General features: G+C 32.7%; 5 protein-coding genes and 1 long non-coding RNA gene across 9 annotated transcripts; 4 read left to right on the forward strand and 2 right to left on the reverse strand.

Annotated features, from left to right (window-relative positions):
* The first annotated feature begins 16,952 nt into the window (after window positions 1–16,952).
* Window positions 16,953–17,663, forward strand: LOC150033035 (uncharacterized). The gene is made up of 2 exons (XM_090305877.1): window positions 16,953–17,344; window positions 17,411–17,663. The coding sequence occupies exons 1-2, from the start codon at window positions 16,953–16,955 to the stop codon at window positions 17,661–17,663; spliced, it is 645 nt and encodes a 214-aa protein (XP_090162003.1).
* A 12,495-nt stretch (window positions 17,664–30,158) lies between these two features.
* Window positions 30,159–32,213, forward strand: FUC1 (alpha-L-fucosidase 1). Its single transcript, XM_039045794.2, has 4 exons — window positions 30,159–30,850; window positions 30,960–31,053; window positions 31,086–31,228; window positions 31,321–32,213. Exons 1-4 carry the CDS (start codon window positions 30,246–30,248, stop codon window positions 32,084–32,086), a joined length of 1,608 nt encoding a protein of 535 aa, XP_038901722.1. The 5' UTR covers window positions 30,159–30,245; the 3' UTR covers window positions 32,087–32,213.
* Window positions 32,123–35,568, reverse strand: LOC120088465 (S-adenosyl-L-methionine-dependent methyltransferases superfamily protein). 3 transcript variants are annotated; one of them, XM_039045797.2, is made up of 10 exons: window positions 35,466–35,568; window positions 35,022–35,102; window positions 34,737–34,803; window positions 34,375–34,440; window positions 33,762–33,855; window positions 33,496–33,609; window positions 33,169–33,269; window positions 32,971–33,045; window positions 32,800–32,892; window positions 32,123–32,661 (listed from the first exon to the last, which is right to left on the reverse strand). In XM_039045797.2, the coding sequence occupies exons 2-10, from the start codon at window positions 35,033–35,035 to the stop codon at window positions 32,380–32,382; spliced, it is 906 nt and encodes a 301-aa protein (XP_038901725.1). In that variant the 5' UTR covers window positions 35,036–35,102; window positions 35,466–35,568; the 3' UTR covers window positions 32,123–32,379. The 3 variants fall into 3 exon arrangements, with proteins under 3 accessions (XP_038901725.1, XP_038901723.1, XP_038901724.1); XM_039045795.2 differs by having other exon boundaries at window positions 35,022–35,153; window positions 35,466–35,562; XM_039045796.2 differs by having other exon boundaries at window positions 35,022–35,161; window positions 35,466–35,559.
* On the forward strand, window positions 35,529–38,068 carry LOC120088466 (replication factor-A carboxy-terminal domain protein). 2 transcript variants are annotated; one of them, XM_039045798.2, is made up of 4 exons: window positions 35,529–36,010; window positions 36,283–36,403; window positions 37,004–37,158; window positions 37,728–38,068. In XM_039045798.2, exons 1-4 carry the CDS (start codon window positions 35,819–35,821, stop codon window positions 37,737–37,739), a joined length of 480 nt encoding a protein of 159 aa, XP_038901726.1. In that variant the 5' UTR covers window positions 35,529–35,818; the 3' UTR covers window positions 37,740–38,068. The 2 variants fall into 2 exon arrangements, with proteins under 2 accessions (XP_038901726.1, XP_090162045.1); XM_090305919.1 differs by lacking the exon at window positions 37,728–38,068 and having other exon boundaries at window positions 35,709–36,010; window positions 37,004–37,191.
* Window positions 38,069–48,796: 10,728 nt separating this feature from the next.
* LOC120087952 (uncharacterized) lies at window positions 48,797–50,700 on the reverse strand. Its single transcript, XR_005484735.2, has 3 exons — window positions 50,560–50,700; window positions 50,266–50,374; window positions 48,797–50,154 (listed from the first exon to the last, which is right to left on the reverse strand). It is a non-coding gene; the product is annotated as an uncharacterized LOC120087952 (long non-coding RNA).
* LOC120087951 (xyloglucan endotransglucosylase/hydrolase protein 31-like) lies at window positions 49,622–51,299 on the forward strand. The gene is made up of 4 exons (XM_039044975.2): window positions 49,622–49,856; window positions 50,080–50,180; window positions 50,291–50,508; window positions 50,590–51,299. Exons 1-4 carry the CDS (start codon window positions 49,622–49,624, stop codon window positions 50,930–50,932), a joined length of 897 nt encoding a protein of 298 aa, XP_038900903.1. The 3' UTR covers window positions 50,933–51,299.
* The last annotated feature ends 20,790 nt before the right edge of the window (window positions 51,300–72,089 follow it).

The following is a 72,089-nucleotide window of genomic DNA, read 5'->3' on the forward strand; positions in this document are numbered from 1 at the left end:
GACCGAGCAGGAAGTTGGGAACATAATAAAAAAATATGGAATTCACTCTTTCAAGCTATGGTTTTAAAGGGATCTAGAAAAAAGAAAGGAGGAAAGGGGAAGGCTCCCGCTGCTAGCAAAGGCAAATGCAAAGCTAAGGCTGACAAGGACAAATGCTTCCACTGTAATGTGGATGGTCACTGGAAATAAAATTTCCCCAAGTACCTTTCTGAGAAGAAGAAAGAGAATGAAGGTAAATATGATCTACTAGTCTTGAAAACTTGTTTAGTGGCAAATGACCATGATGCTTGGATACTTAATTCAAGAGCCACTAATCATGTTCTTCTTTATAGGGAATTAGTTTATTTCAACAGCTAGAAGAAGGTGAAATGATGCTCAAGGTTGTAATGGAAGATGCCATTTCAGCTCGTGTAATGGGAGCTACTAAGTTGTTTTTTGGAAATAGATTTATGTTTTTAGAAAACTTATACATTGTTCCCAAGATGAAGAATAACCTTGTTTCTATTTCCTGTTTAATTGAACAATCATACTCTTTTTCTTTTAATTCAAATGAAACGTTCATTATGAAAACTGGTGTGATTATTTGTTCAGCTAAACTAGAAGACAACTTATATGTGTTTAGACCAAATTGATCAAAAGCAATTTTAAAACTGCTAATAATCAAACTTAAAGGCGAAGAATTTGTCCAAGTAGTAATGATACATATCTTTGACATTTGAGATTAGGCCACGTAAATCTCGATAGTGTTGGGGTTGATGCCCTAAATCTCATAAGGTCCTATAGTTTGTAATTGTATTGTACAAACATTTTATTTATTTAATAAAATATGAGCTGTTTGATTTTACATTTAGTAGCGTTAAACCCATAAACCAATAAACTAACATCCAAGGTTATCATCTATAGCTTAAACATGTATGTAGAGACATACAGGTGGATCATGTTTAAGTGATAACCTAAATGGTCTGTAACATATAGATAAGGCTAGATACCTTTTCCTAGTGACACTACGAATCCGACCTACTTTGTAGGTATTACAATTGTTGTAAAGTGCTACAAATGATCTGATCTTAATCATTCATGTGGAGACATGTGAGCGAGAGTGTTCTACGCAAAGGAGTTTGTATAAAACCACGAAATTACTAGTCTCATTATATAACGTTGTTCATAATAGAGACGTACATTTTACCAGGATGACGATAGGTGACATAACCTAAATCCTAAGTGGGTTATGAACTCCAGCCTATGAAGGCAGTCATTTTATTTGTATGGGTGAGAGTGGTCAGATCACTGACTCAATAAGTCTACCATTTTGAGGATTCATCCGATTGAGGAGTTGGGAACAAAACTACATAAGACATGATTTACTCCTTTCCCAACGTCAGAATAAGTAGAAAAATTGCTCCCTTAAGGGCTGATTTCGGGGCTTAAAAAATGTGATGCCACACTCTCTCCTAGTTCGAGAGGGGTTTGGTCATATTTGGATTATGACTTACTGTTTATTAGAGGGATCAGTGATACATAAGGAGTTAGATGCAACTATAGGGGCAAAACGGTAATTTTGGCATAGCTATACTTACGAGTAATTTGTGAAAGGTCATTCCACTGTCGACTAGTTATATCCAATGGACACAAAAATATATTTATATTGCGAAGAGTGCAACTATCGGTCATTAGTGTGCTCGATGTTTAATTGATGTTGAATAATTTAATCAAATGAGTTTAATTAACTATTCAAGTACTATTGGAGTTTCAATCTATAGGTCCATGAGGTCTCCTCTGTAGCTCAACAGGGATTACATGAGAATCAAATTTGGATTAATTTGAATTTTTCAAATTAATTGAGGGAATTAATTACATTGATATAATTAATTTTACATAAATATATATATATGATATAATTACTATAATATATACGATACATTATAATATAAAGTTCAATTGAGAGGAAATAAATATTTGAATATGCTTCAAATATTAATTATATGAATTAGATTCGTATAATTGAATTTAATATAAATGTGATTTATTGTATTTAATATAATATTAAATATATAGGTTATGTGTTATATTTGATATAACATATAGTTTAATATATATTATATGATAAGTTGGTTTTCATATATGAAGGATCCGTTGAAGGAAACTTTAAGAAGAAGCGGGTCGTCTCAATTCCTTTTTTTTTTTTTTTTTGTTTACATAATCGAATTTTACAGAAACAAAATAAGAAATTATGCATTAACAAAATTAATTCAGCATGCTTTTAGAAACAAAAAACATAGGGTTTAAACCCTTACCTTTGTAGACTTGTATTCAAGAATCTCTTGATTAGTAACGGGCATAACCACGACGGAGATCTCGGTATTCTCAGGCAAAGAATCCAAGAGTGATGGGACTCTGACTATTTTGGAAGGAGAGAGATAGGATTGTGAGAGGAGAGGAAGGGAAGAAAATTTCTCGAGAGATCACACACATAGAGAGCATTGATTTTTCTTTGTTTTCTCTTTTCTTCTAGGATGATTTTATTAATCCAGGAGACAGTCTCCCAAAATAATAACCAATCAAAACAAAAACCATCCACTTACGTGGGTGGAGAGAAAAGAGGGGAGAGAGTTGTAACTCCCTCCCTTAATTAATTAAATTAATTTTAATAAATAAAATAAATTTATTTATATATGTATATATTTATATATATTTAAACATGATAACTAATTTATCATATGATATATAAATTAAACTATATGTTATATCAAATATAACATATAACCTATAGTTTTAATATTATATCATATACATATAACCTATAGTTTCTTTCTTCTCATATATGACATTTAATATAACTCACATTCATATTAAATTTAACAAATATGAATCTAATTCATATAATTAATATTTGAATCATATACAAATATTTATTTCCTCTCACAAATGTATCAAATACATAATAATTATATCACATATAATTAAAATAACTTAATGATATTATATATAGTTAAATCTCTCATTTAATTTGAACAATTCAAATTAATCCAAAAAACTGATTCTCATTTAATCCTATTGAACTATCAAGGGGACCTCATGGACCCGAAGCTTGAAGCTCCAACAGTACATGAATAATTAATCAAACTTTTTAATTAAAATATTCATCATCCATTAACTGTCGGATACTCCACTAAAGATTGACAGCTGCACTCTTCGCACTACAGATATATTTTTATGTCCATTGTATATAACCAATCAATAATATGATGACCCTTCACAAATTGCTCGTAAGTACAGTTGGGCTAAAAATACCGTTTTGCCCCTGTAGTTGCATCTAACTCCTTAAGTACTACTGATTCTTTTGATGAACAATAAATCATAGTCCAACTATGACGAAACCCCTCTTAGGCTAGGAGAATGTGTGGTGCCACATTGTTCAATCCCTGGAACCAGCCCTTAAAGGAGCAATCTATCTACTTACCCCGACGTTAGGAAAGGAGTGAATTTCATCTTGTGTAGATGCATTCCTAGCTCCCCAATCAGACGAATCTCCAAAATGGTAAGCTTATTGAGTCGGCAATCTCGCCACTCTCACCCATACAAATCAAAGGACCGCCCTCATAGGTAGGAGTTCACAACTCACTCAGGATTTAGGTCATATTACCTATGGTTATCCTGGTGAAACGTAAGTCTCTATTATGAATGACGTTATATAATGAGACTAGACATTTCGTGCTCGGTCTTATACAAACTCCTTTGTATAGAATATCCCCGCTTACATGTTGATACATGAATAATCAAGATCAAATCATTTGTAGCACTTTACAACAATTGTAATACCTACAAAGCAGGCCATACTCGTAGTGTCACCAGGATAAGATACCCAGCCTTATCCATCTACTACAGACCTTTTAGGTTATCATTTAAACATGATCCACCTGTATGTCTCTACATACATGTTTAAGCTACAAGATAACCTTAGATGTTAGTTTATTGATTTGTGGTTAATGCAACAAAAAAATAAAGTAGAATATTCTATATTTTATTAAATAGATAATATATATACATACATACATACATACATACATACATATATATATATATACTAAAATAATTTGTTAAATTATTTTATTAATTTAATTTTTATTTTTAATTTATTTTTTGAAATTAATTTACGGGAGTTGTAACTCCTTCCCCTTTTTTCTCTCTGATGGAAGAATGTGAGGAGTCATTTTTTTAGTTTTTCACATCTTCATCTTCTTCACATAAAGATGAATGAAAAAGCTCTCTGAAAAATTTCCCAAAAAGATCTCTCCTCTCCTCTCAATCTTTCCCTTTCTTCCAATTTTCTCAAGAACCCACAACTTTCTTAGATTCTCATCCCATTAGAGAATACAGGAGGCTACGATTGGTGGTGGTTTTTTTGGATTGTGTTTTGTTCGTGACCAAGAATGGTTCTTCAAGGGTAAGTCCTCTCTAACCCTATTTCTCTATTTTTCATTTATTGAGTATGCTATAATTTTGTGATTTTGCATAATTTTGTTTTTGTAATTTTTCATTCTTTGAAACAAAAAATTGGGATGATCTACGTTTCCGTTTAGGACCTTCACAAGTTCCTTCAGATAGAATGAGGAAATTGGTAAAGAATGGACTTCTAAGCAAGTTAGAAGATGATTCTTCCTCCATGAGAATCTTGACTCGAAGGAAAAATGAGTAAAAGACCTTTTAGTGGAAAAGGTTATAGAGCCAAAGAGCGCTTAGAGTTTATACATTTGGATCTTTACAGTCCAATGAATGTAAAGGCTAGAAAAGGATACGAATACTTAATCTCTTTTATAGATGATTATTCAAGGTATGATTACTTATACCTAATAGAAAATAAGTTGAAGTCTTTGAAAAGTTCAAAGAGTATAAGGCTGAAGTTGAAAACTTATTAGGTAAAACAATTAAAACACTTCGATCTGATCAGGGTGGAGAGTAAATGGATTTAGAATTCCAGGACTATTTGATAGAACATGGAATTCAATCCCAACTCTTAGCATTTGGTACACCGCAGCAAAACAATGTATCAGAAATGAGAAATAGTACCTTATTAGATATGGTCCGTTATATGATTAGTTATGCCCAATTTCCTTACTTGTTTTTGGGGTATGCAGTGATGACTGCAGTTCACATCTTAAACAATGTTCCTACGAAGAGTGTTTTTGAAACACATTTCGAGTACGGATGGGGCGTAAATCGAGTTTACCTTAATTCAGAATCTGAGGTTGTCCTACACGTGTGTTAGTGACACATCCTAAGAAGTTGGAACCCTCTTCAAGATTGTGTCGATTTGTTGGTTACACCAAGGAAACGAGAGGTGGTCTATTCTATGACCCTCAAGAAAACATGGTTTTTGTATCAACAAACACTACTTTTTTAGAGGAAGACCACATGAGAGATCTTAAACCACGTAGAAAAGTAGTATTATGTGAAGCTACTGAAGAATCAACAAGGGTTGTTGATGAAGCTGGTTCTTCATCAAGAGTTAATGAAGGAGCCAGTAGTTTAGGTTAATCTCATCCTTCTTAATCGTTGGTAGTGCCTCGATGCAGTGGGAGGATTGTGATATAACCTGACCATTACTTGGGTTTAACTAAAACTCAAGTTTTCATACCAGATGATGGTGTTGAGGATCCATTGTCCTATAAGCCGACGATGAATGATGTAGACAAGAACCAATGGGTCAAAGTCATAAGCCTTGAAATGGAGTCCATGTACTTCAATTTGGTTTGAGAGCTTGTAGATTTACCTGAAGGGGTCAAACCCATAATGTGTAAATAGATCTACAAAAGAAAGAGAGGTATAGCTAGAAAGGTGCAGACCTTCAAAGCTAGATTTGTAGCAAAAGGTTACACCTAAAGGGAAGGGGTTGATAATAGAGACTATGAGATAGCAAAAGGTTACACCTTAAGTCTATAAGAATTCTCGTCTATAGCCACATATTATGACTATGAGATATGGAAAATGGATGTCAAGACTGCTTTCTAAATGGCAATCTTGAGAAGAATATCTTTATGTCTCAGCCCGAGGGTCCATAGCCCGAGGTCAAGACCAAACAATTTGCAAGCTAAATCGATCCATTTATGGGTTGAAACAATCTTGGAACATTAGATTAGATACAACAATAAAATCTTTTGGTTTTTATCAAAAAGTATATGAACCTTGTATATATAAGAAAATCATCAAAGACACAGTTGCTTTTCCAATATTTTATGTGGATGATATCCTACTCATTGGAAATGATATAGGATACCTTACTTGTTGGAGTTGATGGCCTAAAGTCTCGTGTCCTGTAGTTTGTAAACAGTTTGTATGAACGCTTGTGATGTATAATATATGATATTTTACTTCACATCTTGTTTTTGCTCAGTTGAATGTTTTATTTGCTTTACCACAAACCAATAAACCTAAAATCTCTGGTTGTCTGAATGTAACTTAAGCATACATATGGTGACATACAAGTGGATCATGTCTTAAGTGATAACCAAAATGGTCTGTAGTATATGGATATAGGAGGGAAATCTTATCCTGGTAATGCTTCAGATGCGGCCCACTTTGTAGAGGACATGCGAACGGGGGCATCCTATAGAAAGAGTTTGTATAAGACCTAACCATGAAGTGTTAACATCTCGTTATATAACACCGTTCATGACAGAGACTTCACTTCACTAGGATGACCATAGGTAACATGACCTCAATCCTGAGTGAGTTGGGAACTCCTTCTATTGAGGGCAGTTCTTTGATTTGCATGGGTGCGAGTGGCTAGGTCGCCAACTCAAACCTACCACCTTAAGGATTCGTTGGATTTGGGAGCTGGGAACTCAGCTATACACGATGGAATTCACTCTTTCCCCGAAGTAGAGGTAAGTAGATAGATTGCTCCCTTAAGGGCTAATTCCAAGGCTTGAACAATGTGGCGCCACACATCTTCTCTTGGTTCCAGAGATGTTCACACATAGTTGGACTATGTTGTATTATTCATTAGAGGGATCAGTGGTACTTAAGGAGTAAGATGTAACTACAGGGGAAAAAAGGTAAATTGGCCCAACTGTACCTACAAGCATTTGTAAAGGGTCATCGTACTCATGATTAGTTATATCCGATCGACACAAAAATATATTTGTGGTAAGAAGAGTTCAGCTGTTGGTTTTTAATGGAGTTAACGGATGGTGGATCTCGTGGCTAAAGAGTTTAGTCAGCTATTCACGTACCATTGGAGCTTCGAGCCATAGGTCTATAAGGTCCCTTTGGTAGCTTGGATACAATTGAGAATCAGTTTTTGGGTCAGTTTGAAATGTTCAAATTAACAAAAGGGAGTTCGATTATATATGATATAATTGAACTCGTTAATTATATATGATATAATTGACTAAAGGTATGAGATACATTATTTTGGAGGAAACTGGATATAAATATGATTTATATCTAGCAGAGGAGAAATTACTATAATATATATGATATCAAACTATAGGTTAAGAATATTATATGATTATATTCATTATTTAATTAATTAGGTGGTTATGAGATAATTAGCCGAGAATTTCTCTGAAATCGTGCGAAAGCGGGAAGATCGAATCCAGTTCTTGTAACTGAAGAATAAAATGAAAATTGTTTTCATTTTTTTACGTGAAAAAAAAGATACTCAGAAAATTCGCTCACGGTGTTAAAAGTTTAGGATCGCTTACCGTTGAGAGCTTATGCGATAGTGCCCATCGTCCTAAACGATCGAACACCCGCGTACTAAACAATCGCCCGTAATTTCTAAATGATCGCTTACTTTTTCTAAACGATCACTAAGCGTGCCGAGCTGACCTAGCTTACCATTTGCTAGACGATCGCTTAGCCAAACCTACACGATCTTATACCTTTCTCTGAACAACCAGCACCCGACCATACGATAGTCTTCTACTATCTCCCACTTGCTTGCTCGTACTACACGATCATCTTTTCCTCCTCTCTCTACCAATTCTATCAAAGTCCACCCTTTGGATTCTTACTCTAAGAATACCGAGGGTTTCGCGTGGTGGTGTCGTCCTCGATTGCTGTTGGTTCGTGCGCTGCTGATAGTGTAGACGACTGTGGTGCTATTAGGCGACTATTTGCTGGGTGATAAATGTTGGGGTTGATGCCCTAAAGTCTCGTGTCCTGTATTTTGTAAATAGTTTGTACGAACGCTTGTCTTGTCAATATATGATATTTACTTCATATCTTGATTATTTTTGCTCAGTTTTATTTGCTTTACCACAAACCAATAAACATAAAATCTCTGGTTATCTGTATGTGACTAAAGCATGTATATGGTGACATACAAGTGGATCATGTCTTGAGTGATAACCAAAATGGTCTGTAGTATATGGATATAGGAGGTAAGCCTTATCCTGGTAACACTATGGATGTGGCTTGCTTTGTGGAATGGTCACAAGTGTTGTGACTTGTCACAGATGGTCTGATCCTAATCATTCATGTTGGGGACATGCGAACGGGGGCGTCCTATACAAAGAGTTTGTATAAAATCTGAGCACGAAGTGTTAACGTCTCATTATATAACACCGTTCATGACAGAGACTTCACTTCATTAGGATGACCATATGTAACATGACCTCGATCCTGAGTGAGTTGGGAACTCCTGCCAATGAGGGTGGTTCTTTGATTTGTATGGGTACGAGTGGCCAGGTCGCCGATTCAAACCTACCATTTATGGGATTCGTCTGATTTGGGAGCTGGGAACTCCGCTACATAAGATGGAATTCACTTCTTCCCCGAGGCAGGGGTAAGTATATAGATAGCTCTCTTAAGGGCTGATTCCGAGGCTTGAACGATGTGGCGCCACACACCTTTTCTTGGCCCGAGAGGTGTTCACACATAGTTGAACTATGTTGTATTGTTCATTAGAGGAATCAGTGGTACTTAAGGAGTGAGATGTAACTACAGGGGCAAAATGGTAAATTGGCCCAGATGTGCTTACGAGCATCTGTGAAAGGTCATCGTACTCATGATTTTTTATATCCGATGGACATAGAAATATATCTGTGGTAAGAAGAGTTCCGCTATTAATCTTTAGTGGAATGTCTGACAGTTAACGGATGGTAGATCTCATGGCTAAAGAGTTTAGTCAGCTATTCACGGACCGTTGGAGCTTCGAGCCACAGGTCCATTAGGTCCCCTGGGTAGCTTGAATAAAGTCGAGAACCAGTGTTTTCGTTAATTTTAAATGTTCAAATTGACAAGAGGAAGTTCGATTATATATGATATAATTGGATTGGTTAATTATATATGATATAATTGGCTAAATGTATGAGATACATTATTTTGGAGGAAATTAGATATAAATATGACTTATAACAAGTAAAAGAGAAAATACTATAGTAGATATGTGATATCAAACTATAGGATAAAAATATAATATGATTATATTTATTATTAATTAATTGGTTAATTATATGATAATTAATCCAAAAATCACATTTGGATGTGGGTTAGTTAGGCAGCGTCAGTTATTGTAATCAATGAAATAAAATGAAATCGTTTCATTTTGAATGGTCGCCCCAAAGAAAATATAGAGAGAGAGCGCGCTGGTGTTTCCTACACGATCGCTTAAGAAAATCGAGAGACTATATGAAAGCTCCTCTCCGCCTAACCGATCATCCACCTCGCATCTAAATGTTCGCATACTGTCGCCTACACGATCGCATAGCTTTTCTAAACGATCGTATAGTGTGCCGATTTTACTAAACGATCGTGTACCTTTTCCTAAACGATCGTTCAGTAAATCCTACACGAACGTATAGCTCCTCCTAAATAATAAATATTTTTGCTATGCGATAGCATCTTTTTCCCTCCCACTTACTTAACGCCTACACGATCTGGTATTCCTCCTTCCTCTACCAAATTCACCAAATACCACGCTTTCGGTTGTCACTCCGAGAATACCCAGGTCTCTTTAGTGGTGGTGTCGTCCTCATGGTGTTCGTGATTGCGGTTGTTCGTGCTGCTGTAGTCGACGCTTCTGCTGGGCGTTGGTAGATCGCTTGGAGGGTTCCGCTGCGTTGAGTTCCAAAGTTCGAAGACTATCTTCAACTAGTATGGAACTCTCTCCTTTGTTATTTATCTTGTTCTTAGCATGCCGTTAATTATTGTTTGCATAACTATATGATTTGAACGTATAATATGTATTTCGGTCACTGTGAAATCGAAGCAATCCGAACATGTTCATGGAACTCTTCGATAAGAGATCCTTCAATAAGGAGTGTAGAGGAGTTCGCTTCTACTAGACTGAGTTTATTTGAAGATTGTCTTCGACTAGTACATTTCTCTCATTCCTTTGTATTTATTTGTTAAAGCATGCCTATAATTAGTGTTACAATGCATATCTATTTGTTAGAATGTATGTGTGGTAATTCTATCACAATGAAATCGGAAAGATCTGCTTCCGCTCATAGATGCTCTTGTTCAAGAGTTCCTTCAATTGGTATCAGAGCCAGGTTACTGATATTCCATTTTCATTGATGCAAAGAATTGCATATGCATTCGCGGTGGGTGTAGCATTGTAACGCTTCTAGGATGTATGGTATAAGTGCTCGCAATGATGCGATACTACTTCTATTTATGCGTTAATTATGGGTATTCATGTAGTATGCCATGCATTGTCACAAGTTTCCTTACGATGGAACCAAGTGTAATTCCACCACAAGTTTCTCGGTGTGATCCGAGGTCGAACACGGGAAAATGGTTTAGGTTATTGCAGTATGTTCATGGTATATGTGACCAGGTTTTCAATCTTTTAAAAATGAGTTTGTACAAGTATGTAAATTGTGATAAAATAAAGCAAAGCAGTAAAGATGCGATAAAACATAAAAATACAATAAACCTAAGCTAGATGTTACAAGATACAAACTTCATATACAAGATACTGGGATTAAGGTTGGCTGTGAAAGTTGTACAAAGACGTGGGATGCGGCGACAAGTCTTGTGGATAGAATAGAAAGAGAAAGATAAATAATACAAACAACGCAAGTTCTTAATTGGATTGAAGGTACAAATATTGTTCCGCTTTTCTCTTGGTGTACACCTTTCACTGATCGGCCGCGTTCCCACATGTCTGTGGTGAAACAGAGATTAACGTAATGAATGCAAGGTTGCTTCCATGTCTGGAAGTACTACTCGCTTTAGTTAACGCACTCTTCTGACCTTCTCTCGATAGATCAGAATGAAATCTTCACTTCTGCTCTCACAGGTGAAGATGTCATCTAGCATGCTTTAGCTAAATATATTTTATAACTTTAATACAAAATAAGTTCTTAGTGATTCATATTTCTCATTAGGGGATTAAGAAGACATCATGAAGAAAGTGACTAATGGGTGAATGGAAATAGACAGAAAATGGTAAATGGAATCTATCGAAACATTTAATATTTCTACTAAGCGTTTGATGCATGATGTGTGAATGAAGAGATAAAGAAAACATGAAATACACAATGAAAGAGAGATAGAACAGATACAAATAAGTGCCAATGTAATGACACAGATTTGATGGAGATCTGCTTACCAGATAGGATAGTTTCGATGGCAGGAAGAGCTTCCCTCTCAGGCTTGCTCCATCGGTAGCATGGTTCTTTGCACAGAGCTTCGATCAGGTGTATGGCAGGTCGGATATGAGATTCACCTCTTGGCCTTATCTCGTTTTCTTCTCGGATTTCTTCTCTTAAGTACTCAGCTCAGCCTTTTCTCTCTAAAATCTTGCAGCACTTAGCCCAATATCAAATAGCATACCCTTTTTTCTGAAATCAATGGGGTATTTATAGATGCAGATCTTTGACTCCGGCCTTGTCGTCCCCACTTGATTGTTATGGTAATTCCAAAGATGGAGGGATATTATTCCTTCTGTTATACAATCAGACCATCAATTCTGCATAACCGTTAGTTGTACACGTGTCTTAATCCTCCGCTCTTGTGTTGCTCAGTTGCATCTTTTGATCATAAGTTCGCATGCGGTGTTTATTTTTATTACCGCATATGGTTGAAGCATAGCTCTGGACCGACTGTCGCATTGCGCCGTCACAGCGGTAATCGTCTTCTCATGATTGATCAACGGGCGCAATGTGACAGAGATGCGTTGATTAGTCTCTCATGAGCCTTGAGCGCAAGCGGTGACTTGGTCTCCTGCAAAAAAAAGTAAAGTTCGGCTTGTCTTCCATCTTTTTGGCGTTAGTGGGTGTAATTGCAAACATTTATAATTATTGTCATACTAGGCTAATTTTCATACAATTGGTGCATAATTACTAACTTTTGGCCGCAATATCTAGATAAGGTGCCATAAATAACTTGTATTTCTACAAGTTATCAAGCATATTTACTATCTGTTTAATTGTTAAATAGTTTGTGGATATGCGGATTAATGGAGTTTTCTAGTATGATACCTCAGTCTGATTAATTCTTTTGCATTTTTGGTTAATTGTAAAGGCCTCTACCATTTTTTAGCATAATTAATTGTTATCGAGTCTGTAATTCAGAGTTAGTTTGAGTCTTGAGTCGTTCGTGAAGAAGTTCAGGGCAAGGGTTGTTGTTCTTCGAGGAAGAAGACGATTAAAAGTTGATCGGGTCGTGTAGACGATGGGGTAGGCGATTGTTGAGTATCGGATGCTTGGTGTCATTTAATGTGCATTCGCACTAGACGATCTTTTAGCTCAACAAGCTTCATCGCTTAGTACCTGACTAAACGATCACGGAGTAACGCACGACAAATCGTTTATCTCTTCACGCGTTAAGCAATCGCCTAAACGAAAAGGCTTCGTAGCCTCGTTGTCGTCTAAACGATCGTTTAGCATTTTTGCACTATCGTCTAGAGTGCACTAAGAGATCGTTTACCTATGGCGATTACTAAATGATGGGGCTTCAACCAGCAGTTCAAGACCCAGTTTGCTTGTGAACGGGTTTGCTCGATGAGAAATGTAATTGATTGAATTATTTCATTCTGGTTTTGTAAAGGTTCATCCCGGTCTATTAATCTTTGCTTTATTACATGAGGTGTATGGTTATTTATTGTCATATGGTATGCACATATAATAAATCCCACCTTAGTTTATGCATTGGTCATGCATCTTCTCTTTATTGTAAATGTTATAATTTAGAGAAGCATGATTTAATTATGTAAGAGCATGCTCATGCATCATATAATATAAGAGTTATATTTATGCATGCATAAAAAGCATTGACATGCATCATCTTTATATTATAATTGTTATAGTATAAGGGTGTTTGGAAAGCATGTTTGCTCGGTTATTACATGTATATAAAAGTTATCTATGGTAATGATCGGACATTGCATGAAGTATGACACATAGGTTGCTTTATAAGCATTATAAACACCTAGTTATGTGCAATGTGTTTTAGTTGTTTCTTTTTAAAGGTTAAAGAGAAATTAGAACTAAAAGCAATTAGAAAGATATGTATGCTCACTTAGGCTTAATTCATGGTTTTAAAATGTTTAAAACTTGGATGACATAGACCTAAGATCACAGTTCTAATATGATTAGCAACCCTTAGGGTTTAATCTTTTAATTAGTTTAATAGGATTAAATTGACTAATAAAAGGTTAAAGTGTAGCGAATCTATCTATAAGGGACCTTTTGTCTAAGGTGGGTTCTATCTAGGCTGGGGTATTTAAGTTGACGGAAACGTAACACTCCTACCTCGGAACCTACTTGGAAAGGTGAATTGGATATATTTGATGCATGCATGCAAGTTAAGGACAATCCATTAAAGTGTTTAAATGTGATTATTTGAACTTGTTTATTTCATAGATAAAAGTTTTTTATGAGCAGACTTAAAAAGATGACTTAGATTAAAATTAGTAGCCAAATATTCCAGGTTAATGAACCTTTAGGTAAAACATTCAGTGGGAGGTACTTGGGGCATATGATGCTTCATTTAAACCTTTCACCTTTCTTCTATATAGTCCACAACTTGAGATCTACACTCGGCCTCTTGACACCCTGGGAGTGTCCCCCTAAAGGATGGTATTTGGGTAGGTCAATATCAAGGTAGATAGAGATAGTGTTCATAGTAAATGGGAGCGGGAAGTGCGACAATATGTCCCACAGTCTCCCTCGTTAGATTGAATAAAGTTACTGTGCATCGCCTCAAGGAACCCTGGGAGTGTCCCCCTATAGGATGGTAGTATTGCGCATTTCTTTATTTGATCTCCTGTAAGAAGATAAGATTACTTAATCTCTTGTCCTAATCTGCTTCTTCCCTACGGTGGACTAATTAGGGCGGGACTCTGGAGCTAAAAGCGAGGGGTTACACTTACGCAGAATTGTTAAAGGTTAACAGTTTTAGACCAAATAAATGGTGGTTGTTAGGTTCAGTTCCAAAAGTTGGTTCTGCCTAATGGTTGAGAATGTCTCATCCTAGTGAAGGGGCATTTAATCACCCCATCGGTGACGTTTGTCCTACCTCGCTAGGCATCATGGCAAAATAGAAGTCTTTCACTTTGAGTACTTGAAACTGTTTTGCGAAATTGATTGGTTTAAATGTGGTTTAACAAAATCTAATAAAAGTTTTGTTCGTTTTTCAGCAACAAGTTTTGAAAATGGCCACAACCACTTTAGCATTGCTTAGCGCCGAAAAATTAACTGGCGATAATTTTTCAACATGGAAACACATGATCACGACAATTTTAATCATCGAGGATCTTATGTTTGCTCTTACGAAAGCCTGTCCTCCTATTCCAGATTCGAATGTCGCTCGAAATGTTCGAGAGGTATACGAGCGATGGACATGGGCAAATGAAATGGTCTAAGCCTATATTTTGGCAAGTCTTAATGACGCCTTGGCCAAGAAGCATGAGCCTATGGTCTCAGCGCGTGAGATCACCGTCTGAACAACTTAAGCACGAGGCTCTTAAGTACATATTCAACTCCAAAATGGAAGAAGACACCTCTGTTCGTGACCATGTGCTTTAAAGGAAATCGAACACGAGGATTTTCATGAGCAGAGGAAAGACATTCCAAATTACGATCATATATGAACTTTACATTTACAGTCATAAACAGAAACACACGGTTATGCATTAATTACAGAAATTATAGCATGAAATACATAAAATCAAGGACAAAAGCTACATAATTTTGTAGACTCATAACCGTGCTACTTGGTCACGAAAGCTCGATCACAGCAACATAGCGAACGTTTGTCCAACATGACCGCTACACTGCACGAACTCAGCGATCGCCTCGGTCACGAACATGTTAGCTTTAGGGCTTCAATCAAACCAAGTATTTTGATGATAACAAACTCAGATTTTTTGTACTAACATTTTTAGTGTTTCAGAGTCACTATCTTGTAGAGCTCGGAAAGATGATTCCAATACAATTTGAATCACTCAAATCGGAGTTCAAGGAGAATGTTATAAGCAAAAGAAGATTGGAGAGGAAATCCAATGTGGCAGTGACACGTGGCACCTTGCTGACGTGGCATCCAACATGGCGACTGACGTGGCACACAAACGGTCAATATTGATGATGTGGCACTCCAACCGGTCATTTTTTGCTGACATGGCACATGATGTGGCAGTGGCATGGCGATCGTGAACGAATGAGATAATGACAAGTGGCAGCTGATTTTTAAAGGAGGAGAAATCGTTAATTGATGCGCGGATTAATAGTATGGCGACACGTGGCGCGGGTTAAGATTTTTTAGCCTTTTCAAATTTGATTTCCTTCCTCAATTGTCATCCTTCAAATCCTTTTTATTCTCCAAATCTCAATAATTCCAATCTTTCAAAATTCCGTTTCAATTCCTCTCTTAATTACAAATCCTTTCCTTTTCTATTTTTATTCAATCTCCACCCTTTATTTGAAATCATATCCAACGGCCAAAATTTATCCCCCTCGCCTATAAATTCGACTTGATTTTACTCTTCATTGACACACCAAAAGCTATCAAGTCTTAAGCTCTCAATTCTCTCTACCCTCAAATTCTTATCTTCCTTGCTCCTAAATTGGCCTAGAGTTATTTTTGTGTTTTTTTTTTTTTAGTGCTCAACTTGTGTATTTAGCTTTCAAGAGGTAATATTGTGAGGTTTTATTTTAATTTTTGGAAATTGTATTAAGGTGTGGGTACACCTTGGGTTGTGAGAAAGAAATTGGTTTGATCCTGAACCAGTAAAAAGGATCTTGGGTTTCTCTTTAGCCTAGGAAAAAGAGGCCGTGTGTCGGTTTGGTCCTCATCTGCAAGGGGATCACTTAGTGAAATACTCAAGAAGGAGTCTTGGAGAGTGGAGTAGGCAACTTGCCGAACCACTATAATTTTCGGTGTTTTCTCTTCCTCTCTCTCTTATTTCTTGTTTTCAAAATTTTTGCTTCTTGCCTTAGTTATTTTTTTAATTTTTCCTAATTGCATGATTTAATTTTTAGTGTGTTATTTAAATTTATCCTTGATTAAATTGTCTTTAAATTTGAAGTTATCATAGCTTGCATGATTTAAGTTTTGTCTTGCATAAATTTTCTTTAATCAAATTAGTAGGTTAACTTTATTGAGCATTGTTTGAAGATAAAATTATTTTTTAAAAAAATTGGTAGTCAACCCTATTCACCCTCCTCTAGTGTTGCCTTTAGATCCTACAATTGGTATCAGAGCGGGTAGCTCGGTTCTCTTATTTCAAAAAGGTTTTATAATTTTGTTGTTGATTTTACATTCTATTTTTTTCTTATTAAATCTGGAATTTTTCTAATTTTTGCAAAAAGTTTGAAAATTTGAGTTTTAAAAGCCGTTTTCATTAAAAATCTTTTTCTTGAAAATTGGTTATTAAAACTTTTTTTTTCTCTACTTCTTAATCTTTGAAATCTTTTTGATTAAAATCTAAATTTTGGAAAAGTATTTCTCTTTATAAGTTTCTCTTCCTTTTTCGAAAAACTTAATTGTTCGAGCCTATGGCAACTACTGGAATAAATGGATATGGTGAAGGTCAATCTACCACTAGGCCACCTTTGTTTGATGGAAATAATTATGCATGGTGGAAAACTAGGATGAGAATTTATTTGATTGCTATTGACTATAATCTATGGGAAATTGTTTCTAATGGTCCTTTAATTCCTACTAAGATAGTTGATAATAAAGATATTCATAAGGAAGAAAAAGAGTTTAGTGATGAAGATAAAAAGAAGTTTTCTATTAATGCTAAAACCATGAACTATTTGTTTTGTGCTTTATGCCCTGATGAATTTAATCGAGTCTCTGCATGTAATTCTGCTAAAGAAATTTGGGATATGCTTGAAGTAATTCATGAAGGAACTAATCAAGTTAAAGAGTCAAAGATTAGCATGTTAGTTCATAATTTGTAATTGTTTAAAATGGATGCAAATAAAACTATATCTGAAATGTCTCCTAGGTTCACTAATATTGTTAATGCTTTGAAGGGATTAGGAAAATCTTATACCACCTCTGAAAATGTGAGAAAAATTCTTAGATCATTGCCTAAGAGTTGGGAAGCTAAGGTGACGACAATCCAAGAAGCAAAACACCTCTCAAAACTTCCACTGGAGAAGCTCGTTGAATCTCTCATGACACATGAGATAATCATGAAGGCCAATGTGGAAGAAGATGTCAAAAAGAAGAAGAGCCTAGCACTAAAGTCCACTTAAGTTCAAGAGGACTCTGAAACTGAAGCTGAACTAAATGATGAGGAGTTCGCTTACTTGACCAAGAAGTTCAAAAAGTATTTTAGGAAAAGAAACTTCTCAAAGAAAGTCAACAATCAAGAAGGCAAAGGAGAAAATAGCAACAGAGATACAATCATCTGTTATGAATGCAAAAAGCCCGAATACGTGAAGTAGGATTGTCCTCAAAGAAAAGCCATTTCAAAGAATAACAAGAAGGCCATGAAAGCTACTTGGGATGAAAGCGATGAAAGTGAATCTGAAAACGAGGAAGAAGTAGCAAATCTGTGCTTTATGGCTTTTGGAGACGATGACAAGGTAAGTCCTGAAAACGTTACTTTTAATGAGCTCATTGATGCATATAATGAAGTTAAAATTGAATTTGAAAAATTAGGTTGCAAATATATGTCTCTTAGGAAGAAAAATGCTAAATTAGCTCTTGAAAATAATAATTTATTAATTGAGCTAGATAATCTAAAAGAGAAAAATGAGACATTAGGAAAAGATCTAGATTTATCTAAATCAAATTTGCATGTTTTAAAAGAAGAGCATAAATTATTAGAAAATAAAAATGAAGATATTTCAGCTACTCTTTTAAAGTTTACAAATGGGAAAAAGAATTTAGATATCATGATGGGTAAGAAACAATGCATATTTGATAAAAGTGGCTTAGGTTATAAACCTCACCAAAAACAAAAGAAATTTACAAACTACTTTGTCAAAGAAGGTTCTATTATTTGTCATGCATGTGGAAAACATAGCCATAAAGCTTATGCATGCAATTTAAGAAAAATCAATATTATGAATGAAAAGAGATGGATTCCTAAATTTTTGTTAGCTAACCCCCAAGGACCCAAACAAATTTGGGTACCTAAGGTTACAACTGAGGATTAATTCTCTCAAGTATATTTGAGATCCGTAAACAATAAGTGCTACTTGGACAGTGGATGTTCAAAACATATGACTGGGGACCACACAAAATTCACATACCTAGAAAATAAAGATGGAGGATACGTTACCTTCAGCGACAATAAAAAGGGTAAGATTGTTGGCAAAGGTAATATTAGTAACGGTTTGAATTTTCTTATTGAAAATGTTTTGTTGGTTGATGGTTTAAAATATGATTTATTAAGTATTAGTCAATTATGTGATAAAGGATATAGAGTATTTTTTAGTGATAAAAATTGTACAATAGAAAATGCATGTGATGGAAAAGTTCTATTTGTAGGAAATAGAGATAAAAATGTTTATACTATTGATCTATTAGATTGTCCTATAGTAGAAAATAAATGTTTATCTGCATTGCATGAAGATTCGTGGTTATGGAATAGAAGGTTAGGTCATGCTAGCATGCATTTAATTTCAAATATTTCTAAGAAATCCCTTGTTAGAGGTCTTCCAAAATTAAACTTTGAAAAAGATAAAATTTGTGATGCTTGTCAAATGGGTAAACAAACTAAGTCTTCTTTCAAACAAAAGAAAATGGTTTCTACTTCTAGACCTTTGCAACTGTTACATATGGACCTTTTTGGACCTACTAGAGTTTCAAGTCTAAGTGGAAAACATTATGTTTTTGTAATAGTTGATGATTTTTCAAGATTTACTTGGGTTTTATTTTTATCTCATAAGGATGAAGCTTTAAAATCTTTTATTAGCTTTTCAAAAAGAATTCAAAATGAAAAAGGTTTTATGATTTTGAAAATTAGAAGTGATCATGGAGGAGAATTTGAAAATACTTCTTTTGAAAATTTTTGTGAAGAAAATGGAATTTCTCATGATTTTTCCTATCCAAAAACACCTCAACAAAATGGTGTTGTAGAAAGAAAAAATCGATCTTTACAAGAATTAGCTACCTCCATGCTTAATAAATATGATTTACCAAAATCTTTTTGGGCTGAAGTTGTTAATACTGCATCTTATGTAATGAATCGTGTTTTAATAAGACCTGTTTTAGATAAAACTCCTTATGAGCTTTTTAATAATAAAACTCCAAATATTAGCTATTTCAAAGTCTTTGGTAGCAAATGTTTTATTTGGAAAGACAAAGGGAAACTTGGAAAGTTTGAGTAAAAAACGGACATTGGCATATTCTTAGGATATTCTACATGTAGTAAAGCATATAGAGTTTTTAATTGAAGAGTCAATGAATGTTGTTTTTGATGAAATACATGTTGCCACTAATAAAGTTTCTGCTAGTGATGAATTAGAAATACCTGTTGAAGATCTTAGTATTAAAGAGAGGGAAGCAGTATCAAATGAATCTCAGAAAGAGCCAGAAAAATCCCTCCCTCAAGATTGGAGATTCTCCACTCACTATCCTCAGGAGTTAATGATAGGTGATGTATCTCAAGGGGTAAAAAATCGCTCTTCTTTAAATGCTTTAAATAATGTTGCTTTCGTGTCTCAAATTGAACCAAAATCCTTTAAAGATGCTGAATCTGATGAGTTCTGGTTAATTGCTATGCAAGAAGAATTAAATCAATTTGAAAGAAATAATGTGTGGGAACTAGTCTCTCGTCCTAGTGATCATCCTGTTATAGGTACTAAATGGATATTTAGAAATAAAATGGATGAATTCGGTAATATTGTTAGAAATAAAGCTAGACTAGTTGCTCAAGACTATAGTCAAGAAGAAGGAATAGATTATAAGGAAACATTTGCTTCTGTTGCTAGATTAGAATCTATTCGCATGCTGCTTGCATTTGCATCTCATAAGAATTTTACTTTATTTCAAATGGATGTAAAAAGTGCTTTCTTAAATGGTTTCATAATGAAGGAAGTGTATGTCGAACAACCTCCTGGTTTTGAAAGCTTTGATAATCCAAATCATATTTTTAAATTAAATAAAGCACTTTACGATCTTAAACAAGCTCCTAGAGCTTGGTATGACTGTTTGAGTAAATTTTTGCTAGAAAATGGTTTTAAAATGGGACTTATTGATACTACTCTTTTTATCAAAATTAAAGATAATGATATTTTATTAGTGAAAATCTATGTTAATGATATTATATTTTGTGCTACTAACTCTTCTCTTTATGAAGAATTTTCTAAGTGTATGCATAGTGAGTTTGAAATGAGCATGATGGAAGAACTTAAATTCTTCCTTGGGCTTGAAATTAAACAACTTGAAGATGGAATCTTCATAAATCAAGAGAAGTACACAAGGGATCTACTCAAAAGGTTTAAGTTCGATAATGCAAAAGTAGCAAAGACCCTGATGAGTACCACTACAAAGCTTGATAAAGATGAAAAAGGTAAAAACATAGATATTAAAGCTTATAGAGGTATGATCGGATCCTTGCTTTACTTAACTACGAGTAGGCCTGATATTATGTTTAGTGTATGCATGTGTGCTAGATTTCAATCATATCTTAAAGAAGCGCACTTGCATGCTGTAAAAATAATTTTTAAATATTTTCTTGGTACCGTTGATTTAGGCTTATGGTATCCTAAAAATGCATCTTTAGATTTGATTGCATATTCTCATGCTGATTTTGCTGGTAGTCTAACTGATAGAAAAAGTACTAGTGGATCATGTCATTTTCTAGGTAGTTCTTTAATATCTTGGTATAGTAAAAAGCAAAACTCTGTTGCATTATCTACCACTGAGGCTAAGTATATTATTGTTGCTAGTTGTTGTTCTCAAGTTTTATGGATGAAACAAACGTTGCGTGATTTTGATTTAAATTTTGGACAAGTCCCAATCTTTTGTGATAATACTAGTTCAATTATTTTAACTAAAAATCCCATTCAACATTCTAGAACAAAGCATATAGAAATTAGACATCATTTTCTTCGAGAGCATGCAAAATAAGAATATTGTCATTAATTATGTTAATACTGAGAACCAGGTAGCAGATATTCTTACAAAGGCATTAAATGAAGAAACCTTTTGTAAAAATAGACTTGCACTTGGTACTGTTAGAATTGCCAAAATAGACTTGCACTTGGTATTGTTAGAATTGCCTAATTATGTTTGATAGGGGGAGCATTATTCATTTCTATGAATTTATGTTATAATTTATTGAGGGGGAGAAAAATCACTTGTATATCTAAGGGGGAGAAGTATTTTTAGTCTTATGGTGTTTTGTCATCATCAAAAAGGGGGAGATTGTTAGCTTTAGGGCTTCAATCAAACCAAGTATTTTGATGAGAAAAAACTCAGATTTTTTGTACTAACATTGAAGGTTTCAGAGTCACTATCTTGTAGAGCTCGGAAATTCAATTCCAACGCAATTTGAATCGCTCAAATCGGAGTTCAAACGAGAAAGTTATAAGTAAAAGAAATTGGAGAGGAATTCCAATGTAGCAGTGACACGTGGCACCTTGCTGACGTGGCATCCGACATGGCGACTGACGTGGCACACAAATGGTCAATATTGATGATGTGGCACTCCATACGGTCACTTTTTGCTGACGTGGCGATGATGTGGCAGTGGCGTGGCGATCGTGGACGAATGAGATAATGACAAGTGATAGCTGATTTTTTAAGGAGGAGAAGTCGTTAATTGACGTGCGGATCAATAGTATGGTGACACGTGGTGCGGGTTAAGATTTTTTAGCTTTTTCACATTTGATTTCCTTCCTAAATTGTCATCCTTCAAATCCTTTTTATTCTCCAAATCTCAATAATTCCAATTTTTCAAAATTTCTTTTCAATTCCTCTCTTAATTACAAATCCTTTCCTTTTCTATTTTTATTCAATCTCCACCCTTCATTTGTAATCATATCCAATAGTCAAAATTTATCCCCCTCGCTTATAAATTCGACTTGATTTTACTCTTCATTGACACACCAAAAGCTATCAAGTCTTAAGCTCTCAATTCTCTCTACTCTCAAATTCTTGTCCTTCTTGCCCCTAAATTGGCCTAAAGTTATTTTTGTGAATTTTTTTTTTTTTTTTTTTGAGTGCTCAACTTGTGTATTTAGCCTTCAAGAGGTAATATTGTGAGGTTTTCTTTTAATTTTTGGGAATTGTATTAAAGTGTGGGTACACCTTGGGTTGTGAGAAAAAGAAATTGGTTTGATCCTGAACCAGTTGAAAGGATCTTGGGTTTCTCTTTAGCCTAGGAAAAAGAGGGTCTTGTGTTGGTTTGGTCCTCACCTGCAAGAGGATCACTTAGTGAAATACCCAAGAAGGAGTCTTGGAGAATGAAGTAGGCAATTTGCCGAACCACTATATTTCCGGTGTTTTCTCTTCCTCTCTCTCTTTTATTTCTTGTTTTCAAAATTTTTGCTTCTTGTCTTAGTTATTTTTTTAATCTTTCCTAATTGCATGATTTAATTTTTAGTGTGTTATTTAAATTTATCCTTGATTAAATTGTCTTTAAATTTGAAGTTATAATAGCTTGCATGATTTAAGTTTTGTCTTGCATAAATTTTCTTTAATCAAATTAGTGAGTTAACTTTATTGAGCATCGTTTGAAGATAAAATTATTTTTTTAAAAAAATTGTTGTCAACCCTATTCACCCCCCCCCCCCTAGTGTTGCCTTTAGATTCTATAGAACACACCAACAAGATGAACGGCCTCCACAAAACCTTGACGATGTCGAGTTGAGTATGACACCACCAAGAAGGCTACCTTGGTATTCTCGGTGTGAGAATCCAGAGGGTGGGCTCTGTGTGGACTTAGTTTTAGGCAGAAGACGGAAGAAACAACAATCTTGTAAACGATTAAGCAAGTGGGAGATGGCTGAACTTATCGTATAGGCCCAATCGTTTAGGAAAAACTAAGCGATCGCCTAGGAAAAGCTATGTTATCATTTAGCTCATCGCTTAGCTAAGTGTCTGTCGCCTATAAATACTTCACGATCGTTTATCTTATCCAAGCTATCGCTTAGTAAATCCTATTTACTTGACAACTTTCGTGAGATTATTTTTTAGAGAGGAAATCTCAAATTCACAAAAATCAACATAACTAAAATTAGGAAAACATTTTTCCTTTTGTTTCACGGTTATCATGAAACCACCAATAACCTCCCACTCAATTGGTTATTAGAGAAAAAGAGTTAATTATCTAATAATTAATATTATTATTAATATAAATGATAGCCAACTTATCATACTATATTTATAACCTATAATTTTAATATTTCATCTCATGAAACATATAAACCATAACTCTTTTTCTATTCCATGATACTTAATGTAAATTTCATTTACATTAATCCTCCACTGGATGTATCTTATACACCATACCGATCATATCATATATAATCGAGATACCTCTTGTCAATTTGAACATTTCAAATCAACACCAAGAACTGATCCTCAACTGAATCCATTGAGCTACCAAGGGGACCTTACGGACCTGTAGCTCGAAGCTCCAATGGTACGTGAATGACTGACTAAACTATTTAGTCACGGGATCCACTATCCGTTAACTGCCAGGCACTCCACTAAAGATCAATAGTTGAACTCTTCTTACCACAAATATATTGTGTGTCCATCTTAACCAATCAGCAATGCGATAACCCTTTACAGATCTCTCGTAAGTACAGCTAGGCCAATAACCGTTATGCCCCTGTAGTTGCATCTAAATCCTTAAGTACCATTGATCCCTCTAATAAACATAAGTCATAGTCTACCTATGACTGAGTCCTCTATTCCAAAGAGAAGTTGTGGCCACTATGTTCAAGCCTTGGAATCAACCCTTTAGGGAGCAATCTCTCTACTTATCCTTACTTCGGGGAAGAAGTGAATTCCATCTTGTGTATTGAGTTTCCAGCTCCCATATCAGAAAAGTCCCCAAAAAGGTAGACATGTTGAGTTGGTAATCTGGCTACTCTCACCCATACTAATCAAAAGACCACCCTAAAAGGCAGGAGTTCCCAAAACACTCAGGATTAAGGTCGTGTCACCTATGGTCATTTAGGTGAGATGTAAGTCTCTAGTATCAACGGCATTATATATAGAGTCTAGTCATCTCGTGGTCTGGTCTTATACAAACTCTTTATATTAGGACACCCCCGCTCGCACATCTCCACATGAATGGTCAGGATCTACCATCTGTAGTAGTTTACAACACTTGAAATCTCTACAAAGTGGGTCGTCTCCGTATTGTCACCGGGATTAGGTATCCCACCTTAATCCTTATACTACATACCTATTTAAGTTATCACTTAAGGCATGATCCATTTGTATGGGTGAAAGTGACCAGATTGCCAACTCAACAAGCCTACCATTTTGGGAATTCGTCTTATTGAAGAGTTGGGAACTCAGCTACACAAGACGGAATTCACTTCTTCCTCAAAGCAGGGGTAAGTAGATAAATTGCTCCGTTAAGGTTTGATTCTGAGTCTTGAACATAGTGGCCATACCCTTTCTTGGGAAGAGAGGACACAGTCATATTGAGACTATCACTTATTGTTCATTAGAGGAATCAGTGGTACTTAAGGAGTTAGATGTAACTACAGGGGCAAAACGGTAAATTGGCCCAACTGTACTTACGAACGATTTGTGAAGAGTGGTCGCACTATTGACTAGTTTATGGATATAGAAATATATCCGTAGTGCGAAGAGTGCAGCTGTCAGTCTTTAGTGGAGTGACTGACAGTTAACGGGTGGTGGATATCGTGATTAAGGAGTTTAGTCAGTTATTCACATACCGTTGGAGCTTCAAGCTACAAGTCCATAAGGTCTCCTTGGTAGCTCAATAGGTTCAAGTTGAGAAACAAATTTTTGGTTAGTTTGAAGTGTTCAAGTTAACAAAAGGAAATTTTATATGATATAATTAAATTAATTCAATTATATGTGATATAATTGATTTGACGTATTTGATACATTATTTGATTGGAGGAATTAATATAAATATGATTTATATTAAATGCCATAAAATAGAAAAAGAACTATGGTTTATATGTTGCATATGATGCAATATTAAAACTATAGGTTATAAATATAATATGATAAGTTAGTTATTATATTTATTTATAATATATTAATTATGTGATAATTAATTATTCTTTTTCTTAATAACTGACTTGAGTGGGAAGTTATTTACGGTTTATGGTAACTATGAGATAAAAAGAAAAATGGTTTTCCAAATCAGATGTTGATTCATTCGTATCGTCTCACAAAAGAAAGACCATCGAGTAAAAGAGTTTTACTAAACAATAGTATTACACAGTCTAAACGATCAAGTGTTGAGTATTTTATACGATAGTTACTCGTTGCTACACGATCGAGTAGCAAGTCTGTACGATAGGCTTCTTCTGACTACACGATCAAGTATCAAGTCTATACTATACTTCCTTATTCTATCGCATACTCGATTGTCTACTTAATCATCCACTTTCTCCATTCCTCTATCCAAATTCGTATAGAGCCCATAATTCTTGGATTCTCACATCGAGAATACCAAGATAGCCTTTGTGGTGGTGTTTAGTTCCATTGGAGGGTCGAGGATCAAGTTGTACTCGATTGTGATCGAGGATTCTACGGTTCATGTTGTTTGCTGTGTTGATCGTTGTGTTCGAGTTCCTGTTTGGACGCATTGAAGTTTGATAGAGGGAAATACATGAAGAAGGAGTTCTTCAAAGGTATTATACCTGATCCCTTGTATTTCATTAAGAAGCATGCTATAATTTACTCGTTATGCATAATTTGTTCTTCTTGACTATAAATGTTTGTATTCTTTCTCAATGGACTTTGGAACGATATGCTTCCGCTCACTGGTTCTCTATTTAGAGTTCCTTCAGAAAATACACTAAGTAAAACAATAAAACCACTTCGATATGATTGAGGTGGAGAGTATATGGATTTAAAATTCCAAGACTATTTAACGGAACATGGAATTGTATCCCAACTCTCAGTACCTAGTACATCTTAGCAAAACAGTATAGCAGAAAGGAGAAACCGAACCTTATTGGTCATGGTTTAGTCCATGATGAGTTACGCTTCCCTACTTGACTCATTATAGGGATATGCAGTACAGACTGCAACTTATATTTTGAATTGTGTTCCATCCAAGAGTATTTTTTATACACCTTTGGAATTATGGAATGGTCGTAAAAGTAATTTACGCCATTTCAAAATCTAAGGTTGCCCAACACATGTGCTTGAGGCTAATCGTAAGAAATTAATACCTCGTTCAAAATTATGCCTATTTGTAGGCTACCCCAAAGGAATGAGAGGTGGTTACTTGTACGATCCAAATGATTATAAAGTGTTTTGTCAACAAATGCTACATTCTTAGAAGAGGGCCACATAAGGGAGCACAAACCACGCAGTAAAATAGTATTGAATGATTTTTCTAGTGAAACTATTGAACCTTCAACAAGAGTTGTTGAAGAGGCAAGTACATCGACGAAATTTGTTAATGTTGGTTCATCTAGAAGGTCACATCCACCTCAAACGTTGAGGGAACCTCGACAAAGTGGGGGAGGGGGGGTTTTGAACCCGCCTGTTCATTAAATGGGTTTAACAAAAACCCTAACTGTCATATCTGATGGTAAAGTTGAGGATACATTGTCATATAAGAAAGCGGTGGAGGAGGTTGACACAGATAATGGATCAAAACTTTGAATCTTGAAATGGAATCTATGTACTTCAATTCAGTTTGGGATCTTGTAGATCAACTTAATGGGGTAAAACCTATAGGTTGTAAATGGATCTACAAGAGAAAAAGGGGTATAGATGGTAAAGTGCAAACCTTCAAGGCTAGACTAGTAGCAAAGAGTTATACCTAAGTTGAAGGAATTGACTATGAGGAGAATATGTAGTAACTTGTGAAGCTGGCAAAGAGGCTGTTTGGCTCAAGAATTTTTTTACTCAACTAGAAGTAGTTCCAGACTTGTCAAGACCTATCATCCTTTACTGTAATAATAGTGGTGTTGTGGTTAATTCCAAAGAGCCAGGAATCACAAGTGTGGAAAACATATTGAGCATAATTATCACCTAATTCGAGATATTGTGCATCGAGCATAATGTTGAGCCCTTGCAGCTAAGGTGTTTGAAGGGTCATATGGAGAGTCTAAGTCTAGAGAACATGCCTCATTTGTATAAGGCAAGTGGAAGATACTACTGGATGCGTATTGTATGCCCTAGTTTCTTGTTTTTTTGTACATTATACTTATTTATTCTTTCTTTTGTACACCTTACTAGCTTTAGGACAAGTGGGAGATTGTTGAGGTTGATGTCCTAAGTCTCATGGGTCTTATAGTTGTAATTGTATTGTACAAACAATTTATTTATCTAACAAAATAAAGAGGTATTTTATTTATCATTTAGTTGCATTTATCCACAAAAACCAATAAACTAAAATCTAGGGTTATTTTCTGAAACTTAAACATGTATGTAGAAACATATAGGTGGATCATGTTTAAGTGATAACCTAAACAGTCTGTAATATATGGATAAGGTTGGGTACCTTATCTTGGTGACACTACGAATACTGTATGTTTTGTAGTTGTTACAATTGTTGTAAAGTGCTACGAATGATCTGATCCTGATCCATCATGTGTAAACATGTGAGTAAGGGTGCTCTATGCAAAGATTTTGTATAAGATCGGACCATGAAATGTATAGTTTCTCTATATAATACCATTGATAGATGATACTTAAGGAGTTAGATGTAATATGAGGGGCAATATGGTATTTTGGTCCAGTTGTACTTATGAGCAAATTTATGAAGAGTCAAATCTCACCATTGATTGATTATATCCAATGGACACAAAAATATATCTGTAGTGCCGAAGAATGCAGTTATCACTCTTTAGTGGAGTGACAGACTGTTAGTTTAATGGAAAGGTTTGATTAATTTAATCAAGAGTTTGATTAATTATCGAGACCATTGGAGCTTCAAAACTATAGGGTCCATAAGGTCTACTGTTAGCTTAATTAGGTTTATGAGAATTGAATTAATAGAAATAATTTGGATTAATTTGAATTGTTCAAATCAGTATAAACGGAATTATTTATATAAAATATGAAATTGAAAAAAAAACACCTTAAATATAAATTTTGATTCATATTAGCATATTAGAGGGAAGTTGTTTATTATATAATATATTTATTATTAAATAAAATTATTTATATAACGTGTATGGTTTTTAATTACATAAAATAAGTGTTAATTAAAGTACATATTAATTAAATGAAAATTAGTTTTATTTAATTATATATATTTTTTAATTACATAAACTTTTCATTTTCTTACAATTTCATTTTCTTCAATAAATTCTCTCATTATTATTTGGAAGATGAAAAAAAAAGATTCTTTCATCTTCTACTTGCACTATTATAAATACTCCAAAATTTGTTGGAGATGTAAAGTGTTGAAAATATTAAAGTTGTTGAAAGTTTTGGAAAAGTGTTTTTCTCTCAAAACAAATTCTTTCTCTCTCTAAATTATTCAAAGAAGCTCACAAACTCTCTACAATTCTCTATCCTGAGAATACTAAGGTCTTCACGTGGAGGTGTCTATTGGTTTTGAACATTTATTGTTGTTGTTTGTGTTCGAAGTTTTTTTAGAGGAAATCGTGAAGAGACTAGTCTTCAATGGTACGTTTTCCAAATCTTTTTTTCTTCTTAATATATATATATATTCTTAATTGATCATGTGTATTCTGTTTCCTTCACATATATTCTTTGCCTGTTATGTAAAATTAAAGTTAGAACACGATATTTTCCGCAATGAGTATTCGCATATCCTTTCACCCAAAAGGGACAAGTAAGTACTCTCATAAGAAGAGAGCAAACCTTAAATCTTTTGGTGCTTAGTTGACTTATTTACTCATGGATAATTTATGCATCATAGTGCAGGTTAACTTGGATAAGATCAAGACTAGACTAGGAGAAAGAGGTCTAGAGGTCAAGACCATCAGGCATCACTAGGCAAACCCTAAGTGAACGAGATCCGAGTGCCAACAATTATTATTAGAAAAATTTTCAATTTACAACCCTAAATGCTGGAGTTTTATCAATTTAAAATCCAAACTAATACTTGTAGCAACTTAAACTGAATGTTTATAAATATATTAATCTACAGTTTATACCCTTCTTCATATTTAGCTTGAGAAGTATAGTGTGTGACTTTTAATTTTTTTCAATTCAACGTCTAAATTGTTATAAGTAAATTTATTAGGATTATATTTGAAAATATCAATGCATCAATTCTTATGCATGTGTATACTTCTTCAAATATTGATTTAACAAAATGAACAATTATAATTTACATGGACAATTTTCAAAGAAATCTCAATTGAGAGTCTAAATTAATTTATTGATGTGAATTTAGAGGTTTAATTGATAAAATTATAAGCATTATATAATGTTTATCGAAATAAAACATAATGAAAAGTTTAGATTGATACAAATTAAGAGTTTAAATTAATATAATTATTAATTTATGGTTTAAAACCCTACACCAAAATTCAGAACCGTGAATTGATATTTGACCGCTTTATTCTTGTTATTATTTTAGCATACATGTTTTGAACTTTAAGATAAAGTTAAAACAATGCTGAATGTATAGGTAAAGTCAGCGCAAGAGCTTGAACAGTGAAGTTAATGGAGGATCCATAAAAAAACTGAGACTCAACCAATTTCCGATCCCTTCACTTCCAATGAAGAAGAAGCACACCATCAGCTTCTTCAGCCACTGCAATATCCCTAAACCCTTTTCAGCTCTCAATTCAATTTCATCATTCCCTCTATTCTTCCTCCTCTCTCTGTTTCTCCAACCCATTTCTTCTTCTTCTTTGATTAACTCTCCCCCTCCGCTTCCCATTCTTCCCATCCCCTCCGCTTCTCAGATCCAATGGCAACTCGGAAACATGGCTCTCTTCCTTCACTTTGGCCCCAACACCTTCACCGATTCCGAATGGGGAACTGGCCACGCTGACCCATTTATCTTCAACCCCACCAATCTCGATGCTGCTCAATGGGTCCGAGTCGCCAAGGATGCTGGGTTTTCCCATCTCATTCTCACTGCCAAGCACCACGATGGGTTCTGCTTGTGGCCGTCGGAGTATACAAAGTACTCGGTAAGCTCCAGCCCGTGGAGAAATGGCAAAGGGGATGTGGTAGGGGAACTCGCCAAGGCTGCCAAAGAAGCTGGACTTGGATTGGGCCTCTATCTGTCCCCTTGGGATCGTCACGAGTCCTGTTATGGCAAAACTCTGGAATATAATGAGTTCTATGCTGGGCAAATGACTGAATTACTTACAAGGTACTGGTTCTTGGTTTCTTGTTTTTTGCTCTTTTAAGTGTTCGACGAATTGCTTCTTTGCTCATTTGTTTTAACTGAGTAGCGGAAATGTATGTTGATTTGATTTTAGGTATGGAGAGATCAGTGAAGTGTGGTTGGATGGGGCAAAAGGGGAGGGCGAGAAGGACATGGATTATTTCTTTGATTCTTGGTTTAGTTTAATTCATCAGCTCCAACCGGGGGCTATCATTTTCTCCATCAGCTCCAACCGGGGGCTATCATTTTCTCCGACGCCGGTCCTGATTGCCGGTGGATTGGTGACGAAGCTGGTGTTGCCAAGCCTACTTGTTGGTCGCTTTTTAACTCCAGCGATGTAGATATTGGTGGCACTGATTCTCAGTGAGTTCACTTCTGAATTTTGATGGTTTCTTTATCTCTGCTGGCTGTTTCTATTTTTCCAATGTCTCTCTCTCTGTGCCTATGGTCTTCAGATACTCTGGGGAAGGTGACCCATTTGGAATGAACTGGGTTCCAGCTGAGTGTGATGTCTCAATAAGGCCTGGTTGGTTCTGGCATCCATCAGAAGTTCCAAAGTCTGCGACAACTCTTCTCGACATATATTACAAATCAGCTGGCAGAAACTGCCTCTTGTTGCTAAACGTACCACCGAATTCCTCTGGTTTAATATCAGCTGAAGATGTACAAGTGCTTCAAGAATTCACTAAGATTCGAGACTCCATTTTCTCCCACAATTTCGCACAAAATGCTCTTATCGATGCTAGCAGTACCCGAGGAGATGGCGAAGATGTCCGCTTTGCCCCCTCCAATGTCCTCAAAGAAGGTATTTACACTTACTGGGCTCCTGCTGAGAATCAACCCACATGGGCTCTGTACTTAAACCTTCAAGATTTCATATCTTTCAATGTGCTGCTTATTCAAGAACCAATTCACATGGGACAGAGGATTATTGAATTTCACTTTGATATTCTGAATGATGAGGGTGTTTGGAATACAGTGGTGAGAGGCTCCACTGTGGGCTACCGAAGAATACTAAGATTTCCAACTGTAGTATCTCAGTTTTTGAGACTTGTTATTGAGAAGTCAAGGGCTGATCCCCTCGTTTCTTATTTGGCGATACATGTGGATAACTTCTCTCACTTGGGTAGTCATTTGGATAAGAGATTGGGAGCGGCCATCAATGGCAGTGAAATTCATCGTCAGATTACCCTAAACAATTCTCAAATTTCTGCTGTATAATATTCTCATTGTCATTCTAGCTCATATTTGTAATGATTTCTTTTCAAAATGTTATGGAACTTCGTTTTCATTTCATTGAAATTTCAACATAAAAACTGTTCCAATACAAACTGAACAGAGTTGTATACATCTGCTTTTGCAACAAGATTTGTGGCATTCCACCTAAACTTGAAGGAAAGCCATTAACTGTTTCATAAGCAAACATCATTACGATCACAAGATATTATATTAATATGAATTTAACCTATTTGTTCAAGTATGAATACAGCAAAAGATATCTCCGAAAGAAAGGGTCAAGCAATTTTTACATCTTGCAGAAGCCGAGCAGCCATAGAGCCCATTCTTCTAGTTTCCCAGTTGCCCAGTTTCTTATCCTCGTCTCCTCTAACTGGCTCCTCTGCCTCCTGGATTTCCTTTTCGTCGTAACTTACATCCTTTTTGTCATTCTCCTGTCTTGAACAAACCGTGTCAATTTCCTGTTGTATATTGTCTCGAGTGTTCTCTGCATTTCCAGCTGCAGACTTTAGCCCCATAATGTAGAGCTGAATGCTGGGATGCTGATACTGGGAGTCCATCTGCAACAAATAGCACAATAGAAAATGTAACACAGATTACATTTGCTCCTGACCATTGTTGTGCCAACGTTAACAAGAATAAACATCTTAATTTATGGCCATTTCAGAGACTCGAGAAACGTTGGAAGTATAGTGTACCTTTGATTGTGATACAGTTTTCACCTCAAAGTTCTTTTTCCACATCTCAAGCATTTGCTCATGAACGTTTGTCGAACGAATCTCATACCCCAACTTCACATAACAAGTATGAATAAATAAGCCAACTATGGTATCCGATGTAAAAATGTGGATAAAAGTTATAATTCGTACCATAATAGTAGTTTTGGGACCTGATAATGCATGTATTGTCTTTAAAAGTGGTTCCAATAGATGTTCTGCATAAACCTTCACGTTGAATAACAAAAATTACAGCTGCTGGTTATTCGCTTCATAAATAACATAAGAAAAACATGCTATTGAATAATGTATCATTGTGTGCTTTGACTAGAAATAATCGTAGAGACTTACGACGTCAGTGCCGATAATAAAGTCAAATGGTGGACCTACAGCCATGATATGATATTCATTCCCCCAGTCTAATTCTGCTGCTCTAATTGAACCAAATGAATCTACAACGAACAACTTTCCCTAATTAGAAACACTAAAGAAAATCAAAGGATCTCCATACCGTATTTAATTAAACCAGAACTTTGTCTTGACTTTCCAAGGCGGTAGGGGAAATGAAATCCTAAAAGAAAACTTCAAACAAACTGATTTTTTTCTAATTGAATTGCCAGCATTAAAATGTTAATCATTGTTATAAGGAAGTTTGTAATTCATAATTTTCAAAGGTACCTGAAGGGTTCATTTGTGCTAAGCTTGGTGTATTACGTTCTATATTTCTCGCTAGTATAGGCAAAACATCCCTTTGGTCTGTAGCAACTACATCACATCCAAGCAATGCCATGCCTATGAAGAGAAGTTCAAATCAAAATTATAAACCACACAAGGAAGAGGGTACAGCCCTTAGTGCACAAAGATTAGCAAACGAAAGGACTGGTTTCAGATTAAACTTTACACACACACACACACGCAAAAAAAAAAAAAAAAAAAACCCTCACCAAACCCAGCCAGCCCACAACCAGCTCCAAGTTCGATGACACGCTTTCCTTTAAGTTTAGAAGGGCTAAATTTTCCTCTTCGGCAATTCTTCTCCTGAAAAAAGAGATCAAAAGTTTTTAAAGAATGATAAACTTCCAGATTTAATTATGGTATGAATCATGCTACTCATGAAAAAATTCATCTAATCCAATCAAGGATACCACATGAAGGATTACGGTAAACCATCTTTGATAAACGTAGTTATGTTGAATGACATTCCACATTCTATGCTCACATATGAATCGGGGATTTTATAAAAATCTAATAGATGCAAGGCTTTCAGCTCTTAGTATTTGCATCTTGATCAAAGATAACTAAAACTCACCAATAATCAAGGTAAAAGCCATGCAATGCTTTCATCTTCACAAATAGAACATGATCAAAATATTCAGTTTGACTAGGCGTGTCATATGTTGTTAACAAAGAATGACAAATTTGAAAACTTGAGCACAAACAACTAAATTTTCCCTCCGTAAGTAAGATGACACATATAAATCCAAATACTGTAAGAAAAATGGAAACTCCAATGACATTTGAGAATCAATGAGAATGTAAAGGTAGAGAAGTGATTACCAGAAACTTGACAAATACCAGTGAAGCATCCCACACTGTTGTTCCTAAATGTTTTGAATTCGGATCCTATAAAATTGCAATGTAACATACTTCCATGGTCAGATAGGTTACTAAAGAAGGTGACTACAGACATGACTGTGAAATAGAAATTAGAAATGGCCTACAGAAATGTCTCTATCAAATCTCAAGAGGTAGAGGATTCGAATGGGGATGAGTACTTTTTGCACAATAGCCCTTTGCAAGTTTAGCTAACAACAATGAGCTATCATAGATATGTTCTTGAAATAGCAAGGATGTGATAGACAGGCAAGTGATAACTTATGTTCCTATATGAAAATTTAAAATTCCGTTCCAAGCAATACCTGATAGAATCGCAATTCATGACCCAATACTTCCATGGTCATGGTAAATGTACTGGGAGAATTTAGCCTGATAATACCAAATTCAATAATATATCAAATGATCAAGCTAGCATAGGTGGTAAGAAAAGAAAAATCTGGATTGAATATGTAACTTAAAAAACTGGCATCTTAGGGCATGCACATCTTATTCTATTTTCAAGATATGTACAGATACCATATATTATTTAACGATTATGACCTCTAATACAAAATAGTAAATAAAAAGGAAAGCTAAGATTTCATTACCTGTCGGCCTCCATAGCAAAACCTCAAATTCCAACTTCCTCAGTCAAAAGGGTAGTTGAACCTTTGATCAGAACATATTTGCTGCAATACAGAGTTCAAATTTTCCTTTGATTTGGGGAGATTGAGAGAGACCTAAGGAGCTTAGTTCATCAGACAAATAAATAGTAGGTAACATCTCAACGAAAATGATGAACTAGAACTACTTCTAATGAGTAATTTTATTGCATAAGCATACATAGTCTAACTCCATTTTCCATTCCGTTAGAAACCAGATAAACACCACCAACAATTATCTTTAAACTTATTCATTCTTTCCAGGAGAGAAGAAACAAGATCAAACACTCAACTCAAATTCTAGACTCTAATATGGAATAAAACGAAGAAGTGTGAAAGATTAATGCATATAACATTGATTGAAAAACACAATAAAGAGAAGAAACGTACCAAATTAATGGAGATTCTTAATTCTTCGTTTGAAGAGTGAGACTCCAATTTCGTGCATTTCAGGTCTCCTGTATTCGTTGGGTTTCTCATCGCCTCCGTTCCCGTTGGATGAAACCACGGTAGAATTAGTGGGCCGTTTTTTGGAGTCAGGCCCAGCCGGAGACTGGGCCGGCCCAGATGGTTTGAAAGATGATGGTAGATTTTCGTCCGTGCCCCTTGTACGATGTTTAATTAACAAAAACACCCCTAATAAAAAAAACGATCTCGAAATTTCCGTCTTTTTTCCCTCCAAACAGTGTTGTGTATAGTGGCGGAGCGCCGCCGTGTTTACAATTTTCAGGAACGGCGGAGTAATGGAAAATGATAAGCCAATAACAACCATGTGCGCAGTGATAGCTATGGATCACACCAGTTTCTGTTACAGAGTTTGTTCTATCTGTGAGAGAACACTCCCTGATAACCCATCTTCTTCTGTTTGCAAATTCTGCAACTTCAACGCCTTCAATCCCAGTCTCTCTTCCTCCAAACGTGTATTTCGTCTTCTTGTGAGTATTTCCGCTTTTCTTACTTGGGAATTTCATTTTTCAGTATTTGTGAAAACTTCTTGTGATGTTTTTGTATTTTGAATTCCGCTTTCAATTTGAATGGGAAATATTGGGGTTATGTTTGTTTTTGAGTATTGACTCATTATGGACTTGATATTATGTTTGTTGGAGGAAATTTTTTGTTGTGTAAAATGGGTTTGGGCTTGTGCATTACGTTCCTTACATTGAGGTTTTTGATTGGGGTTTCTGTATTTCCATTGTTGTTTGGGCAGATGTCAATTGCAACGGATAGGAAAGTACAAACTGTAATATGCTTTGATAGGGCTGCTAGGGTTCTGTTTGGTTGCTCTGCTGATGAGTTTTTCGACTTTGCTAAGCTACATCCTTTTGCTGGTAAATTCCCTCTGAGTTTGTGACTGACTTCTCATTTGTTTGCATGAGTTTCTCTTGAATGGTCATAAAGGATTTAGAACGAGAGGCATTTTATTCTGTCAAGAAACTTTCATAAAACAGCATATAGAAAACAACCTAATGGCAGAGTCCCTCCGCCTAAGAGAAGGGGTCAAACAAAAGCCTTCCTGCTAAGTTTAGTGATTCTTAGATCACCGATTAATCCAAAAGCTTAAGCTAATGAGAGTGAAGACAAATTTAATATTATATCATCTAACATTTTCGCTCACTTGTTAACTTGAAATATGAAGCAAGTGGAAATCAATATTAATTGGGAAGGAAATAACATTGCAGGGATTTAAATATAGGACCTCTTGATCCACCCGCTCCGATATCATCTTAAATCACCGATTTGCCCAAAAGTTTAAGCTAATGGGTGAAAACAAATTATATAATTTAACAATGATCGTCAATAGATGTCTAGAGAATACATCAAAAATACAATTTGTTGGGGAAAAAAAATTGTCTTTCATGAAATCTAGCTTTATCTTGTAGACTTTCATTTTATAAGATTTCTGGTTGAATTTTTATTTCGTACTGCAGCTGAAACTGTAAGTGAAATTCTGGAGGGAGAGATGTTTAGAATCACAATCTCTAAACCGAAGAATGGCAATGCACAACACTCAAGAGTTGTCCAAGTTGTTCCTCTGAGTTCAGGTTTTCAACCAGCAATTTTTAGACTGAGGGAATTGTATGGGGTAAGATGCTGCTCTTAATTTTCCTTCCTTTGTCATTAGTTCTTATTATATGTTTTCCCACATGCTTTTCTTTTTCTTGAGGACTTCCATCTGAGGTTTGGGTGGATGCTTAGGCAGGCATATATGAAGCTCCACAATCATTTAGCTGAACTCCCATGGATAAATTTAATTACTGTTGATTAGCATATATATCATTTTGATTAGCAAAAGGGTTCATAGTCCACTGAAGATCATTATTTCATATATTGGTGAACTGAGATACATCAATAATTGTTTATCGGGAGGGAGGGACGTAAAGTGAGCTAGTTCCTTGTAGGTGTTCTAAGAGAGATATGGAAGCTCTTGAATTCTCCTCAGTTGTATTGTTGTGGTTTTGTTTTTTTAGCGAAGAACTTACGTAGAAAGAAGGTTTATTGAAGTGGTTTCATATTCTAATGTGGAGACTATAATAACTTGGTATAAAGTTATGATGAGAGGAAAGACTCAAGTTAAAGCTCCAACTGATGAGATAATCTAGTGTCTTCTATATTTTTAATAGTAAACATTCCATGCTTTTGCTTCTTCCACAGAACAAGAGTTAGTATAACATTATCTTCATCCGGTGAGCGTCAGTGAAGCTGCACCATGGAATTGTCATGTTATGCATCCAGACAAAAAGAAGCATCAAATTCAAAGCTGTCCCTTCATCTAAGCTCAATTCTTCTTTGTCAGATGTTCAAAATTGAGCCAAATGAGCAGATGGGTGAAACTGTCCCTTCAGCTTCTTTAGCTTTTTCAATTTGGTCATGTGTAGTGCTCAAACATCTACTCTAAACCTTTTGACATTGTAGCAGCCACTAGTAAGAATTTGTATCCTTTGTTTTTAAGCAGTTTACCCTAAAAACTTAATAGATATATTCGTTGAGTGCAATCGAGCTGATGTTTTTTTATGAGTTCTATAAATTTGGGTTTAAATTACAAAAGTTACTTCAAAAGAGAATTGAAATTGAAATCACTGGTGTAGCATATATGATATATCAGTTAGATTGTTTTGTCTTGTTTTTGGTTTGCCAGGTATCTTATAATTGCCCAGTGACTATATATTTTGGTTGAAATACTACTTTGGTTCCTGTACTTTTGGTTTTGATTCATTTTGGTCCTTATGTTTTTAAAATGTTTGTTTTGGTTTATATAATTTCAACTTTGGTTCATTTTGGTCCCTGTACTTTAAAAATATTCATTTTGGTTTTTGAACTTTAAAAAATATTCATTTTGATCCCTTAAAAATGAAACAAAAATAAAAATGAAAGGACCAAAATGGTCACTTTTTTAAAGTATAACGACCAAAATGAACATTTTGAAAGTACAAAGATCAAAATAAACCCAAGTTAAAAATATATGACCAAAATAAACAACCAAAAAGAACTAAAACGAATAGTATAGAGACTAAAATAGTATTTAAATCATATATTTTTATTGTTGAAATCAATATACAAATGTCTACTACATTTTGATTGCAGAGTCAACTCCAATTGATTACTACGGTTTCATTTGCTGTTGGTAATGGACAAAATATGCAATTGGTTCCAAAAAGTAAAAGAGATGTGATGTGGGCACCTCAAAAACTACCTAATCCTATCCCATTCCCAAAATTGTTTGCATTTTTGCTATCATTTAGAATGGACATATTTTGTTATTTGATGGAATTTTTTGTGCAGTGGAGAGGATTATTGTAACTTGAAAGGAAGAAATAAGTTAATTCTGATCTAGTTCTTTCCAAAGATTTGTTTGGGACATGAGACAAAAGCTTTCATTAAAATCAAAAGTTTTATAAAATGTAAGTTTAGTGTGGTTTAGGAAAATGTGCAACTCCTCTAATAAGCAAGAACAGCCCTCCATTTACTTTTTCTCTAACAAAGATGGATGTTTATATAGTTTTTTTTGTTTTTTTTCTGGAATATTCATCATGTGTGACTTGCAAGTTTCTTCTTAATATTAAGTTTAGTTAAAGTGCTGAAAACTTAGTTTTAGTGCTTTAGTTTTTATTTAATTACTTTCCATTTCAATAGTAGTCATAAATTAACTTCCTTTCTAAATTTAGCAATTGAGATCATCTCTCTCTTATGGCAAATGGAAACTTATTCAAGCACATCAACCAATCATAGTTAGATTCCATCGAAGAAGTTACAAAATTCATTGAAATGCACTTACGACTAATAAAGACGATTATCAAAGTCTCAACAAATTAAGCTATACTTAAGTTGACTTATCTTTAAATTACTTTTTTAGTTCAACAAATATAGTGCAAACGATTTAAATTTCTGATATAGAAAAAATTAAGTGATGTATGATTTATAGTTAGAAATTATAATAAATGTATATCTTCTTTGTTTTAATAGCTTGATTTGACAATTATATGGATGGACTGAAAATCTAGGAATATAATTGAAACGTTTATTAAAATTTATTAATATTATTATTATTATTATTTTGGCAAAGGATTAGTAATAATTTTCAAAATGAAATGTATAGCAATGTACAAATTTGAGTCTATAATTTCAAAATTATGGAGTAAAGATAATTTCCATGAGATGATAAGACCTAATAAAATGGAAATGGACGTGACAAGTAATTAAAATAACTCACAGCCACATTTTCAACACACTCTCGTTTCTTCTAAGACATCAAAATTGTCGGCACAACATTACATCCATCCCTTCCTTTACCTATTCCTTTCTTTTAGTAAACAAAGTTCTTTAATTTTGTGCCTTCCAACTTCTAATATAAATAATCTTTATAAAAAGAAATAAAGACAAAACCTTCATTTTCATTTTTAATATTCGATTCCAAAAATCAAATATTTAATAATATATAGTTCACATTTCATTTCAAAGTTTCTTAATTCTTATCCTTTTAAGATTCATGTATATTAATTAATAAATAGTCGGGTTTTTTTTTTTTTGTCTTACTATTCTTTTTAGTAATTGTAACTATTAAATTATAATTAACCAAAATGGTAATGTAAGTTGGGGTTTGAAGAGCAAGAGTTTGATATGTATAATGAGCCAAAAGTTGTTTTTAAGGATTTTTTGTCCACAATTTGGTGTGGACCTAACATTTTTTAGTCAAATTAAACTACTTAGAGCTATGCACTTAACCAATACAATCATTCAGTTTAATTTCAAATGTTTTTTTTTAAATTGTACTACTAATTTTCAACCCCAGTTTTTCAAAGTCTCAATCGATAAGTATTTGATCCTTTATTTTTTATAATTAAGCTTATAAATATTACTTTTACGTAGAAGTTTCTTTATTTCGTTATTCGTTTTTTACCAATGTTTTAAAAAACAAGCTAAATTTTAAAAATTAATTAAAAATAGTTCTAAGAAAATTATTTATTTATTTAGAATATGACTAAGAATTTAAGTATTTCTAAAAAAAATATATATATATATTAAAAAATCATAATATAAATTATAGAATTTAAGAGAAAACGAGCATAAATTTCAAAAAGTGAAAAATAAAATTGTTATTAAGCGAGACCTAAATTGTTCATAGTATAAATTATAGAATTGTTATTTTTTATATCTTGGGCTTCTACACGCGTAGCCTAAATAAATATGTTTAATTATATAATTGTTTAAACTTGTCTGTTTTTTTACACGAATAGTCTAATGAGCTATTGTTTACACAAAAGTCTGGCCAATCTATTTTTATGCTCTCCTAACTATTCACTTAAAAAAAATTGTAGATAATAATATTAATACCAAAAGAAGCATATAAGAAAAGTTTCTTGCTATTACAAACTTTTCAAAATAGTTTTCCTTTCAAAATTAAGGAAAATTTCACAAAAAATCTGAAAATTTGTTATCCTAAAGCAAAAATCACAAGAAGTTTTGAAGTAGAAAAAAAGGGGATAATTTTCTAGAAATAAATTCGGGTGTACTTGATAAGTGCATGAACAAGAGAATTTGTACAATATTTCGTCTTATATACTAAACAATATATACGGGGTATATTTATATTTTTCAGTATATTTATAAACACACAAAAAAATAAATCAAGGCATATGCGATATATAATTAAATTTTTTAGTATAATACCAACATATACTTGAGATCTCAATGAAAAACAATCAATCTTCAGCTAGAAATATAGAAAAAAATAAATAAAATTTGAGAGAAACATTAATTTAAAATATCTTGATTAAGTGAATATCAACTAAAATTAATAAATGAAAAAAAAACAAAGTCAAAATACAACAATGATGTTAATGTAGCAGTCAAAATTCAAAATTCTCTCCCTCCCTTTCTGTACAACTTTCGACAAGCATGAGGAGCAGTGGCAGCATCCGACAGCAGCAGGAAAAAAGAACTACTTGAAGGTGGACTATGGCATCCCTCCAGCAATCTCTCCATCCCTCCCCCTTCTCCATCGTGCATCGACAACAAATGTAAACGACAATGGTTTTGTAACACCCCGCACATTTTTTTAGTAATAATGTAATTTCAGTTATATTATTTGGAATTTCAATAATTATTATTAGTTGGAGGTGTCTTGAATATAGTAGTTTTATCAGAGATAAGTGTGAATGAGAGAAAAATATCCAAGAAAGTTTACTCTTTTGGAAAGAGAAAGAAATTTAATGTGTTCAAAACTCCTAGTTATATATGGTTTGGAGGTATGATATGAGGGGTTACAAGGAATTTGTTTCGGTATAAAAGAAAAAATATCTCATTATCATGTGGAACTTTAAGAGAATATGAGTTGGATGGAAAGATAGCTTACATAGGTGATCGGTATGGAACTTTTTTTAACACAAGAATCTGTTACCAAAATAAAAGTTTGAGAAGGGATAAGCTAAAATGGAGTTACTAGTAACAGTAGATATTCAAGAACTATTGACATGGTAAGTTGAGGTTTCATTAGTTAAGAGGTAAACCATTGAGGGCATTAGTAAGATTTAAAGGATTTTGATGTAGTGTGCAAGTTCAAAACATGAACTAGTAAGATCCTCAATTTGATTGAAAGAGGAAATTAATCCAACTCGAGGTAGACAATAATGGTATATGCACAAAAGTAAGTAAGTTGGATCTTCCAATATAACCATTGATATAAGGGATAAACTTGGCAATAAAGTTGAGTTGATAGTAAGATGTTACTAAAAGGTGGGATTGGAGCATTACAAGATAGTATGTATTCTCTTGCATGGGCAATGAGTTAACTAGCTTTAGGGAGTATGAGTAATCCAAGCTAGGACTTATGAATCAAAAAGGTTTTATCGTTAAAAAAAATGACTTCAAGGATCAATTACGGTTATTACGAGGTTATGAAAATGTGTTATCAATTGACTTATGCTTTAGCTCCAGGGACTTCAAAACCTCATTTTCAGATGGAATTTTAGACTCATCCGTAGTAGGGTCTAAGTAATAATATGTGATTGTTTTAAGGCTAAAGGATAATATGAGGATTGGCTCAAGCAAGTTTTATAGCCCATGATAGTATAGAGCCTCATAATGAGTTTCTCATGAATGTGAGATCTAATTAGACAGAGTTACTCTCAGACATGTAGACCCTAAGAAAGACATCACAGTTGGCGCTTCTAGAGTAGAAGCAGTTTTCAGTTGACTAGATTTATTCTGGTACGTATCTTCAGATGACGCATTATATAGTATGACCAGTTTCTTCACTACACATATGAAGTTTTCCCTGTGACATGGTAGGCTCAGATATATGTTTTTAGTATATAAGACTTTCTTAACTTCATGACCATTTTCACAGTTCTCAAGTCAGACGTGTAGAAGCGTTGCTGATTTTCAACATCTTAAGTTTCAAAGTTATTTATGGAAGTGGTTGTTACACCTCTTTTGGTACTAGTTTTAGCTATGTCAAACGATGACCCTCGTTTTGCATCTAGTTTTTTTAAGAGTCTCCAGTTAGCATTGGGTACTCGATTGGATTTTGGTACAATTTTTCACCCATAGACTGATGGTCAAATAGAATATCTGAACCAAATATTGGAAGATATGTTGTGCGCTTGTGCACTAGAGTTTTCAGGGAGTTGGGACTCTCACCTGCATTTAATGGAATTCGCATATAATAATAGTTATCAGACTGTCACTGGCACATTGCAATTTGAAGCTCTATATGAAAAGAGTTGCAAGTCTTCAGTATGTCAGGGTGAGGTTGGTGAGAAGAAGTTGCTAGGTCCTGAGCTAGTGCAGACCACGAATGAGGCAATACAGAAGATCAGAGCTCGTATGCAACCAGCTCAGAGCAGACAGAAGAGCTACACCGATGTAAGACGTAAGGACCTGGAATTTGAGACTCGGGTGAAAATGTTCTTAAAAGTGGCACCCATGAAAGGTATTCTGAGGTTTGGAAAGAAGAGAAAGTTGAGTCCAAGATTCATTAGACTTTTCGAGGTCCTGGAATAAGTTGGCCCCGTAGCTTACCATTTGGTATTGCCCCGAGCATTGTCTTCAGTTCATAATGTCTTCCATGTTTCGATGCTAAGGAAGTATGTGACAGACTCGTCCCATGTAGTTGACTACGAGCCCTTACAGTTAAATGACAACTTGAGCTACGAGAAGAAGCCTATAGAGATCCTCGTCAGAGAGGTAAAAACATTGCGCCGCCGGGAAATTACTTTTGTGAAAATCCTGTGGCAGAATCACCAGTTCAAGGAAGCTACCTGGGAGCGAGAGGATGAGATGAAGGCCCAGTACCCGAAGCTTTTTCAAGAATGAATTTTCAAAGACGAAAGTTCTTTGAGGAGGGAAGAATGTAACACCCCCGGAGTTTTTTTTTTTTCAAGAATGAACTTTCAAGGATGAAAGTTCTTTGAGGAGGGAAGAATATAACACCCCGCACATTTTTTTAGTAATAATGTAATTTCAATAACTTTATTATTTGGAATTTCAATAATTGTTATTAATTGGAAGACATTTTTTGGAATTCAAGTATAAGTGCGGGAATTTAATTGTTGGCGTGAAATTATTCAATTTGAAATTCAAATCGGAAATTAATGGCAGGAATTAATTTTCTTTTGAAACGGAAAAGAATTAAATGTAATTATATTTATTTCCTTTTTTGTTTTATTATTATTGTTATTATTGTTTTTTTTAATAAAAAGTCAAACCCCACCCCCCTTTTCTTCCTCACGTTTGTGAGCCTGTCCGACGTCGCCCAAAGCTGCCACATCAGTTTCTTTTTCATGGCTTCCGTCCACCACTGCTCAAGCGTCGTTCGCTTTTGTCGTCACTAGATCTATCGATTTGAGTAAGATTTCTACCGTTTGGATTTGTTTTCGGTTGATTCTTAAATACTCATTTACTTTTGGCATCAATTGTTTGATTTCCATTGTGTTTCAACTTTGGATTCAAGTTTGTAAAGGTATTGAGATGTTGATCAGTGAAGTTGGAGTTTGTTTTAACAAGTTTTGGTAAGTTTTATGCTTTGATTACCCTATTGTGGATTAATTTTGGTTGTTGAGAAATTTTGGTAAAGTCATTTGGAAGTGATTTTTTTACGAAGCTACATATGGATAATTTATTTGAGACATTGGTAGTGAAGTATGTATTTGATTCTAACTTTAATCATGTAAGCCTAATTTCAAATTATGATTAGGGGGTTGATTCAAGAATTTCATTCAAGATGAAGATTAGTTTGGTTTGCTAATTATTTGGGCTTAAAATTGGAGGTTTGGAAGGTAAATTCGAATTGAACCACACCTTAGATAAGGTTATCTAGAAATATTTTGTTATATTTGGATATTTGGATTTTGGCCTTAACTATTAATTTTAAAGCTTGGTTTATGTTTAGGCTTGATTAAGGATTCAAGAATTTCACAAAGATTCAATTGCTTTTTGGTTCGATCTAATATCAAGGTAAGTAATCTTACTATTGGAATTGCCCACAGGCCAGACATTAGATGTATGCTAGCATGTTAAATGAAGGTTATGGCAGATGACAACATGAAAGATTTATAGTATAACATGATTAAAGTATGTTCTGTTACGAGATCCGAATTATTTATTTATGCACATAGACACTTGAATGCTAGTATGAGATGGTATGTGCTTCCATGGTTGTATTTGATCTGATGATGTTGAGGTATATATGTATGTTATAAAACCATGATGTTGAGGTATATGTGTATGTTGTAAAGCCATGATGTTGAGATTATATGTATGTCGTAGATTTGTACAGTGATGATTATGACGTTGAGACTGTGTAAATGTCCTTACTGATTAGTTAGATGCCCATTAGATTTTATGTTTCCTTCAAGATTCACCAGTTTGTGTTTCCTTTGGGATTCACCAGTTTGTGTTTCCTTCGGGATTCATCAGTTTGTGTTTCCTTCGGGATTCACCTGTTTTTGTTTCCTTTGGGATTCATCAGTTTGTGTCTCCTTCGGGATTCACCAGTTTGTGTCTCCTTCGGGATTCACCAGTTTGTGTCTCCTTCGGGATTCACCAGAGGTAGTAGGCATACGTAGGATAGGACTTAGTCTCCTTCTTGTTTCATGTGTATGTGTGTCCCATGAGAACTAGAGTAGTTTATATATTTCACCAGAAGTGAGTATCTAGAGGGCATAGATGCCTAGTAGTGGGGTTACTTATTGAGTGTTTTATACTCATTCTTTATCATGTTGTTGTTTCAGGTAAGGGTAGAGATGCACCGGCGATGGACAAGCGGAATTCGTGATCGAGCCATTGGAGCTAGTTTTTACGCTTCCACATCATGAAATTTAGAGTTTTTTTCATGTTTCTCTTAACTTTTAGTTTTGATGTTTAAAACTTACTTTTAAGAACTTTTTTTCAGACTTATTTACTATTCTTTATGATTTCTGGGTACCCTACTATTTTTTTAATATTTGAATTTAATGGAAGTCTTTTAAACTTACCTTATTTAATTAGCATTTATTTCGCCATAACCGAGTGTCGTTTTGAGTTCCATGCATGCATGTATTTAGTAACGGTCTAACTTAAGTCCTAGGGGGTCGGATCATTACAGGTTTAAGGTCTGTTTTGTACCATATGACTTTTAGGGTTAGTGGTCAAGAATATTTTATTCACAGTGCAAATGTGGTATGTTATTCAAATCTTATTCTCTCCTTGTAGTTCAGGATCGATACAGAGTGTTTGAATTAAGGTTTAAGATTGTTTTGTTAGTTTTGTGCCCAAGCTTCTCTTTGATTATTTCAAACTCATTCTAAATATTAAACCTAGTTTATAACTCTTGGAAATTTTTGGTTGTAGTTTGGGGCTAATTCACAGTGTTGGATTAAGGTTTAACGTTGTGTTTTTTACTAGGTCTTGCATGAACCTAGTGAAGTGGTGAAGCTATCAAGCAAGTGTTTGACGTTTGGTTAGTGACAAAACTTATTGTAATGTAGTTACTAGTGACAATACCTTGTTGTATTTAGTTTCTTTGTAAAAAATTTACCAAGTTTGATTATTAGTTTGTTTGTATTTGTCCCCAAGACATTCCATAATTCCTTGTATTTAGTTTCTTTGTAAAAACATTGTCAACTTTATTCTTATGTATGAAAGTTCTTATTTTTGTTTGTATCAATTTTGTGTTAAAAATAAGATTGGTCGATTATGGAAATCATATGTGCAATGAGAAGATTTAAAGAAACGATAAACTATCAAGACATATTTTATTGACAATATAAAAGTGTCATAAATATGAAATTATATGACAATAAAAATGTATCGTGATAGAACATTTGTTAATATAAAATAGTTTTCATTATTTAAATATTATTGACAAGAAAAAAATGACACTATATATTCTTTTTTGACATTTTATAATTGTCGTCAATGTCCATAACGCTATAAAAAATAGTCAATTTTAGTCAATTGATGACAATAATAATCTATCATAATATATTTAACAATGACAGTTTGTAATTGTCAATAATTATTCATTGTTGACAATTCTTTATTGTCATGAGAAAACCAATTATGATATTTTTAAAAAATTGTCATTAATGTACATACCTTTACAGATGATACAATGACTGAAAATGATTGTCATGAATTTTAAATCTGAAAATTTTTAAATATCATGAAATTTCAGTTTCCTATAACAATAGACCGTACAGTCACTTCCCACCAATTTAGGTATCAAAGTAGCACTCAAGACGAGATAGTATCTAATAGTACAATTAAAATTAATAAATTTTGACTTTTTTTTTTTTAGTATAACTACATAGTAGAAGATTGAACTTCCGAATAAAATATATGTTAATCATATTGAATTAAATTTACTTTAGTAATAAATTTTAACTTAGGTATAAATTTATATAAAGCATAATCTAATTTCAGATCATAAAGGTGTGTGCACATAAGATTTCACACACGAAATCGTTCTTATCTTTTTGTGATACCTAAGAGGTCATCTCATTTTTTTTTTCTATTACTTGCTTCTAATTTTTTAAAATATAAACATTTGGTTAAGTATTCATATACATATATATCATAAACATTTCAGAAATTGACTATAAGTTTTGGGGAAAAAAAACCAACTTCCTTGTTTCTTTTTCTATTTTTTAACAAACATAAATTAAAGTGTTATTTTGTTATTTCTTTAACTTATGAAGTCCATGATAAATCTAACTCAAGTATTTGGAAAAAAAAATCTTAGAACTTGTTAGTTACTTTATAACAATTGGATCTTAGAATCAGTTAAATGTTGTAATAATTTTTACTAATTTTGCTAATTCACCTACAAATTTTAAAAAAAAAAAGAAAATGTAAAAAACTCATAAACTCACTAATTTCAATAAAATTTAATTTTTTTTAATTTTAAATTTTAGAAACAAGAAATAAAAATATGTTTTGGATTTTATTTTCAATATAAAATGAAAGAAGAAAAGAAAAGAAAAAAATTCGAAAACTAGAAATAAGATTAAGAAACTAAAAACTCACTTTATAGCGTTCTTACTTATGATTTCCTACTTTTTTTCAATTTTTTTTTCTTTTGGATAAATACAATCATTTGATAAATATTCATGTTTTCTTATTTCCATCTTTCATAAACTCGCTAATTTCAATAAAATTTAAAGTTTTTAATTTTAAATTTTAGAAACAAGAAATAGAAATATATTTTGGATTTTATTTTTATTATAAAATGAAAGAGCAAAAGAAAAAGAAAAAAAATCGAAGAGTAGAAACAAGATTAAGAAACTAAAAACTCACTTTATATTGTTCTTATTTATGATTTCCTACTTCTTTCAAACTAAAATAATCCAAAATAGTTTACATATCAAAGAAGTAATATTTTTTATTCAATTTTTTATACAAAGGAAGGAAATAATAAACATTATAATAAAGAATAAAAAAAAATTTATGAATATAAAATAGTAAAAATAATAGCAAATAATAATAAAAATTTAAAAATTGTGTTGACGGTAGCTCATTGATGGTTTTAAAGTCGTATTTACTATAGAATATTAGTATAATCAAGATAGTTTTTGCTCTAAATGTTCCAAAATGTCTAGTTTGGATAAATAAAATCCTATTGTTGTGATTGAAAGAGAATATTTATGAGACAAATCAATAACAGTGACCAAACGTCTCATTTACACGTAGCAACATGACAATCTTTGTTGATCCAATAATACTTACAAAAGCCAAAAAAGCCGCAATAATAAAAAGACAGATTTTATTCACAAATCATATCATATCAACGATACGGCCATAATCTACGTAGTGAAATGAAGCACTATACTAGTACATATTCATAAAAAATATCTTATCATATTCAAATTTTATCCAACACAATTACGTCATTAAAATTAAAGCAAGAAAGTAATTACCATCAATGAAAGTATGAAACCTTTTTCTTTAATGTTGGCGTCAATCAATTCTTGCTTCTCATGCCTTATCTTCTGCTAAAGAGTTTCACCAAAAAGCATAACTTGGGCCATTTGTTGTGACATCAATCACGTTATTACTCTTCTTTTCCTATGCCTTTACATATGAGAGTAGCGGCCATAACATAACTTGCAAGTTTTTGTCATTCCATAGTCTGAAGAAGCAACATGTTGTGACAATCTCAACAATTCAATCTGTTCCGACTAAAATAAAATGAACAAGTACAGACAAAAGTAAAGAGTAAAAAGGAAGAGAGAATCACACATATCATTTATAGTGATTCGACCGTAGTCTACGTCCACTTTCGAATCAAAGAGCAGGAGCAAATCTTATTAGGCTACACAACAGGATATGAAGAAGAAAGATCAGATGACACGACAAGTTTTTTGTTTTGGTTAATTGAAGGGAAGATTATGCTCCTCTGATCTCATTCTCCAGATTTTACTTCAATCCTCCAAATTTGTGTTAACTTTTTTTGTGTAATGTGGGCCTGAAATCTCATAAACTTCTCTATTTATTCCCAAATTCCCACCCCATTTCTCTTCAATTCTCTCTGTCCCACACCTCCAGCCAAAGCTTCCAACAAACAGCAACTTATGCTATCACATTATTGCTCTAATTTCATGGCTGCTTTTCTTTTCTTCCTCGTTTTTGTTCTTGCAGTGTCCTCTAGTAGCACTACTGCTCAGGGTCCACCCTTCCCTGGCTACTACCCCAGTTCCTCTGTTCAATCTAATGGCTTTACTCGGTATTTTAGAAACCTCTGGGGTCCTCAGCACCAAAGGCTCGATGACCAAGGCACCTTAACCATTTGGCTCGACAGTACTTCAGGTCTACTAGTTAAGGAGACCACACAATGTAGCTGACTCATAATAACCATGGAATGTATGAGAGACAACCCGTAAAAGTACTTCTATTTTATAATCTACATCTAACAGTTATTACGAGACAAACACATTGTGGCGGCTTCCCTGCATCATTTTTTACTATATTCGCACTGTCTCTGATTTTGTATTTTGGCTGATTTTTCTCTGTGGGTAATATCGTCGAACAGGTAGTGGGTTTAAATCCCTGCACTCGTACCGATCCGGTTATTTTGGTGTTGCTGTAAAACTCCAATCTGGCTACACTGCAGGAGTTCTCACATCATTCTACGTTAGTATGATTATCATTAAACAAGATATAGAATCATCCCAAATCTTGATAAATGATAATCACTCAAATCAAGTACTAAACTAACCTTGTTCAACTTTATTCTGATTTAGCTTTCGAACAACCAATATTTCCCCGGAAACCACGACGAAATCGACATCGAATTCCTCGGAACAACGCCAGGGAAGCCGTACACCCTGCAAACAAACGTCTTCATCAGAGGAAGTGGAGATGGAAACATTATCGGAAGAGAAATGAAGTTCCATCTCTGGTTTGATCCCACACAGAATTTCCACCATTACGCCATTCAATGGACTCCATCAGATATCATGTCCGTATAATTTGAATACATAATTTGCATTTTCCCCCCTAATTCACTCACTTGATATACAGATTTCTTCCACTATCACAGATTTTTGGTAGACAACGTGCCGATTCGAAGGTATATAAGAAGGAACGACGCGACATTCCCAATAAGGCCAATGTGGGTTTACGGTTCTATATGGGATGCTTCCCAATGGGCGACAGAGGATGGGAAATACAAGGCAGATTATCACTACCAGCCGTTCGTGTCCAAGTACCGGGACTTCAAAATAAACGGTTGCACGGCGGAGGCGGGGGAGTCTTGCCGGCCAGGCTCCGGGGGGTTGAGCGAACAACAATATAAAGCAATGGAGTGGGTGCAGAGGAATTACTTGGTGTATGATTATTGCAATGATCCAAAGAGAGACCACACGCTGATTCCTGAATGTTAAACCCCGACAAGAATTGGTCAACATTTTAAATAACTTTAAATTTCAAAAAGATTATATATATAAAAAGAGAGTGAGAGAAAAAAAAAAAAAAAAAGGTTTGATGTGAGGTCTTGTGATGGGTCCAGCTTGATGAAAAAGGTTTGGGAATTACAATAGTACGTGTGCGTCCAAGTCCCCACGAAGATTCGAAGTTTGTTGAAGGTTTTTTATTTCTAAAAAAAATATATTTTATATTTATATAAAGTGAAGCAAAATGTGATGATTGTTTTTTTTTTTTTTTTTTCTTTTTTGAAATTAAAAATAATAATAATATGATTGTTATGCAAGATTATAAAGGGAAAGTAAATTATGGGTGTTACCTGACAAATGTTTCTATAAAAAATAGTTGTTATTATAGCTATATTATGGAGGTAACTTGTAAGTTGTAAGAGCTTTAAAGGCTATTTTCGTTTGATTCTTCATTTTTTTTTCAAAAATGCTTGAATTGAATTTTTTTTATTTTGTATATATAATCGAATAATATGAATATAATTAAATAAAGAATAAATAAACACCAACCAACCTGATAAAAAGAAAAAAGAAAAAAAATGTAAAATATTGACAAGAAATAACTAGTTAAGAAAAATAATAATTAGAATAAGCTCTAATTACTTTAACATATTTCAATAAATTAAGTACATTGATTACGTTTTCGGTTCAACAAGTTAAAAAAAATTGAATAAATTGATAAATGTATATTAAACAAAATATTGAAGCTTCAAGGATTATTTGACACAAAAATTAAAAAAAAAAATTATCAAATATCAAATACTATTTAAAATTTAAAGACCTATATTAGACACAATATACATTAAGAATTTAAAGTTTAAAGACTAAAATTTATAATTCAAAATTCATTAAAGAAAGGGAATTGAAATGGTAAACCTGATGGTGGAGAAAAATAGTCAATGTGATATGGTTGTTTGTTAATAATATTGAATTTTGACAAAGATGATTCCAATAAAGTTGTTTTCAGTTAGTTTTTTCTTTAAAAAGGAAAAAAAAAAATATGCCTTTTTTATATATAAATATGAATATTTTTTTTAATCAAACTCTAATTTTGTATTTCAATTATAAATCCCAAAGCTTTATTATTGCACCAATATTTATGAAATATTAAAAAAAAAAAAAAAAAAAAGTTGAATGAACTTTTTTTTTCTAGAAAAAGGAAGGTTAAGTAAGAGAACAACACTTAACCACAAAGGTTATAGCATCTATGCTTTTGTTTAGAGTGGAGGGTTTAAATTTCTGCAACAAAATTTTAAATAAATTAATAACTTTTTTCCCCTAAGAAGTCAATTATGATCTAAAAAATTACTCTATTAACACTAATGTAATGATTTAGAGATCCATGGAAGAATTTGAAAACTAAATTTAAGTTAATGATTAGACAATAAAAATTTAAAAAGCTAAAAAGTGAAAGGTGAAATAGATATGAAAAGAAAAAAAAAAAGCCATTTGAAATTGTAATAATGTAAATTCACATAGATATTGATTAATGATATTCTATAAAGCACAATCATAAGTTTTTTTTCAACAAATTACACTTAATTATCATGATTGACCTCCTAACTTTGGAAACATGCATTAAAAATTAAAATTTACACCCAAAAGCATTGCCATATAAAAGAAAAGAAAAAATATGGTAATTTGCAAAAATAAGGTGTTAGTTGCAATTACATCCTTAAACTTTCAATTATAAAAGTTAAACTCTCAATTTATACAATTGTTAAAATTAGACCTCATAATTACAATAATTATAACACCTAAATGATAAAAATTGAACTTTCAAATTTATACCAATGTTACAATTAATACAATTATATAAGTTTGTAAGTTCGATTTTAATATTTGTATAAGTTTGAAAACTTAGGTCCTATTTGGTAATCATTTCGTTTTTTTTTTTTGTTTTTTTTTTAAAGTTTTAAACCTATTTTCTCCTATTTTTTTTTTTAAAAAATGATTTGCATTTTTATTAAGTAAATGGTTGAATTCTTAATCAAATTCCAAAAACAAAACAAATTTTTAAAAGCTATTTTTTTAGAAATTTTGACTTGATTTTTTTAACTATTAATAAAAAAAAAATAGATAACGAATGATGAAATTTAGAAAAAGAAGTAGTGTTTATAGGTTTAATTTTAAAAAATAAAAATAAAATAACTAAATAGGTACCAACGAGATCTTAATTTATTTTGATGGTATAATTATAATCGTACTATATTTTAGGGGTGATTTTTGTAATTGAGAAAAAAAAAAAGTTAGAGATGAGGAGATAACACACATACACATTAGAGGAGGCATTATGATTTATTATGGGATTGACAAGTGGAGTATAAGAAAGGGAAATTGGCTTTCACATTTGATTTATTGGGTAGTTCCCATTTTTTCAAGTAATTAACAAATGAAAACAAAGTGACCCAAAAATCAGAATTGATGTCTAAACTATCGTTTCCATTTCCAAAACAATTCCTTCTTGTTGGCTCCACATACTTAAGTGCATATCTAATCATCCCCTTTCGGATCTTATCGTTAATTCCCCATATTTAATGCCCATAAATCTTCCATACTTTTCAATTTCTACTAATTCAATTTTGGTTTCATACTTCATATTATATTTATTTTCTCTAACAAAAATAATTTAAAATTAAAACGATGATTTGATTTTAATGGTTTAGACTTGATTTTAGTGATACTTTGCAAACCATCCATGTTTTTATCAAACTAGTTAGACCGGTTCTAAATTTTTATGACATAAAATTTCAAATAAATATACTTTCAGTTAAAATTTGATGGGAAATTTAAAAATACTGAAATAGATTACATAACTAAAACTATATCTGTATGTTTTATTTAATTAATTTATAATAAATATGAAATAGGTTGGGTGTAGTTGAAAATATTTAAAACATTATTTTATGAAGAAAAATGTAAAAGGCAAAACAAATATAATTTTTGTAAATATTAGACATGAAGTTTTAAATTAATTAAAGACATCAAATGAAAAAAAAATGTATTTTCATTGATAATTTTAAATAGTTTTGATTAAAAATAAATTATCTATATCAATATACACTTAGATTTTTTTTTGAAAAAAAAAAAAGTTGAAACAACAATGCATCTCCTAAAACACTGTGAAATTTTATAGATTGAACAACTGTTTTTCTTTGTTTGATTTTTTTATTTAAAAAATCAACCATTTGAAACAAATAGATTAATATTCGAAAAAAAGAACTTGAGGACAAAATAATGATTGTTGAAATATCTAATGACAAAAGAAAAATATAAAATTAAAAGAAAAAAAAAAGACTTGAAAGTAGTGGTAAATAGAGTAGGAAATAATGTAGAATAGAAATTGTTGATAGATATAATAGTAAAGAGAAAGGTAAAATTAAATGAAAAAAAAGGTGTAAAAGGTACCTAGAAGAGTGTAGAAGAGTATGAAGGGAATGTGAGTGAGAGAGCAAAAGAGTCTTTATTGAAAAAGTTAGGAATAAGGAAGAAAGTTAAAAATTCTCTCCTCTTAACCACTTTTAATATACTATAAAAAGTCTATCGCATGTGGTAAAAAAAATTTAGAATTTAAATTTCTATGATGAAATTTGAATATTGAATAATTATATTTCATTTAGTTTGAATAGTAAGTTTTTTTACATAAATTTAGTAATAAAAAAATAGTTGTTAAAACTACATGCATTTGTTTCAGGTTAATTTAACATAAAATAAATTTGACATTGTTTCAAAAAAGGTATTTTTATTAAGTTAAATTATTGATATATTTGACTTTAAATTTTAAAATAGTGAAAGAGAGAGAAATGAAAAAAAAAATAGATGAATAAAACTAAAATACATATGATGTAATTTAAATAAAAGTTACAAACTAAAATTTATGAAGGAGTAGCATGATAAAATATTACCCATGTTGTTTGTTTTGTTTTGTTTTTTTTATTCAAAATTGATCCATGGAGGGAAGAAAAGAAGGATGAAATATTAGAATTAGAGAATTTTGAAATAAAAAGTAGCTTAAATAGATATTGATTTATTAAATTATTTAATTTTGTATTAGCTAGATATGTATTTTTAGTATTACAAAATTAAATAATTTAGAAAACTAATGTTTAAAATAAAATGGTACAAAATTTTAGTTGTTTAAAAAAAAAGAAATTATGTTAAATGGTAAAATTGTTGAAAATATTTACAAGATATAGCAAAATGTAAGAACTATCAACAATAGACGCTGATAGACATCTATCGGTATCTATCATTAATAGTTCTAAAATTTTGTTATATTTTGTAAATATTTTGATTTATTTTTCTATATTTAAAAACAACCCTTTAAAAAAACTATTTATTGTTATTTTATTTTATGTAAATATGGTCTTACTTTCTAAAAGAATATTATGTGCTATTTATAGATAATTAGTAAATAATTACAAATTCTTAAAAATATTTAAATAAAAATAATAGTTTGAATTATATTAGCGTGTATTTTTAAATTAATTATCCATAAATAGGATTTTTTTTAAATAATGTTTTTTAATAAATAATGACAAAAATAGGGTTGGGGGAAGTATTTTCAAAAATAGGTGTTCTGGAAAAGTATTGACATATTTGGGGTAGTGGAATCGTGTATCCGGTACACGATTTTTATGTGGCATACTCGTGTACCGAATATACGAGTACCATTTAATCCACATCAGCTGACTGGTTGACCGGTCAAGCGAACTCGTGTATCCGGTACATGATTAGCTTATAAATTTTTTTTTTTTAAAGTTAATTGTTAAAACTTAATTCCTTCATTGTTGCTTATAATTGTTTTTTTAATTGTTAAACTTAATTATTAAACTTAATTCTTTCATTATTAAACTTAATTATATATTTAATCTACAATGAAAACATCTTGCACTCATATTTAAAAAAAAATAACATGATATTAAAAAAATTTTACAATTAGTTCTTTTGAGATTTGCAATTTGAAAATGTTACAATATGGGATTTAAAAACGACCCCCTGGCCCCTATTCCTCATGGGGTTGTCTTCATGTCTCTCTAAATTAGGTTCACTCCGTTGTCGCTATCGTCTACGACGAATACGTCTTCAATCGATGTCAGCAACATTGAGTCGTCTTGTTTATTGAATAATACTTTCTACGTTGATCAATGTTTACTAACACATTGAACCCAATTCTGGTAGGTTGTTCTGCACTGAATATTGTTGAACATCGCCGATAAAATTATTCTGTAGAATAAAAAAAATATTAAACAATATTCATATTATATATATGGAAAATGTCTGATATTAAATCTCTTATCATGCAGTAATAGTAAGCGTCGTCTGGTGAGATAAATCACCTCGTGATCAAATTGTACCAGGAAAAGTAAGCGTCCGATACAGTTGGCTGCACAACAATTACGTCGTCCATGCCAGTAGGATAAATACTCTTGGATTCGATACCAATCTTGGTCATGCTTACCTCTTAAATCGATCTGGTGTAGTAATGGGAGTATATAGGACAATGAAGGTATCGTTTGTCGCATACCGAACTATCTCAGCATACGATCTCGATGATGCCACTCTACTATATGGAAGCATATAAGAGGGCTAACAGTCAACCAGATGTCTTCATCATCACAACAATAATCAGGTAAGGATGACCAAATCTGTGAGTATGGCGTCCAAATAACCTGACAAAAAAAATATAATAAGTATACATATAAATTTTTTTAAAATATTCATTTATATACATATTTACTACCTGATTGGGCGTCAACATGTCGAATGTTTTTCTGTACACGAGCAACACATTTTTTAGTTGCTTCAATTTGTATTTTGTATTGAAATTACTGACAACATGGCGAAGACAATATCAGTGGTAAGCTCTGGGTTCATTCCAACCAATTTCTTGGTTATTAATTGCAGCAAGAATGCCCTTATGTCGGTCAGAAATCAAGCAAATACCCTCATTTTGGGTAACATATTCACGCAATGCCCACAAAAACCATGACCAACTGAACGAATTCTCACCTTCTACGATAGCAAAAGCAAGGGAAAATATATGTCCATTTGCATCAATAGATAAGGCTGTCAATAATTTCCCCTTATATTTTCCATATAGATGAGTTCCATCAATTTGGATTAATGGCCTACAATGGTTGAACCCTTCTCTTGCATGACCAAAAGACCAAAAAACTCGTCCAAAAATAGTCGTACCTGGCACATCAGAGGGAAGGAAAAACAGTCTGTTCGTGTTCCTGGGTTGTAATGAACAACAACACTCAGCCAATACGGAAGCTCCGAATATGATTTCTCCCAATAACGTTTTTCTCTTGGCTTGCCACACCCGTTTGACATTATAGCCATATTTTTTTTTAATGGCTTCTTGAAGTAGGGCCACAGGTACTCCAGGATGAAATTTGAATCCAGCTGTGAATGATCTTGTGTCAACTCTGAAAACAAACATGAGTGTTCTCCTTGAAGTTTTGTGATTTCAAACATCCCATGAGTTTGCGCCAATATGCTCGTAGCCTCCAAGCACAACCGTCACTCTAGGATTTACATTTAACATACCAAAGATCCTGATTTGATTCCACTACGACAATTTCGTAGTGTTCTATCACACAATATTTTTTTACAACAAGCTGTAAATCTTCTTTGGTATTAAACAATATTCCCTTTTGTATTAGACTATAGTTATCTACTCCTACATTCCTTTCTTCCAAAGTAGACCCTAGTTCACACGTTGAATTTGTCATTTCCCAATCTATTTGATTGAACATTTCCGACATACCAACTCAAGATCTTGTTCACCACTACCGTCGTTTCCAAATAATTCATCCACTTCAACGTTGATGTCACTATCTCCATCATTTTCAGGTTCAAGAATTACTAAATCTTCAGGACGCATCGACATATTTATTAGTTGACAAAAAATATGTTAATATGTCAACCCAACAAACTCCAATATCTATGTTTTCTAAGTTTTCTAAGTTTTCTAAGTTTAAATCAATCATACATAAACTAAATCATACATAAGCTATACATATAAGATTTCTAAGTTTAAATCAATCCAAACAAATAAAAAAATGTAAGATCAGCCCAAAAACATACATAAACTAAATCATACATAAACTAAATCATACATAAGCTAAATCATACACAAACTATATATAAACTAAATCATACACAAAACTATACAACATAAACTATACATAAATTATATAATACACTATACATAAACTATACATACATACACTATACATAAACTATACATACATAAACTATACATACACTATACATAAACTATACAAAAATGTAGGAATATACCAAGCAAAATTCAGCCCAAAAACATATATAAACATACATATAAATACAGATCAGCCCAACTAGAGAAAAAAATATACCAACCAAAATTCGGCAACAAAAAATGTAGAAAAATCGAGCAACACGACCGCTACAATGGAGGATTCGGTGTGATCAAATGGAGGATTGAAAGTCGAGCAAAATCGAAATTTTGGAAGATTTCGGTGAAATAAAGGCCTCGGTGAAGAAAATCAAAAAGATTTTGGTAAGTAGAAGAGAGGAATCGATGGTCTCGTGAGGGAAAACGATTATAAGCGGCAGTGAGGAAGAAGAATAGTCGTTTCGGTGAGGAAAAAGAAGGGTTCGGGCGGAGGTTTTAAGGCGTGGAAGTCGTGTACCTGGTACACGACTTAGGGTAATCGTGTACCCAGTACATGATTCCCTCAGTCAAACCTGCATGACTGCCATGCCAGACTGGGCATGCCAGGTGGCCAAGTACTCATGTACCAAGTACACTATTTAGGCCTTATCGTATACCGGGTACACGATTTAGGTGTAATCGTGTACCTGGTACACGATTTAAACACCTGGGAATACTTTCCCCAACCCTATTTTTGTCATTATTTATTAAAAAAATATTATTTAAAAAAATATCCATAAATAGTCTCGTCTTCCTAAAATAAACAAATAAAATTGGTTTAGATACACCTGTTTGTAATCAATACTAAAAATTTTTAAAACATAAATCTTGATTTATATTCAATATGAAAACCTTTTTTTTTCTTACGTATCTTTAAAAAAATTGTTTAGATACTCTATTAGAAAAAAATAAAAATCAAGATTCAAGGTTATCAAATAGAATTCTGTAGACATAAAATCTTATTGTCAAGATTTGAATGTTGATAAAATGAAAAAAAAATAGTCATAATCAACTAAACCTCACCAAATTTGGATTCAATGATACTAAGAATAAAAAGTGATTTTATGTTACACTTCAATCTTCAAAAATATATCTAGTGATTAAAGAAGGTCACACAAAGTAGTATTTTAAAAAAACACGAACTACGTATCAAAATAAAACAATAAGTCAAATTTGTAAAATTTTGGTTGTATTTCAAATCTAGATACATCATAATACTTTATATGAGAAATAATATTTAAAAAGGAAAAAAAAATGAAAAGAAGGGGATTGAGAAAAAAATGGATTATACTTTATTCGATAATACATCGGTCCCAATTGAATCTTGAAAAAAAAATTCATGATTAAAAGCAAATGTATATCAAAATAAAAGGATTTTTTAAAGATAAACAGAATTATGTAAATATAAAAACTTGTTTTCAAAATTTAAACAAAAATGCATAGGGATGTTTCAATTTCATCGCAAACAAACGTTTATATTAAAATAAAACTATACAAAAGAATGGATAAAATTATTGATTATATTTAAAATCTACTTAAGGAAATGAAAAACAATACCCAAAAGAGAAAAAAGAAAGAGAGCAACCAAAAAAAAAAGGTGATATACCTTATTAAAAATCCTTAGGAGTAGTTTGGCACGATAAAAACAAAGTTGAATTAAGTTGAGTTGGTAATTATTATTTAGAGAGTTACATTGTCTATGTTTGGTATGAGTTTAGTTGATAATTATTGTCTGTGTTTGGATGCAGAATTGAGTTGGGTTGAGTTGGGATATTTGTTTTTTAAATAAAATAGTTTTTTTTTTTTCTATTGTTGATTTTAGTTTTCAACCATACATATCTTTTTCTAACTTTTATGAGATAAAAACAAAAAAAACAAAAAAACAAAAAAAAAACTTTCAATTCTTTTCCATTCTCAAAATATAACAAATTCTCTACAAAGTATTCATATACAGAATACCAAATTTTGAATTCAATTTTTTTAAACACTAAAATAGAGGTGGTTATTCCATTCAAAAACCTACCTTAATTATTACCGTAAAAATTAAAAAGAACTGAAAGAATTAGTGTCATCAAATGAAACTATTGACATTGTTTTAGATAGAAGGGATGACACTTAAATATTAATCTTAAAAAAAACCAAAATCTTACAATTTAAATCATAAAATCGGCTATTAGATAGTCTTTTTTTTTTTACTAATTTGTGGAATATGAATTTACCTTTTTCTAAAACAGATGAAATGATTTTAGAAATATTGATGTCTACTTTTTCTACTATTATGTTGCATCGGTGTACAAACTAGCTTTTTTTAAAAATAAAAATAAAAAAAAAAAAAAAAAAAAAACTTGAGCCAGAGAACGGTATTATTATGTCACTGGTGCTAGATTGAGTTAATAATCAATTCCCTTTACTGTCAGAGCTTCGAAATCCTAATATATTGGTGACTTTCTCACAAGGAATGGGCCCAATTCTCTCTCGATATGTTCCTCAAAAAAATCCAATTCGTGTGAATTCTTCCCCCAACTGCACGTGCCCAGTCTCAACGTCACTCTTTCCAAACCAAAACAGCCAAAGCTTGTTGAATAATTTTTATGGATTTTGTTATCTCAGCAAGTCTGACTAAATAACGAGCTAATGAATCTCCTTCTTTTTGCTTTAAATTCCACTATTTCATAAGAATTTTTTAATATTTGAAAATATCAAGGGATAAGTTGTTTAAAACATATCATTGAACTTTTGTTTAGTGAAACAATAATAGGACGTCGTATGTAATATTTTTTAGATCTAAGAAAAAAATGAAATAGAAGAAGATTAATTAGATCTAAAAGAATAGCCATAGAAAACAAAATAAAAAAAGAGAAAGGATGAGTTAAGAAAGAAAATAAAAAATAAAACTCATACGAGCCAAATAGAGAAAGAAGAGAAAAAATGAGAAAGACAAATCGTTGAAGAGAGAAGATGAGAGAAAGGGAGTAAATGTAAAGAGAGCATGAGAGAGAAAAATCACAAAGTAATTGAGGGAGTTGGGAAAGTAAAGAAAACACGTGGAAAAACAGGTGAGAGTGAGAGTGATAAAATGGTGGGTAATTAAACCCACAATTTTATTTTATCCGTGGTCGCCGAAGTTGGGCACACAAAAGTGGTAGATAGAGTATGTCGTCGAAGTTGCTTGTGCGAACGTAGTTGTTGGAGTTAGTTGCTAGAGTTGTCGTCGGAGGTGGTTGGTGGAGCCTGGAGTTCTTCGTTGAAGTTGGTCGTGTGAATGTGGAAGCCAAAGTTTTCTTTACCAAGGTGGTTGCCGGAGTGTTGTCGGATGTGGTTGCTGGAGCTCGAAATTGGTCGTTAGAGTTGGCCACTCGAAGGTGGTCATCGGAGTATGTCACCGGAGTGGGGTGGCGGTAATCGCCAATGGAGACCGATGGGTAGAACCATTAAAAACATTGGACGGAGAGAATTGGGGAGAGTTGGAAAAATAACCAACTCAACCCCACTAACATTTAAAATTGGTTATCAAACATTGAATTAATAAAAAAATACAACTCAACCCAACTCTCCTTGGTTGTCAAACACCCCCTTAGTGATTAAGGGAGACATGTAAAAGAATACACACACAAAAAATAAATAAGTAAAAATCTCAAAATTATGGGACATTCCAACGCAAACAAATGTAAGATCAATAAAAAATAAATTTGTAGAATCGTTAATTGTAAATTTCCAAAGAAAAATAAATCAACACATCATAATATGCTTAAAGAGATTAAAGATCGGTATTAAAAAAATATAGATGACATACCTTATTCTTTAGTGATACATTTCTCTTTGTGAAAAATGTTCTATCGTATAACCTTTAGAAGTATTGAAAAACGTATGGACGAGATATGAAAATCGGTGCAAAAAAACATAGATGACATACCCTTTTCAATAATACATTTCTCTATGTGAAAGGTGTTCTACTATAAAATTCCTTTAGAATTAATTAAAAACATATGGATGAGAAATGAAAATTTAGTACTAAGAAAAATAGAGATGACATATTTCTTCAATAATAAAAGGTGTTCTACCACTTTGGAAGGATTGAAGAACATATAGATGATATTTCTGTAAAATGTGTGTAGTTATTTAGAAGAGGTAGTTGACCGAAAAGATGTCGAGGGTAAAATAAAAATAAAATTAAAAATGAAGAACGAAATGGGGAGTCAAAGATTCTCTCCATTTTACCCTTTTTAATATAGTATAAATTGACAAACTTTTGTCACATGCTTGTTTTTAAGTTAAATTATCCCATACAAAATTTGTTTAGAAAAAGTTTCATTATTATTTTGTTAACATATTTCAATGATTCAACCCATGAACGTTACTCCATGTATGAAATCCAACTTACACCTTATCAATATTTGACCAACTCATCAAATTTTTAATTTAAAGAATTAATAAAGTTGTTGAGTATCATGTCTAAATGTCTAAATATGTTATTTAAATATAATAATTTAATTTAAAAATAATGAAGATTAAATTAGAAATCCCAACGGATAACATTTGTTTTTTAATAGACATTGTAATTAAAGTGTAAGATAGGGGAATCGAACCTCAAACCACGAGATTGACAATATGAACATTATGTCCGTTGAGTTACACTCTTATTGACTAACACATAACATTTGGTATAGCTTGTTTTATGAAATTAAAGTCGTACTTCCAAAATTAAACAAAAATAAATTTCAAAGACCAACATTCTTTTTATATATAAGTATGGTTGAGATGTAAAAACTATTTTTAATAAGTGGAAAGAAAATTCAAAATTTTAAAAAACATAGTTATTTTATGAAATGGAATTCAAAAAGCAAATTGGACCTTAGTTGAGTTGGTAGAACGGAGGATTGTAATGGAGAATTCAATGGATAATCCTCAGGTTGCTGGTTGGAATTTTTTTCCTTTTCATTTTTGTTGTCCTCTTTACCCCATAAAATCATCCTGAATGCCTACTTGTAATATATGAATTTAAATGTACGGTGTGTCTATAGTATATAAAGAGATTATACTATCACACTATCTATCTACTTTTACAAATATCTTAAGAAAGTCTAGTATATATATCCACTTCTCAACTAAAGTTTTTTTAATGCGAGACAACTATAATCTTTCTTATGTAGAGATTATAATGGGCCAACGATTCAATGATTGTAAATCATTCTCAACAAATAGGATTTCTTCCATAATTGTAAGAACAAAATAGTATTTCTTCCATATGAATTTTCAAAATGGTTTTTTATTAATAAGATTAAAAAAAAAAAAAATCCCTAAGTTATTCCATATTTGCATTATATATATGAGGAAAAAGTAACTAAAAACAAGAATGATAAGTCACGAGTGTACTAGTGATCATGATAAACAAAATTATAAGTCATGGGTATACTAGTGACCACGATGATTGTGGTTCGAATTTTTCTACTCCAATTATACTTAAGCAAATAAGAATTATAAATTTAGAATCCAATTTGGCTGCTTTAGGGGGTGTTTGGCTCACAATAAAAGTGCAGAGTTAAATTGTCTGTGTTTGAGGTACAGAATTGAGTTAAATTGAGTTGAGTTGTGACATAGGTGTAGTTTTCTAAATGAAATTGATTATGTTTTTTTTTTTTTTTTTTTACTTTTTTTTTTGTGCTATTGTTGATTTTAATTTTCAACTATACACCTATTTTCCTAAACTTTTTAAGATAAAAAAAAAAAAAAAAAAAAAACTTTCAATTTTTTTCATTATTAAAACATTCTCATGAGGAAATCAAGTAACCTTAATGAGTAAATCAAAAGTCCTCACAAAAAAAAACCCTAGAAGTCTAACACATTCTCATAAAATCAAAACTAAAAAAGCCAACGAAAAACCTACTCTCGACATTGAAGCCCAAAAATGCAGTGAATAAAAAAACCATAGAGATCTGAAAATGTAAACCCAAAAATTCAAGGAAAAATCCTAATAAGAAAATTGAAGCCCAAAAATTCATTGAACAAAAAAAACCCTACCGGTCTAACATGCAAGGAACAATAAAATATGGAGAGAAGACATATCCAAAACCCAAAAAATAAAAAAAAAAATATATATATATATATATATATATATATATGAACAAAAAAAATCCAAAAAAAAAAAAGGAAACTTAGTTGGATCTACAACAAATAAACACATATGTAGCAGATCTTTAAAAAAAATCATGAAAATAGTCATAGAAAAATATATAGAGAAAAGAAAAGAGTGATTCAACCAGAAAAGACCATACGATCAAAGCAAGAAGAGGAAATTAGGATAAGAGAAACGAATGAGACGAAGAAGACGAATCTAGAGATAAGATGGGAGTAATGTGAAACAAGTGAGAGAGAGAAACAACCGAGGAAGGTTAATGAGGAGAATTATGTTTATGCATACTTTGAAGGGAGTTAAGTTTGGAGTAAAATAGTGGGTTATTGAACCCACCATTTTTTTATCATTGAAACAAATTTTGAGTGGGTTTAGAAAAGCCCACCCAACCAAACTCATGTGGGCTGCCAAATGCCCCTTTTTGAGAAATTTGAGTGTATAGCAAAATTTCAAAGGACAAACTAAAAAGTAGCAAAAGTATATATATATTTTTTATTTTTGGCAAAATGATGTCAGTATGATGTGTGAATTTTATGTTATTTCCTATTCTGCCCATTCGATTAATCTGAAGTATTTTTCACCTCCTTTCTTTCAATTAGATATTCCATTTTTTTTAGAGCAATTATATATTTGATTTTAGTTAATCACATCTCCCTAATAAGATTTGAATTTTAAAATCCCATAATTTTGTCCTTAATCATAGATAACTATGATTCATCGATACAAGAATTTGTTGTAAAAAATTAACTCCATCTTCAAATTTCAATCAAAACACATTGAGATACATGTTTGAGCACAAGGGAGGAAGGGATTGATGGAGATCGAGGAGGAGGTTCTTCATGGTGCAGGGGATAAAAGTGAAATTCAAAGCCCCATTTATTAGACAAAGCTCTTCAAAAGAGAAGGGTAAGGGCATAACATTCATCTACCCAAAACCCACAAGTAATAATCATCTTCAAATCCTCTAGTTTTAGGGCAAAAAATGGAGAATTGAAAAGAAAATAAACAATTTTCAAATATAGTATTTGTTTGTTTGAATTAGAGAGATGAAATTGTTAGGAGCACCAACAAAATTTCACATTCATGAGTAAATAAGTAAGGACAAGACAATATCATACCATTGTGGAGATCCATAGAGGTCCATTGTTCCTTAGATCTAGTAGTGTATACTTAATGTTGAATGTTGTCCATGTTCTGCACATATCTTCTTACTTTGAAACAAATACAAGGTATTTATATGGTTGATCTGGTTAAAATTGATTATACAATTTATTTAATTAATAGTATATATATTTTTTTAGCATACTTATATTTGTGGGACTTTAATAGTAATTTTTTTTCTAGTATAGTTGAATTTGTGGGGCTTTAGTAATAGGGGAATACTAGTTAAGAATACATGGTATTTTTTTTGGGTTAATGATATTGAAATTGGTTGGTTGTCTGATTCCTTCGACTAAGACAGTATATTTTTTTGGTAGGTAGTTTCAAGCTTAAGATATAAAAATATTTGAATTTTTAATAGTTAATACAATCTTTGATGGCGTGTTTTCAATTTTCATAGGATTTAAAAAATATTAGATTCTTAAATTCGTTAATGAATTCTTCTTTTAGATTTACTACTTTCAAATTAATGAGTTTTTGGTGTAAATAGGGTATTTTCGTCTTTTGATAATTAGTAATTAATAATTTTGAAAATCATTTGGCTATTTTTATAATTTTGAAACATTTTTGCTATTTTTCAAAATTAAACTTTGGTTAGCCCTAATACTTCACTTGCCGAGAATAAGAAGTAAACAACTAAACAATTGGACGGTTTCAATTTCAGCAATAAAACTTTGCTTTTATGTGTTGTTTTCCAAGAAAAAAAAAAAGGACAGAGAAAGATGCAGCCCATACAACAAACACACCAAATGGCCCAAATTTTCAAAATGTCCAAATGGAATAATATGTACAATTTAGACTATGAGATAGAAAATGCAAGTCAGGGTCCAAATACTCGGCCTGCACACACCTAAAAATGGTCTGCTTTAATTTTTCATTTAATTATTTTTTAATAAAAAGTTCAACATATCAAGTTACTATTACGCTTCTAAACTTTTGATTTGATCAATAACCCACTCTAGTTTGTTAATCGTTGCATTCAACTCCCTATAGGTCATTAAAATTTTATATTTACCATTTATTTGTGTGTGCGTACATATATTGTTTGGCTTGATGCCCTAAATCTCGTGGTCTTGTAGTTTGTAATTGTATTTGTACAAACTTATTATTTATCTAATAAATAAGTTGTATTTTATTTACATTTAGTTGTATTAACCTAAAAACCAATAAACTAAGATCCAAGGCTATTAGATGTAACTTAAACATGTATGTGAACATACAGGTGGATCATGTTTAACTAATATCATGAACGGTCTGTAGTAGATGAATAAGATTGGGTACATAATCCTAGTAACACTATGGATATGACCCGTTTTGTAGGTGCTATAATTGTTGCAAAGTGCTACAAATGATCTGATCCTGATCATTCATGCGGACATATATGAGTAGAGGTATTCTATACAAAGAGTTTGTATAAAACTTGATCACGAAATCAATAGTTTCTTTTTATGACAACATTGCTAGAAAAGACCGTTTCTTTTTATGATCATGAAATTTATAGAAAGTCAGTGTACAAAAATCAATAAACTGAGATCCAAGATGATTAGATGTAACATAAATATGTATGTGGAGACAAACAAGTGAATCATGATTAAGTGATAACCTCAATGGTTTGTAGTAGATGAATAAGGCTGGGTACCTAATCCTGGTGACACTATGAATACGACCCATTTTGTAGTTGTTATAATTGTTGTAAAATGCTACAAATGATCTGATTTTGATCATTCATGTGGAGACATGTGAGTAGGGGTATTCTACACAAAAAGATTGTATAAGACTGGATCACGAAATCAATAGTCTCTCTTTATAACACTGTTGCTAGAAAAGACTAACATTTCACCATAAATAATTAAAAGAAAATTGGTTTTAATTTGAAAAATCAAATTTTGGAAAAACCCACTAGGTGGGATAATCCCAATTGCAAAAACACCTAAAAATCCACTCAACGTCCACCTAAATTATGAAGTAGGTGGTGTCCTTTTGTAATGCAGTCAGTTTGTATGGAAGTGATGTATAAAACACTGAGTTTTTCAACTAAAATGAGGGTCAAGCAATCAAATTTGAAGGCTGAATTGATGAAGAAGCCGTTCTTTATTCCTTAGCTGAAAAACTAGAAAACTCTCTTCTTTTATTCCCAAAATTCAGCTCATTATGATTCCCAAAATCAATCTAAGGTCCAAGAGAATAGTAAATAAGATCAAGTGGTGGTCTACATCTTGTTACTGAGGATTTTGAAGCTGAATTCCTGGTTTGAAGAAGGTCTCCAAAAATAATTTCTTGAAACTCTCTTTTTCTATGTTGAACATGCTTTCTTAATTACTAAAATTGTTGAATTAGAGTGTTTAATGATTATGTTCACTTCCGCTAATTGCATGTTAAATCTATCAATTGGTATCAAAGAATGATTTAAGCACCCAATTCGTAGTAATTTTAGCTTGGTGGGTGATTTTCATAGGTTGTATGAAAATGGTTGCTGATATGGATAAATTCAGTTTTGGCATTTAAATTCTCTTCAGTTAAGTGTTAATTGGTGTAATTGGCTCTTTGTTTATGTGTCTTAATGTGTGATTAAGAGTCTGTAAATTTGTTAGAGTCAATAGAGTTGAAACTAGGCTATAATTGAAGAAAGAAGCAAGGGAAGTCAACTACAGATTTCCAACTTTAAAGCTACTGTCAAGCATCATTGCAACGCTGCCTACAGAGCGTTTCAACCCTGTTTTTCATCAGCCCGAGGCATTGCAACACTGCTCATCCTAGCCTAAAATGCGTGCGCGACCTAACCAATGTTTAAGTGAATCGGTTCAGCTAGTTTGGGTCTAGGAGGGCTGGTTCAACCTCATTTTGGTCGGTTAAACCCGTTTTGGTGCTTTGGAGATTCGATTTAGGTCCGATTCGAGTCAGTTCGTGAAAACTAGAACCTTTTTAAGGAGTTTTTATTTATTATTGTAATAATTTAGGCTAATTGCTTGTTTGAAATGCCAAAATTGGTTTATATCAGTGTGTGTTTAATTATTTATGAATTGTGAATGTATGTTATAATTAAATAAATTTTGTATGTGCATATAGTATGCCATGTAGATTTAAAATCCCACCATAAGAAGCATGTAGCATGCATTGGAAATATGTTATAAAGAATTAAAATATATAGCATGAATGTTTAAGGTTTCAAGTATTTAATATAAAATGTTATATTAAATCCCGAAATACTTGGTGAATGTTATGGATGATTAGCATGTCTATTGTTTTATAATTGTTATAAAAATCGGGTTAGACATTTAAAATCCATAACAAAGATAAGAAGTATGCTCACCTAAGTCAAGAAATAACAACTTGTTTTAATAGTTAAAATAAGTTGTTGTCTTGTAAAATTTGGTTACAAACTCAAATGGTATATAATCTTATCTAAGGTTGGAGGTACTTAAGTTGACGGTTTATAGAACACCTTCTACCTAGGGGTTATAGTCAAATAATTGAGCGTTGTTAATCCGGTTTTATGAGTATGCGTGAGCGACGTGACGTTTTAAAACTTGTTTATCACCTAGACATCGTAGGTTAAATCCAAATATAAACGTTATACTTGGATGATTACCTAGACTTAGGTTGTTTTATTATTCGGAATATACCTAAATAAATATTTACCCAAAACAAATAGAACACTTCAGTGGGAGATTAATAACATATACGATATGTTGTTCTTAGCTCTCATGTCCCTAAGAGTTCACACCAAGAGGTTCATGCTCGGCTTCGTGTCATCTTAGTAGTGACTTCCATTGGGAAAGTGTTTTCACGGGTCAATAGCAAAGTGAATAGGAGAAGTAGTTCATAGTAAGTGGGTGAAGGATATGTGTTAACGTGTCTTGCGGTCTCTTCCATTAGTTTGGACCATGAGATTCCTATGTTGTGCTTGCTTGTCGTTTTTATGCAACATAAGCTAGTCTTTTACAACGACTATCCCCTTGAAGGGTTGTAATATGAGATTCGGAAAAATCCAAAACTTCATAAATGGATAGGATTTCTTAGGTCAATTCCCAACCTTGACTCTCCAATTTGGTAGCATTGTTAGGGCCAACCTTTGAGACCTGAAAATGAAGGGTTACGCTTACGAGAATTACTAAGTGTTTGTAAGTTCTTGACCAAAAACGGTAACTAAATGACTATAGGTCTATGAGTTATTCTGGAATTAGTATTTAGTCAAGAATGTCTTGTTTCAGTGAAGAAGTATTTTACTACCCCTCGATAGCACTTATTCTGACTCATTATAGTATCGTTGCAAATAAAATATGAAATTTAGGTACATTATTACTTTGCTAAAATATGATTGGATTTAAGAGCAATTCATTAATAGAATTTATTTATATTTTTAAAATGACTAGCTCATTAATACAATTATTGGATTCTAATAAACTTACTGTGGACAATTATGGAACATGGAAATTGAATCTGAATATAGTACTAGTATTAGATAATATGAGGTTCATTTTAATTGAGGAATGTCCTCCAAACCCCAGCTCAAATGCAAACCGAACTGTTCGAAAAGCATATAGCAGGTGGACAAAGGATAGTATTCTTGCCAGCATATCTGATATTTCGGTGAAGAAATATGATCGCATGCATACCACTAAACAGATTATGGAATCTTTGCGGAGATGTCATAGAAATCCTTCTCCCTTAAACATGATGCCATCAAGTACATCTATAACTGTCGTATGAAAAAAGGAATCTCTGTTAGAGAACATGTCCTAGACATGATTGTCAGAAGTAAACAAAGTTGTCATAGATTGCATAGATGAGAGTAGTTCTCATCCTGAGCTAACTGTGAATTTCTGTTTATTTAGGATTGTCCTTAAATCTGCATAGGTGAGAATAGTTCAACAACACTGCTCAATAAACCTCCCATTTTGGGGATAAAATCAGATAGATAGCTAGGGACATAGTTCTGCAAGATGGAATTCACTTCAACCCAATTTAGGGTTAGCAGACAGGTCGTTCCCTTAAGTATTGACTCCTGGTTTTGAACAAAGGAGCCCCACCCTCTCATGGCCGAGATGGATATAGTTTATTAGGTGGACTATAAACCAATTGTTCAATAGAGAATCAGTGGGAACTTAAGGAGCAAGATGTATTTACAGGAGTAAAATGACAATTTTGACCTAGCTGTAAATACGAACAACCTGTGAAGGGCCAGCTTACTGATTATGGTTAAACTGGACAGAAATATATCTACAATAAGGAAAGTGCAACTATCAAGCTATAGTGGTGTGTCTCGATAGTTAACGAATATTGATTAATTTAGTCTAAAGAGTTTAGCCAATTAATCTCAAATCTTTGGAGCTCATGATCTGTAGGTCCATAAAGTCCCTTTACTAGTTCGTAAAATTACTCATTGGAATAACGAATTGAGCGAATTTGAAATGTTCAAAATCGAAATTAGGGTTTTGAATTTGAAATGTTCAAATTCAATTTAGGGTTTGGTTAATTATATTTAATATAATTAAAACGTTTAAATTTGTGAAATTAAAATGTAAATTAGAAAGATTAAAATATTCAAATATTGATTTGAATATTGATTAACATGAATAAGATTCATGTATCAAATAGTTGTTTAATTAATTTAATACTTGATATTAAATTATTATTTGATTAATTAAATATATTTAATTAATTAAAATTTTAAATAAATCATTTAATTTGTTAAATTCAAATTCAGAATTGAATTTGTGTTTTTTTTTTTTTTTGTCTAATTTGATTTTAGAATAAAATCAAAATTAGTTTCAAAATCAAAATTAAATTGATTATTTGATTGAAAATGGAAACATCCCAAAAAATTGATTTTGAGTGGAATTGTCCATGAATTAATACCTAAGTCCACTTTGTTAGTGGTTTATGAAGTGTCACTAAGTTGATTAACAAAGTGCTTGCATGAATTAACTCTTTAAAAGATTCATTTTTCAGAATTTTTTGAAATTATCCACTTTCTCTCAAACCCTCTTCTCCTTTCACCTCATTGACCTCATTTTGAGTTTCCACCTCTCAATCAAAGTCAGAGGATAGTAGAGAATATCATTGTGGTGGTCTACTGGTGATTGGAGATCTAATTCGTGGATAGGAGCTAGATTTACAGAGATTCATCAAAAGTATAGCTTTTTGAAACCATCTTCTATGAGAATCTTTCTTGCATGTTTTTTAAACTCAAATTAAGTGTAATTAGAGTGTTTATTGATTCTGATTTCTTTCGTTGTATGTATATTTACTTTATCATGATTTAAGGTCTTGAACAATGAAGTCTCACCCTCTCATTGGTTCAAGAGAGGTTAGTTTATAGTTGGACTATAAATTGATTGTTCATTAGAGGAATCAATGGCATTTAAAGAGTTGGATGTAGCTATAAGGGTAAAATAGTAATTTTGACTCAGTTGTGGTTACGAGCAATTTGTGAATGCCAACTTACTATTGGTTGGTTATATCCAATGGACAGAAATATATCTACAGTGCGAAGTGTGCAACTATCGATCTTTAGTGGAGTGACTGACAGTTAATGAATATTAATTAATCCAGTTAAAGAGTTTAGTTGGTTAATCTCAAATAATTGAAGCTTTTAATCTATAGGTCTA

The sequence above is a fragment of the Benincasa hispida genome, chromosome 10 (genome assembly GCF_027475165.1).
Source record: "Benincasa hispida cultivar pf3 chromosome 10, pf3_genome.v1.1, whole genome shotgun sequence".
Taxonomy (NCBI): Eukaryota; Viridiplantae; Streptophyta; class Magnoliopsida; order Cucurbitales; family Cucurbitaceae; genus Benincasa; species Benincasa hispida.

What these genes read in the sequence shown, in the direction of transcription:
- LOC150033035 (XM_090305877.1), top strand. Translation starts at nt 16,953, where the DNA reads ATGGCAACTACTGGAATAAATGGATATGGTGAAGGTCAATCTACCACT. An exon ending in AAAGAGTCAAAGATTAGCAT is followed by an intron (nt 17,345 to 17,410) that starts GTTAGTTCATAA and finishes AATGTCTCCTAG; the next exon opens with GTTCACTAATATTGTTAATG.
- LOC120088466 (XM_090305919.1), top strand. Translation starts at nt 35,819, where the DNA reads ATGGAAAATGATAAGCCAATAACAACCATGTGCGCAGTGATAGCTATG. An exon ending in AACGTGTATTTCGTCTTCTT is followed by an intron (nt 36,011 to 36,282) that starts GTGAGTATTTCC and finishes TTGTTTGGGCAG; the next exon opens with ATGTCAATTGCAACGGATAG. An exon ending in TAAGCTACATCCTTTTGCTG is followed by an intron (nt 36,404 to 37,003) that starts GTAAATTCCCTC and finishes TTCGTACTGCAG; the next exon opens with CTGAAACTGTAAGTGAAATT.
- LOC120088465 (XM_039045797.2), bottom strand. An exon ending in ATGAATTGCGATTCTATCAG is followed by an intron (nt 34,441 to 34,736) that starts GTATTGCTTGGA and finishes GCAATTTTATAG; the next exon opens with GATCCGAATTCAAAACATTT. An exon ending in TTGTGGGCTGGCTGGGTTTG is followed by an intron (nt 33,610 to 33,761) that starts GTGAGGGTTTTT and finishes TTCTCTTCATAG; the next exon opens with GCATGGCATTGCTTGGATGT.
- FUC1 (XM_039045794.2), top strand. Translation starts at nt 30,246, where the DNA reads ATGAAGAAGAAGCACACCATCAGCTTCTTCAGCCACTGCAATATCCCT. An exon ending in ATGACTGAATTACTTACAAG is followed by an intron (nt 30,851 to 30,959) that starts GTACTGGTTCTT and finishes ATTTGATTTTAG; the next exon opens with GTATGGAGAGATCAGTGAAG. An exon ending in ATTGGTGGCACTGATTCTCA is followed by an intron (nt 31,229 to 31,320) that starts GTGAGTTCACTT and finishes TATGGTCTTCAG; the next exon opens with ATACTCTGGGGAAGGTGACC.
- LOC120087951 (XM_039044975.2), top strand. Translation starts at nt 49,622, where the DNA reads ATGCTATCACATTATTGCTCTAATTTCATGGCTGCTTTTCTTTTCTTC. An exon ending in GAGTTCTCACATCATTCTAC is followed by an intron (nt 50,181 to 50,290) that starts GTTAGTATGATT and finishes ATTCTGATTTAG; the next exon opens with CTTTCGAACAACCAATATTT. An exon ending in TGGACTCCATCAGATATCAT is followed by an intron (nt 50,509 to 50,589) that starts GTCCGTATAATT and finishes CCACTATCACAG; the next exon opens with ATTTTTGGTAGACAACGTGC.